The sequence below is a fragment of the Brachionichthys hirsutus genome, chromosome 9 (assembly GCF_040956055.1).
Source record: "Brachionichthys hirsutus isolate HB-005 chromosome 9, CSIRO-AGI_Bhir_v1, whole genome shotgun sequence".
Taxonomy (NCBI): Eukaryota; Metazoa; Chordata; class Actinopteri; order Lophiiformes; family Brachionichthyidae; genus Brachionichthys; species Brachionichthys hirsutus.
In genome coordinates, this window is record NC_090905.1 from 10,866,988 (window position 1) to 10,923,359 (window position 56,372).

The window sequence follows — 56,372 nt, forward strand, 5'->3', positions numbered from 1 at the left end:
AAAGCTGACATTCGTTTTCATTGCGCTGTGGAAACACAAATTATTATAATTCATTTACATCAGCACTCCATCCATCACATGTCAAACAGCGTACAGATCATCATATTTTATTTTTACGTGCACATTTTCTTGGCATTAGTGAACAAGGTACAGCTTTTACGCAACGTCAAGCATGTATATCAAGCATGCAATTAATTTTATTCTGTTTATATCTGTTTATTCATTCGTCTGCCGAATGAAAGAAAGAGTGATTTATGCTTTATTCATTTATTTTCTTTATTTATAGAAGGAACAGTCTGTTCCGCGGAGGAACTGAACCGAGGAAGAACAGACAACCTGTTAATGCTGCACAAAAGCGCGAGCGGAGCCTCGTGCGCGTTTCTGTGAGGCGCTAATGAGCCGCTTCAAATATCAAGTCGACGCTCTCACTGATACAGTAATTATATTTTATTCAAATCACTCTTCACTAAACATTTCATTCATTCATTCATTCATTAATGCGTTTTACTTATTTCATGTTTCATACTCTTCCGCACAATTTTAATGAAGTGTAAACTGAAATTCTTCATGCCTACATGTGTTGATTTATCGCGCCGTGTAGTTCAATCTCTTTCAAGATAACCGCAACAAAATGATTTGTATTACCCAATATTATAAAAAAGTGCATTTTTGTGGGAGGCTACACAATTAGAGGTCTATTTTACATTTACATTATTATCAAGCACCCTGAACTGCATGCACATGTTTCCTAATAAATGATTGCACCTATAATCCCTCTCGATTCATGCGCATTTGTTGTCAGAACAGTCTGCGTAAGATCTCTTCCTCTGGCTGTGCTCGCCACTCGTGATGTGAATGGAAGTGGTCGCTGCTCAGGGTGGAGCTAAAGCGCCCTCTGCTGTTGCTAAAGAAGGCTTAAAAAAATACAAACCGAAGCGCTCCGTTGCCCAGTGTCAAAATAAAATTTGACTTTTTTGTCATCTCATTATACATAAGAGGAAAAAATAGTAATTATGGAGGAACTAGAACTTAGCCAATAATTTATATACTTCTTAATTATATCTAAAATTCTGTACAAATTGACTGTGGTCATAAAGACTCATATAGTTTCATCAGTTAAGCCTTCTTGCTTATATCTTGTCCTTCCCCCTTCTCTTCAATGTAGAGCTGAGTGCCGCAATATTCTCTGACAAATAACAAAAGGCAATTCTGAGAGAGAGGAGGAAGTCATAAGCTGAAGTAAGAATAATTGTACATGCACCACTTCCTTCACAGTAAAAACACTTTTTATAGTTCAAAGTCAAATCACTTCAACAACTATGGAAAAATTCAGATTCAGATGGTCAAATCTGGTCATACGAAAATAAAATTTAAGACGCAGGAAGTTATTTTCTGTTCACAGATTTCACTGCTGACTATGATTCAGAGCGTATAGTTCACCGCAACAACAAAATCCAGGATAAACATACTAATTGAACTTTTATTACTGTGAACATTTGACCAGTCTGAGATTGGACATGTGTCCCTGGGATGAGATGATATATGGTTCCCATAGCAACTTCCATCCATACAATCACATTTCAGGGTGTCATATAGGTGCCACAGAAATTATGGCCTCATATAATATACCCCTAGGCATCAATAGATTAAGCAGAGTGGATCTTCAATTTCAAAGAGATAAAGGAATAGTCCCTAACCCTGGTGCAAGGTTAATTATACAAATACACAATCCAAGTTATTTCCTGAATTCGTCATTACCTCAGATGTAAAGTAACCAATTAAGAGTTTGTTGTTTATATTTTTCTGGGATTCATAAATTGACAGTCGCGGGGATATTTTCATGTTATTCTGAAATCAATCAGAGAACTCATTGTTTAAATCTTTTGAAAATACCGAATGATAACTGAATGTGTGTAACGAGCATCAACATCCTTGAATGAATAGATTCTAACTATAAAACCTTTGTATGAAATAAGAGATACATGTTTTATGAATATGTTCCATATTTCAAGAATATATATATATGTTTATATTATTTGCATGTTGTGCCATATTGGTCAAAACATATATTGTCTATTGAGATTTAAATTTTGTCCATCTGAAAATATTTAAACCAGTTACACTAAAGGCCACTAGCATAGTTCACCGCAAGAAATAAGTATTTGTAATACAAATACATTTATTTTCATTCTTCCTATAGTTTACGTCATGCTGACCAAACCTTTTTTGTTGTTCCGAGGATTAAAAAGGAAATAGGGAAATTTGCATTCCAATTCAAAGCTCCTGCTGATTGGAACAGTCTTCCATCATCCATCCGCTCTATAAAACTTGATAATCTGTTTAAAAATGCCCTATTGTTACATTTTCAAAATGCTTGTAATTGCTTTTAACTTTGTGTTGCTATCTTATTTTCTCATGTAATAACTGCAATTTTAGTTTTTTATTACTATTTTGACAGAGAGCTACGTGTGCATGTTTGTATGTGTGTTGTTTGAATGTGTCGATGTGTGTTTGTGTGTAAAGAGAGAGTATTTTTTATTTTGTTTGTTTTTTTGCATATCTACACTGCTGTACCCTCTTGAAAACGAGATGGTTTCATCTCAAGGGGTTTATCCTTTCAAACAAATAAATAAATACATATAATAAATACAGTCTTTGTAACCAAAACGCAGTTTTAAAATGAATAAAGACCATATTTACATGATTGTAAAAAAAAAAGAATTTATTGTCAGGCGACCTGTGGTCAGCAGTGATAGCACTCATTTATTTTAATAACATTTTTATACATCAACAGACTTGAAAGATAAATCACGTAAACTTCAAACAAACTCGAAAACACGGGAAACATAAACGAAATATGTACAATACAAAAGTAAAAACGGGCCCACAGTCATGGAATGTGTTAAACGGATAATAAATGGCTTTGGATTTAAATTGTTAATGTTTTCCATAAGGCTCAGACAATTTCTATTTAATAATAATAATAATAATTATTATTATTATTATTGTAATAATTATAATATTAAAAATATTAATAATAATAGTTTGATAATAGTGAGTCGTTCTGGAATATCGGCCTTTCATGCTGTAATATTCCAATAAAACTTTAACGAGCTATTTTTACATCAGATCCTTTTGGGGCTCAATTCCTTTCACTTTTCTTTCTTTCTTTTTGAGTAAATGATATTTTACATATACCGCTCTAATCCTGTCGCAAAGTTGGCTTGCCTCATATAGGTATTGTTATAAGAGTTCACGGGACTGGAGAGGCCCAGAAGCTGTTCCGTGTGCTCGGCGCACGATCCGGGCCGCAGGGCCGGCAAGGACAGCCGGTTGCTGGGGCAGTACATTTGGGAGCTCCCGGGAGAGAAGATGGACTGGTTCATGGAGGCCAGGTTCGGTGGAGAAGCCGAAGACGAGTACGGATACCCGGCAGTCAGGTTTGATGGGAGGCTCCCGCTGTTTCTGCTCAACATATTCGCTGACGCGTTCGCTGTCTGGTTCTGATAGCACGACGACAGGTCGGCGCCTGAGACCGAACAACTGGAGGTCATTGCGCCGAGGTCACCCCCGCCCAGCCCCAGCGGTTGCGAGTTGAGCTCTGCCCCGGAGCCTCCCTGCACCACCGTCTGCTGGCTGATGATGTTGTCAATACTAAACATGCGCGGCTGCCCCGGTCCGACCCCCGCGGGGGGGGTCTGGTAGTGGTGCAGCATGGCCGGATGCGGGGACGAGGCAGCCAGCTGGGAGCCGTAGCCCGACCCCATCCCACTGTACAGAGTGTTTGGGTACGCGGACCGGCCCATTTGGGTGGGGGTGAACGCGCTGGAGCTTTGCAGGTAGCCGGGGTAGGTGCTCACATCTGTGCGCTTGAATCTTTTCCTTCTCCTCAGGAAACTCCCGTTGTCGAACATGTCTTCGGCCGCGGGGTCTAAGGTCCAGTAGTTGCCTTTGCCCGGTCTCCCAGGCTCCCGGGGTATCTTCACAAAGCAGTCATTGAGGGTGAGGTTGTGGCGAATGGAGTTCTGCCACTTCTTGGAGTTCTCCCTGTAGAAAGGAAAACGCTCCATGATGAACTTGTAAATGCCCCCCAGGGTGAGCTTCCTCTCCGGAGAGTTGGCAATGGCCATGGCGATGAGGGCGATGTAGCTGTAGGGGGGCTTCCCCCTCTGGACGGGCCTTTTCCTCCGGCGGCTCCCGGTGGGCAGGTGCTCCCCGGTGTGCCCCAGGGCGGCTCCATCCTCGGTGCTCGGACTGCTGCATCGGGGCTCACACTTGATCGACACGCTGTCCTTTGACCGGGTCTGCAGCATCAGCGGCGAGTCCAAACTCACACCCGGAGACATGACGACGGGACTCGCCTCCGCGGGCGACTGTTGCATCTCAGCGGTCATGTTGCACATGCCAGAGAAGTAAGAATAATTTGCCAGATTCATAAAAAAGACACAATATGAGGATGTTCTTTGGTGGAAATGTGTAGCGGGGAAATGCCCGCGAGCGACCCAAGAAGCGACCCTGGTGTTAGTGGCGGTGCGCGTCCGTCCAGGTGAGACAAAGGCGTGGACGGGTTTTATAAAGGAGGGGGGGGATGACGTCACTGGCGAACCAGTGACGACCGAGACAGGAGGACAAAACCTCAAAGAAAAGTGTTTTATTCTTCTGAGCAATGTTCCCTCTAAGGTGCGCTCGTGCGTAATTACGCACAGCTGATTCGGTCTTCGCGCAGCGAAAATGTACGTTGCTCACAAAAAAAAAAAAATCCAACCTAAATGTAAAATAACATAAACACGTAAACATTCATTCTGCGCTATTTCCCACTGAGTCAGTGAGTGACCGGTGACTGGCTGCTCCGGCTAATGATGAGATTCACATGTTTTTACGCATCTAATAGACGCCATTGTAAACGGAGTTCCAGGACTCTCGCGGGACCACAGTACACACATCCTTTGGTAGTTCATTTTATCTGTTTTATTTGTTGATTTTTATCACTTGTTTTTATGTTATTTATTTTTATCGTGTGCTTTGAGATTTGCTTTCAAATGTAAAGTGCGTTTAAAATAAAATGTATTATTATGATGTTGCTCAAAGTTGTCAAAGGGACTGCTCAGGGAGTTTGTGTGTTTGCTCAGACACATGAAAAATTAGAGGGAACATTGCTTTTGAGTCTGACCCCTGATGACAGTAAATTCACGATGGAGTTTGGGATATTTTTCTGTGTTAATTGTTAATTACATTTCTTTAATATATACTCAAATGTGCAGCCTTTAAGGATGGGTTGTGGAATTTTAGATCATAAGAAATCCTTTCTTCTTTTAATCAGCTCAATGTCCCCGTGGCGGGGGAAAAGGCCAGTAAAAAGTATAGGTTATCGTTTCCCCTTGAAGGCTAACTTTGCTGATCCCTCGCCGCTTCCCTCGCTCCCTGCTTTCACTGGCAGCTCTGTGTGTACGTGGGCAGAAACAACACTCACAGAGCTTCTCTGTGCTCCTACAAGCCCAACAGCCACTCCACCAATTGAAAAATAATAACAAGCCACTGAAAACAAGCAATTGAGCTATCAAAGCTTTTGGGGAAGAAAAGTAAATATCTCATCATTTCATTTTCATTTTTGGAGAGGTGTTATCTTTTGGATTTTTTTAAGTAAAATCCCTTCTGGCAACACGCTTTAAACACCAGCATGTGATGGTGCCTCTAATTGATTACTCAGGCTGGTAGAGAGGATGGAGTTGGTTACAAAATGAAACACACAGAGAGCTGATGCCATTTTATCAACACATGCAGGGAGAGCTGTTGATAACAGTACTGAACAAGATAGCATGATGATGTCATCATGTTGAAAGCACAATAAATAACTGGACAGATGCATGTTAAAAAAAAAGAAGAAGAAGAAAGAAATCAAACCAGAGAGCTGCAAAACAGGGCTATGGAATCACAGAATGGTTTAACGGTATACAAATTATAACATCAGCAGATTTCAACACAATTAAACAACTTTGGAAGATTTGGGACCGGATTGCTCGAAATCACTGACAGTGCAATTAATGGTGTAGAGTCTTCTATAACGTGTCTGGTTTGGCAAATACATGCAAACCTAATGTTGGTGCTACTGGTAGTAGTATCATTAATCCTGCTCCACTTACTAATTTTGGAACTCCCCCTGTTTCACATACACACACACACACGCACACACACACAGACACAGATGAGTGGACCCCTCCTGACCCAGCCACAGCTCAGACAACACTAAGCCCAGCTAGCTACTCACAGCCAGTGGCTAACAGCTTCAGACAGGCGTGGGAGGGGGCTGTATCCAAGTGCGATCTGCCCCCAGAGCTGCCAGGTCAGGCAGGACAAACAGGGGCTCAGGCCAGGAAACGGGCCCTCCGCCCCAGGGCCCATGGCCTCTTGCTAATCCCCCTACTCCTAAACCACCCCATCGAGCCTCCCTGTACTTCTCTGCATCTCTCCGCTCATATGATCTTGCGTTGGTTCCGTGATCAATTTGTGTATTTACAATTTAGGGGTTGTACACAGATGTACCAACATGTTTTTGTCCTGTACTCTGAAAACCTGAGGTGTTAAGATCAGTAAGTAAACTCGCAAGCCCCATCTCCAAAGACCAGGATGATCGTTAGGATCTACAAATTAAAAGGAAATATATTTTATTTTCAATGCAAGGTCTGTTATTTCACTGCTAAATTTAAGGCTGATTCAATGTATTCTTGTGCAACAGATCAGAGGGCGCTTGACAACAACCCACCACTTGGTCAATTATAAGTTAATTTACTCAGTAAGCCACGAGTTGTTAACTGAAATCGTAAATTATATTTTGTATAAGGAGGCTGAGAAATACACACACATAGAAAGAAAATGTTTATTGATGTCATTGCTATTGAATGCTCTACACAACACACACAACAACAAAAAATATGTTTCCATCATACCTGCTTGGAAGGCAGCTATGCTAGCCCCTATACTGCCAACGCCACCTTACACTCACTTGTACTTAAAGTTGTGTATTACAGATGTGGAGAAGGATCGGGATCAGGGTTAGAGTCAGAAGATTACATGAGGCTATTTTTTTTTTTTATTAAATCCCTTACAAATTCTGCTAAGAATATATACAATTTAAAGAGTGTCTTTAAATGTTTGTTATTTGTAGGTTATTGTCTTATAGAGCAGGATTTTTCCTTTTCCTTGAAATAACTTTTTGCACTGAAAAATCACAGGCTCCATTCTTACTTCAGTGGGAGATATTAGTCCTCTCATATGTGGCTGCAGATGACAGCGGTTGCTTCGCTGTGTGCCAAAATGTCCTTGAAAACATTCAAATTGATTCAAACAATTGTGATTAAAAAAGAATTGCAAGATATGTGCTTCCCCAAAAAAATGTGCATGCTGTGCACTAACATCTCATGGGGTCCCTGTTGGTAGTTGGTCTGCAGATTTTGCTCTCGTTTTAGATGAAATTATGAGGAAATATAGCAGGACAGGCAGAGTTGCTGAGTAAACACTTGGAATCCATTCATTCGCAAAGTCGCTCCAGGGGACAGGGAGCAAGAGTGGGAAGCATGAGGAAAAACAGGTGGAATAAAAGAGTGAGAGACAGAAAGAAAGAGCGGGAGACAGTGAGAGAGAAACAAACGAGAGAGTGCAACCTTTTTCTTGCTCAAGCTCATCAAGTACGGGCCAGGGCTCCTGAAAACGTGGGGATTATCAGGGTGCTGGGGCTGCCCTGTTCTGGGCCGCCTCTGCTCACTCCTGCACTGCACGCTACACTGCCCTGCTACAACACTGCACATGGTTCTCACACACACACGCACACAGCCGGTCACGTTTGCCATTCAGTTCTCATCTCTCATAAGCAATAGTTGCATGCAAGTACTTAACATACAAAGTTTGAAAATGAATTATATTTTAATCAAAGTTGGCTACCTTCTTAACTTGGACGGAATTTGCTGACTCAGTTTATTGTTACATAATGTCAGAGAAATAGACTTAAACTCAATATAATTCTCCTGAACAGCATAAACCTTTTACACTTAATAATGTGACTGAAGATATTCCGTTCTTAAAGTTTCTGCCTGGACAGACATCCTGCCTTAAACACCGATTGGAAATCCCGCAGCCTCGAGCACTGCCGCCAAAGGATGTGAACACTGAGCTTCGGTCAACATCCTGCGAGGATGAGCACAGTGATTTAACAATTATGGGGTAAAAACCTGAGCCTTCAGGCCCTTTGACGGAATCTTCATTTTTATTCCCTAAATGTCAAACTCCCCTTTTAAAATATTTCCTCACACTTTCTCTGGTGTTTCTACTCGTTTCTATCACCGACATATTTGCAAAATAATGATCCCAAAGTGTTTGGATTTGGAGGTTTTACAGGCCAATGACCCACCCAGCTCCCCAGACAGTCTGAGGGTGAGAAGTAAACGCTGTGATAATACTTCACTTAGTCTTAAAGGACCGGAAAGACAGGAACAAATGTAGGAATTCACACGTCGTCTGCACCGCTGATGCGGCACTTTTGTCTCAGGATTAAAAGGAACTGTTCTAATTAGAAAAAAATATAATATGTCGAGAAATAAAAGACAACCACGACTTCGGGAAAAGAGCAGACATGCAACTTAGATCATTTAAATTTATATATTTAACTGCAAGCAAAAAACACGTTTAAAGTGTCAAAAACACTCATAAGATTTTGAGCCACATGCTTTATGTCACATACATTATATAACTGAATGTGCACGTCCTGTTGGCTTTACAGTGTGAGGGAGGCGCTGTGTGTTTGAGGCATTCCTGGAAGGCTATGTGGACCAGACTGGCAGACTGGGTGGTGATGAGTAACAGCTTACTGCAACAGGGAAGAAGGGCTGGTGTGAGTGTGTGTGTGTGTGTGTGTGTTTGTGTGTGTGCGTGTGTGTGTGTGTGTGTGTAATCAGGTGAACATACATCATGTGTTAGAAGACTGAACAAGAGTTTTCCTTTGCTTCACACAGAACATGAAGTGAAGCTGTTTCATCCTACATTTCATGCTTAAAAAGGCAAAGCGGAGTATCAGTGAGGTCACGGGGACATAAACAGATCCTTCTTTAGACGTCAGAGTTTCGGAGCGGAGAGAAATATGAGCACGGCGGGCTCATGGACAAGACAAGGACTTTCATTCAGGGAATCCACGTGTCTTTATCGTGCCGTCTTTCAACGTGCACTTCTCACTATTTCACTTCAGCTCTTCAGCACTGGAGTAGACCTTGTCCTTTACTGCAGAGAAAAGTGAAATTATAAACCACTTTAGGGATGGAAAATGTGACATAGTTTATGGCACAGATTGATAGTTGAATTCAAAAGAGCTTGTGAGTAGCGCTCGTTAGTAGCGCATGTTGTCCAGGTCAGAGCAGGCATTGCTGCTCGCATTGCTTGGTGCTGAGTGATGGACAGCCAGCATGCGGACACAGCAGAGTCAGCCTCAAGGCGTTATTACAGAGAGAGAAAGGAGCGCTGCGATAAGACCCGGCCTTTATGCCGCTTGATGAAGTGACCCAGGCTTATTAGTAGCACAGCAGTCACATATTTTGTTGGTGCCAAGTCCAAATGTTTAACCTTTATCATGAAAATGCACTTAAACAAAAAGGTCAGCATGAAACCTGGACGCTATCCAGACTCAATCTACTTCAGCTGTACAATTAAGATGATTTATTCAGTTGTTCAAAAATATTCTAACTCTACAGATATAGGATGAGAAATCCCATGGAAATGGTAGCGCCACCATTAAACTCCTTTCGGCGGTTTAGCCATCTGTGTCTGTGGAATTGACTTAGGACAGAAGTTGATGTCCAGTGTTTACCACCGAGTCCCACACCCACTCTCTTCCCATTGTTCCTCCAGTTGACCACATCCAGCTCAGGCAGGTGGGATCAGCACCCATTATGTTCTTTAAGTCTCACGCACACAACACAAACAGTACACTCTGGTATGGGGACTTGGTAAACAGGTAGTCCCACATGGGATGAGGATACATGCGGGCAGATGCACGAGTTGTGATCATCCCCACTGGTTTACAAGAGCAAATAAAGATTTAAGATTGCCTGTGTTCTCTCATGTGGGTTGCTTGTGAGCAATCCTCTTGAATGGATTTTTACCGATTAGGTGGATTGGATGCTCTACGCTTCCTGCAGCTCTGTTATCCCTGTTGCTCACTGTTCAGTCCGTCTTTCATTCAGGCATTGTGTGCTGGGATTTACGCCACCCACCCAGCGGCATCAATGGCGTAAACAGTCAACAATCCAATAAAATATGCATTTATGTGCATTGATTTTATGTCAGAACATGGTATAGATGCATTCTTAAATGTCATCTGTCAGACGTGTACCGGTATTTTCCTTGTCAAGATTGCTGCTAAATGTGTTTCCACAAAGTGTAAGACCCGTACACCCATCTAGTGGCTACTAGAATAAGTGTACTTTGCAGTGCCATTTCATTATAGTGCAGGCAGGGGCATCAACTCAGCCTGAGGTCCAGTTTTATTAGCTTTCATACATCCATTCAGGTGTTCAGATTTTGTCCATGTAAATGATAACGTGTGAATGCAAACATTAAAGAATTGCATTAATAATGAAAATAAGCAAAAACGAGGAAAATGTGGTATGTTGTAGCAAACGTTGCATGAAATACAGCACCTTCAAATAAAAGCACATTCATAAACTGTTAAGAGACTTATCAAAGTTTACACTGATGGAGTCTAATTAACATTAGAATAGTCAGTGGGGTGAAACACATGCACATACTAACGTGCATGTATGCCCCCCCCCCCCCCCCCCACCTCGGAGACTCGGTTAGTATCTATTAATTTTTAACAGCAACAATATTCGACCCGATTCAACTTGACTCCAGGCACTGCGTAAACTTTCGTTGCTGTTTTGCGATCCACCATAAAAAACGGAGAAGGGACGGAACCAATCTTCATTCGTTGTTTCTTCCGGCTTACATTACAGTCGTGCAGGCGGATTGCTTCAAAACATCATGGCGTCCAGACGAGTGTCATCTGTACCAAGCATCTCTAAAAATGCTTCCACAGACGCCAGAAGGTAGTATTTGTCTATTTTTTTTGGCGGCTAGTCGCATTTTGCAGATTTTATTCCAGTTTAAATGTTATGTAATTTATTTTTTGGTGAAATCTTTCAGACAAAGCGGCTTTAGATAACCCGCTATAACTACTGTGTTACGTTAAGTGCATTTCCACACTCGGTATATTATTGTGAATTGAAGCGGGATAGTAAATTAACTCCAAGGTGACTTGGCTTTCTTTTTACTCGTTTTCTAAATAAAGTTCTTATTTCCAAATATATGAATTATGTATTTTTTGCAGCTCGAAGGGCGGAAGCAGCGCCAATAAAGCCAACAACAGCGGCGCCGGAAAGAAAAATGTCAAATGTAAGTATTCATAGCAGTTTACGGAGCATGGACTAGTTTTACCGCAGTAACTTGATAAAACAAATGGTAGCTACTAGCAAGACATAAAACTATCTTTGTCGTTGTTTTGACTTTAGTTTCCTTTTGCTGCCATCGTCAAAACCGTATTGTTTAATATCTAATTGCACAAGTGGCCTCGTAAGACCGATTCACAATTGATCTATTTATTCATTTATCTCTATCTGATATGGCTAATTCAGATTCAATGGAAGGCTTTATTATTTTTATCTATGTGTTTATGTATTCATTAATATTTACATTTGTTCATGTAGCAATTGGAACTATTGTAAAGTCTCGTTATATGGAGGCTGCTGAGAAGACGTCCCTTTCAAAGGTAACGCAGTTTCATGGGATGTGCAATTACGCTTTCAGTGTTTGTTTTTTTAAAGTGGTCAAGTGATGAATTAAAGAATAAATATTTCCTTTTGAAATATTTTAATGGCCGGCGTGTGACTGTGCCCAACATTGAGTAGCCGTTCCTTCATACAGTCGGGACGAGGAGATAGCGTTTGAACCCTCCTTGCATCTGCCCAATTTAGCTGTCTAAATTTCTTCTTGTATGTTGTTGGAAAACTTTCATTTTACATTTGTGTCTAATTGTACTCTTGTAATGATTAACAGAGTAATTCACTGCCCAATGAGTCTGTTGCTGTGTCACCAAAGCCCTCGTCACCTAGAGCCGTTAGTTTCAAACCAAAGGTGGGAACTCCACCGAGACGCTCAGTGGCTCCGCAGGCTCGAGCAGCATGTAAGTACTTCCCTCAGGAATAATGGTTGTTTATGATCAAGGAATAAAAGAGTTTCCACTTAGATAATAAGAATTTTCTATCAAATATGTATTTTAACTGCTTTAAAGGATATCTTTATTTTTTGGGTTTATTTTATAGTAAGTGCAAAAAGTCATTTATATTGTTTATTACCCCCGAGTTCTGGTTAAGTCTGTAATAAGTGAGATCTTTAAATAGCTCATACACATTTTCATAACTTCTCCCCTCCAGCAATGGCATCACAAGAAACTGAGCCATCACTGCTTGGGAAAAGTGTTCTGCAATCCACTTTCTCAGACGGGCAACACTTTCGACCAGATTTTGATATTTCAGTCATTAAAGGTAAATCAGTTTAAACCCGTACAGTATTGGAAGTTATTTTGAAACTGACTTCTCCTTCACTGTCTTTGTTTCTTAATCTGTTTCTAAGATAAAACATTGAGTGAAAATGCAGCTGAACCTGAGAGAAATCCAAAGAATGAGAAGAGGCTTGTTGAGAGGCAAACATTCCTCCTGGCTTACCTCACAACTAAGGTGAGTCTTCCAAGCCACTATACAGTGATTTAAAAAAATAACAACAACAACAACTTTAAAACCACTACAAGATGTGACTTGGTGACTTGTTCATCATCTCATCAGAATCCCAAGCTCAGACCTGTTTACCAGTACGCCTATGGCATATTTCGTATGATTTTCAGCCTAAAATATGACAAATACGGATCCGAAAGACAAAAGTTTTTTGATTTCTCCCGCCTTTATGATGTTTGACTTCAGATGTGGAGTAATACTTCAAAACTTAAGGCCGAGGCAGAGGCAAAAATCCTGCAGGTGATGGATGAAGAAGAGGCACTCCATAATGAAGTGCAGGAGAAGAAGCGTCGGTACCTCCTCACGGAGAAAGACAGGCTAATCAATCAGATGCTGGATTTGCAGGTTAGGAGACCACTGTTTTTATAATGACCTTAAAAATGTGGCCTGTTTTTAAGAACTAATTATTGTGTACTTAAAATTTTTTTATTGAAAAAGGGCATTAATTCCCAAAACCGAGACATGTATGTGTCGATTTATAATAAGGGCACATCAAACTAGCTGGTGACTAGCCATTTAGAAACATGCAGTGTTCAGGAACAAAAGGTATCTGTTTGTAAAATGATCAGTGCATCATTCTGATCCTACCAATTTTATCATTTCCCCTCAGATTACGGCTCTGACTCCGGTAGCAGAAACTGCCAAGCAGTTCACAGAGGAATACACGTATTTTGCCACTGCTGTTGACGCCACCAGACACGAGCTGCCTGTCAAGAATTTCTACGTCGATGAGGACAGAAGAGAATTTCTAGGTTGTTTAGAAGTTAGATTAAAAAAGGTCAAGTTAGACAAATCAAAATTTACATTGCGCTCTCCGTTAATATGGTGTTGAGTGTCCCTGCCTATGTTGCGGGAGACATATGTTCGATACCCCGGCGAGGAGACGCAGTGGGTAGCACTGGTGCCTCACAAAAAACGGTTCCGGGTTTGATTTCTCCCTGTTCAGAGTTTGTATGTTCTCCTCATGTCTGCGTGGGTTCTCTCACTCACTCTGATCAGTTTTAAGTGTTTTCTCAAAATGTTCAACTTGTAACGGTATACTTGTAGACATTGACAAATTATACAATCCAATTTAAATTTAGATTTATTTATTTTTATTTTAGTGCATGCAATACTTAGTTTATTCCATCACATGTACTGAATGGCATATTGTATGCCAAAACAGTTCCCTTAAAGCATTAAAAATCTTGTCTATTTCCTTTTCTTTTTTAGATAAAGCAGAGGCTTATCTGAAGGAGAGTGAGAAGCTGCTGGTGGAGTGCACAGAGGGGGATCATGGTGATAACAGCACGTCACTTCAGTGCCTTGTGGACATGAAAATGGCATCAAAGGTTGTCAGTCAGCAGCTTTCTGGGTAGGTGCATTTTTATTGAGAAGTGCTTTTTGAGACCTGGTAATGCTCAGGTCAGATTTTATTTATATATTTTACATATCACTAATTCATTATATATTATATTATGACTTTATTGTGATAACTGCTCATGACAAAGTCTTTTCAAAGAGTTTCTAGGTTTTGTTTTTCTTCTTGCGCTGAAACAAAATAGTTCCATCAAATAATCGAATCCTAATGTTGTTTTGGGTTTCCAGTACTTTTACAGAGCTGGTCGAGCTGTTATCATTGGTCTCTTGCCAAGCAGTCCATATCCATCAATCCATGGAGGAAGAACAGCTTGGGACTGTCAGAATACATGAACTCTACTGTCCCAAAAAGTGAAGTAGTCCCTCCACCATGGGATACACAGTATATGCACCATGGATAGACCTTTACCACAGATAATTTCGATGTATTTGATGTATTTGTGCAATTCCTGTCTTGTCTGATTTCTTTTCTTATATTATTTTATAACTAAACATTGTATACTGCCCGATTTTATCTAAAACATGTCACATATTTAATAAAAAAATAAAAATTATGTTTTTCATTTCAATGAGAAGGTGCATTTTGGGTGAGGGCAGTTATACTACTAACAAACGGCAACAAAAACATCTACTTGACGGAGGTAAATATAAGCGCAGCCTGATATAGTGGAAAAGACGTTTTAGTATGCAGTAAAGTACAGCAGTAAAACATTATATTTCTAAAAAATAGTGCGTGTGGTGAGTATAATGTAATTAAAATTACGCTAACATAAGACTGGTAGCAGTACATAGAATACTGTAGTTGTTATAGAATAAATACTGTAGTCTAAATAATAAATGCTACAATAATATAATAGTTTTTGATAAATACAAACTCAATCATAATACTAAAATTATTTTGGGATACTGTGTAACTATATTTAATTCAATCCATACATGTATCTTTAGAATACTGCTTTTGATTTTTGATCCAGGAAGTCAATCGCGCCTAATTCCGGATGTGACGTCAAACCATAACAAAGCAAATGGCGTCTTTTTACTGAAACTGACGACTGTGGAGAGTTCGATCGGTATTTTCTGATGAACCGCAGGAGCCAGAATCGTCGTATGTGAGTAAATGTAATTAAGTCGACACCTTAAAACATTTAGCAGAAATACCATCTGTACAAAAAAGCCTGATGTACGCTGGCGAGGTAACAGCTATCATCTGGTAGTTAAACTAACTCTAGCTTACCGTTTCAGCGAGCTAATGACTACAGGCTACATACTATATTCCATATATATATATATATATGTTTCCTACAACGAACTACGCTTCTATTACGTTATAATACTTAAGATACCCTTTAGGAAGAACTCGTCAAATGTCGGTTATCCATTTGTTTTTGTTTTTACTGTAAGTGACTAAAGCCCAAATCAACAAGGAATGCAAATACTCCATGTTCCTGATCGTTACACACAAAATACTCAAAGTAATGTTTTAAAAAAAGGAAGGTTAGAATGTTCGTCGTCAAAGAGAGGTCCAGGATCCTCATGTGTATTTGAGGGGAGTTCTGGAGTTGACCACCAAAAAAAGGCGCCATTTAAAATGTAATTAATACTGACAAAATGTGTGACCATTTAGTTCTGAACTTCTGTATGCTTTCATTTAATTTACTTATCAGCTACTTCACTTATTTGCTATACTGTACTTATATAAGGGGAGGGATTTTGGACAAAACCTTATCTGTGATCTCTCTCGCATCAACTTTAGGGTGCTTGGAGTGAAAAAATAGTAATTGGAGAACTGTACTTTGCAAGATAACAACTAAAGTCTGTGTTATACAAATGTCGCCACACACCTGTCAGCTGGCACAGGCTGTGAAATGTCAATGAGGTCCGCCACACAAGAGAAGAAACTATTCTTGTGTATCCTGTACCTAAAACATCGAATTGCTTGTTTCCCCTCAAGCATTTTTCACTCTCAGAAGAGGAGGGATGCACCAGAAAATGGAGACTGGGGACAGAGGAGTAAGGATCAGGGGCTTGACCAACACAAAGCGCAGGACAGAGCGGCTAAGGATGGCGACGGCCATCGACAGCAGAGAAAAGAAACGGCACCCAGAGGCGTCTGCCTAACCATGTGCCCTGCTAGCGAGCTGCGTTTGCGTGAGTTGCAGAACCGCCTTCATCGTTTTGAGATGATAACAGGAACAGAAAAAGTTCGACGGCCAAGGGGAGACCCCTTGCGTGCAGTCAAAGAGTATTCCAGACCAGCAGCTGGTAAAGACTCGACCAATCCTTCTGACCTCCGTCCGTCTGGCGTGCTGCTGAAAACTGTGTGCTACCTCATCGATGATATTGTCGCCTCCAATCATCTATATCCTTGGACAGAGGCAGGTGTTATTTAAACTTTTTTTTTTTTTTACAGACCCCCGTTTTTTGCTCTTGATAATTAGAATCTTCTGAACTGTTGTGCAAACATTAGTCTTTGGAATGCACATTGCAGTTGAACAGCTTCTCAATGTGTTTCTTTTGCTTCTGCAAATAAAATAAGTTATTACGCCAACAGTTTTACGTCCTCCCAAAACATGGCAATGATCCCAGAAAGTCAACCATTTGGGATTTATCGAAATTTAGAGCCAACAAAATATGAATGTAGTATTTTGTGTTCACGGCACTTTCTCTCAACTTGAGGTCTGTAGCTACGCATGAACTGACAGACCATGCTTGTCTGAGTAGTAACTTTCCAGCTTTGGATTGATGTTCAAGGATCTAAGATGAAGGTTATGTAAAAATGATTCTGACTTTAGTATCAAGGCCATTGTCCCCAATATTTATTCTATTATTAAAATGCAACTTATCTTCCAGGTGTACAGCTTCGTGTTTGATCGTCTGCGCAGTGTAAAGCAGGACATGATCATCCAGAGGATACCTGGGTTGACAAGGGTCGCCATTTTGGAGAGGATGGTGCGATTCCTTATCTATGCCTCGTATCGGCTTTGTGGCGAGCCTCTGTGGATGTACGACCCCTGTATTAATGACACACACCTGCAGGAAAATCTCAGTCGGTTGTTGTTTTGCTATGCAACTGAAACGGGGCCTCATCCCAACCAGGAAGAGTTCCAGGCTCTCGGGCTGCTGTACAACTTGGGTATGTTATTATGTTTAGTATCTTAAAACGTTTAAAAAAGAAAATAAAAGCTTGTGCTACATCATACTCAAATACAGAAAAGTTCATTGTTGCACACGCAGGCTGTTGATCCAAAGCTATATTCGTAAACCTTTTTACTCTCATTATAAATCCATGCTTTTGATAGCTATTTTAAAAAACGAGTCATTCTTGTGGCTTGACTAAAATGATTTCTCTCTTTTCTCTTTTCCTTTATTCCCCAGGTTCAGCCCAGGCCACGCAGCACATCATTGAGCTCCCCGAGCAGCTCCGCTCCTCTCCTGCCATTGCACTCGCTCTCTCCGTTAACAGAGCTTTCCTGGAGCGCAACCCTGTGTGTTTGCTCAGACTGGCTCAGCAGCTGGACTTCCTTCAGAGCTGTGCTCTGCACCGTCACCTGGTGGCGTGCCGTAGAGATCTGCTGCTGATATACAGCTACGGATACAGCAATCGTAACTGCCGCTTTCCCCTGGACAGGCTGGCTCAGCTCTTATCCTTAGACGCATCGCTCACAGCCCAGCTCTGTCAGGCGTATGGACTGGAGGTTAGCCAGGATGGCAAAGTTGTTTTCGCCAAGGCTTCTTTCACTGAGCCTGAGCAAGGACCACTGCACTGCAAGCGGTATCACGGCCTTGTGGCTGAGAAACAGAGGGACCTCGCCATTGGAAACATCCTTCAGGGTCATCCCTGAGAAAAAATAAAATGACCCGGGCATTAATACAAATGAATGAAATGCTTTATTAGTTTCGATGCATATGGAAATGTTCTGTTTTCTCCAGCACAATCTCTATGAAGCTGGATCTTAAGTCTTATGAATGTAATAAATGACATTTGAGTTGACGTTGACAAACAATAACCTTTCAGCTCCGGTGCTGAAAGGTTGCTGTGGTCGATATTTCAAACATTCCAACAAGCTAAACATTTGCACTCTGATATTAATTTCAAGGTTTTTAAATGTGGCTTCAGTTATTCTCGAGTGCAAGAATTTCAATAAATTTTCCATGGAAAGAAATGTGTTGGCTCTTTTCAAGCTGCTGCAACTGGACTCTTTACCCACCAGGTGGCAGCAGAACGCCGTAGAAGGCATCAGCGCGCCAACAACAATAATACCTAACTTGATGTGGAGAATCCTGCTTCACGTGTTTTCTTTGTATTTTTTGTTCATACTTTTTTGTTGTTTTGTTATTTTTTTTTTATCCAGTTTGGTGGTTTTGCGATGATTCCCAACAGCAGAGCAACCGGCTGCAGTGTTGAATGTTAGGCGGTGACAGCTGGGATCAAAAGAATGTGAGTTATTCAGGTAATTTATATCAGCGTGATCCACGGGGCTGCCTGGGAGGCGTTGAAGTGAGAGAAGCGCAGCCTGACGCAGAGCGTCTCCAGACGCGCTGCCGCAGGAGTGGAAACAGATCCACGCAGACTGGTCGGGGGGGGTATAGAAGCGGATTTTTACATGTCCAAACATTTCTTTACTGTGACATCTCTGCTCGCTGAAGTGGGAGGACGCTTTCAATTTGCGATGCTGAAATATGAGAGAGCGGAACCGGGGCGGGTGAAGCCACATGGGAGAGGACTGAGCGCGTCGGCCCGGCACTGAAAAGCGCCTGGAAGTGGATTTGGGATGATTAGAAGTTGATCACTTCATTCTGGACCAAGCTCTCGCACACCTCTGACTCAATGGAGAGATAGACCAGAAAGCGCAGTAACTCAGAGACCGATAGAGGTTTCATATCAGGGTTCTTTACAACCGATAATTAACTATTCTCTCGGTTACCGAGGCCAAAATGTTTCGGATGTCTTTGACAGCTTTGAGTCTTTCTTGGACTTTGTTTCTCTGCAGCGTGAGCGGCGCTTTTGCGCAGGACAGACAGTAAGTAGTCCATGTTCGCGTGTGTCCGTCTTCAATGCGCGGTGAAGTGCGTGAGCGCTCCATTGTGTAACCGAGATTGTAATGGAATAGAATTAGACGCGGATTGGTCAATTATCTATTACCTAATAACCAGACTGACCCAGTTATCACACTGTTTGTGGATATATTATATATGTTATGGCGTGACGTCATTACAGGTAACTTTATATTACTACAACGCTTTGGTGTTCCAAGTTGTATTAATTCATTCACTGATTCGTTTTTTAAACTGGGAGAAATTACACAATGTGAGTGTGTGTTTTTATCACGACAGTTAAATTGATGACAAATATTTAAAGGTAAGTCCACGTTCTCACTATTTCTGGCTCATCCCACCAGATTGAGAGGTAGAAGAGACAGAAACTTTCACTTTGAGGAATACTTTAGTAGGGTTGTAAACATTTCCATCAGGATGCATTGAATCCAGTTTCATGGAGTGAATTTAACCAAATTTCCTTTTCCCCATAGGAACTTATTAAATCTAGTTTTTAAGCTGATTGTGAATTTTTGTCAAAAAAAAAAAAAAAAGCAAAAGGTTAACAATAATATAAAAGCGTGTGATTAAACTTCACCTTCAAAAGAGAACACAAATCCCTCTCAGGCACCGACCAGCTCTAATCTTTGGGCAAAAACAAAGCGAACGTTAGTACATGAGACCATGTGACTGAAATAAGTGTTCTCGCCACCACCTGATTCAGGCTCATCCAAAAGCTGGTTAAACTCACTGCAGATCAGATGATAAACTCAATTTCCTCGTGTGATCTTGCTTCTCCCAAAGCCTTATTTTCCAGGGGACTGTCTCATGACTTTCTCTCTCAGGAGCCGGACTTGCCTCTGGCAGTAATGCCGTTGTGCTGTAATACCAACCGCCTGATCCTTCTGTCAAAGGTGCAAAGGGGTTTGCTCTCGGGGCTTTGCTCGCTCCTAATTTATGTGATCATCATTTGAATTCTTCAGTGACTGGGGTGCCGATAGATATGGAGAGAGAGCCTGTATTGTTCCACACGTATGGTCTGCCACATGTGCAAAGACTCTTTGTCATAGCCACCCAGTACCTGTTTGCATAGTCTCTCATTCAAAGCAAACTTCAATTGGCTTTTCCCTCCTGACTGTTGATCGGCATCAAAGAATGACCTTTGCTCTGTGACTTTAGCGACAGTCTCAGCCCCCCTCATTTAAATGTCAGTGACTGTGTGGCATCTCAGTCGTTATTTTTCAAAACAGACTCCAAGCATCTGTCAGAGGTGCCAGACCACCCAAAGAGAACACTAGTGCAGAAAGCTCATTGGCTAACAGGTATCGTGTCCCTGGTAGCTGTTTCAATTAAACCTGATCCCACTGCACGAATCCAAGTGTGATGTCCCTGTGTGTGTGTGTGTGTGTGTTGATGTGCATGCATGCATGTGGGCGAGCACACGTCTCACGGAGACAGCGGTAAACAGCAAGTCAGACATGTGATATGCCTTGTTCCTGCAAAATGCGGATGAAAATGCGTTTACTGAGACATCTTGAATGGGAAGTGGCATCGGTGCCCTTCCTGTGTATCTGTGATTTGTTTCACATACATCATGCGTTTACCTCCTAACTCCTCTCTGACATCTACTTTACCTCCTGCCATCGCCTCTCCTCCCACCTTGAGTAACCTTTTGTCCCCCCTGCTCCCCTCGTCCTTCCCACTGTCTCACCCCCCCCCGCTCCTCTCTCAGGGGCTATTTGGTGGCTGCACCCTCGGTGTTTCGAGCGGGCGTACAGGAGAGTGTGAGCGTCACCATCTTCAATGCAAAAGCGGAGACACGCGTCCAGGCGCAGCTGTCTGTGAAGGGGCAGACGGTGGCCCACGGCCACGGATCAGTACTCGGTGAGGACAGACTCTGAGGACAATGCATCGCATTTGGAGGGAAAGCTTGCGCTGACACGTCGAACTATGACGCCCCCCCCCCCCCCACGCACACACTTTTTATGTGATTTATTGGAAAGATGTTGTGATCACAGAGGCTGGCAAAAAACGCAGTCCCTGAAGAAGACAACACAATTGATTGTCCTCTGATCTCACTGTGTCCTCCAGACCAGCTATGATTCTCACAGGCATTATCTTTGATATGAAGCCCCGGTCCAGCCCACCCCACCGGCCGCTCGGTGTATACAGTGTGTGATTCCTTTGACATTGTGCGTGCCCCACCTCAGAGGCAGAGAGACAGGCTGCAGCTGGATTTCCTGAGCAGCTCCACTCAGACGCGTGTCACTCTCGTGCTTGCTGTATAATAGGAGCAATGTTATACAGACATTCAGATGTATTTAAAAATGTCATTGTTTCTATTTTAGACAAAGGCTCCATCAAACTGAAGGTGAGTCGCTCACCTGCTAAATCCGGTTGAATTTGTCTTCTAATCGTGCTCGCCTATTTCCGCGCACGCCGCTTTCCAGATGTGTTTAAAATGCACGCCGCTGTTGAGCGCTGACAGCTGCACAGTAGTGAGATCCCCTCGTCCGCTGTGGGCACATTCCCCCCAGGGAACATGCAAATCAACACTAACATTATTTGTGCATGCAACATCTGTCTCTGCTCGTTCATTTGGGAATAAGGTAACAGCCTCAATATAATATGCAACAGCTGTTGACGTGCATGTATGGCCTGCCGCCCCCGCAGGCTGGAAAAGATCAATGTAGTATACACAACTCGATTCTTCCACCCTGTCCCTCCCTCTCCTCCCCCTCCCTGTAACCTCCACCCTCATTCTCATGTAATACAGTCATGTGTCGTGAGCTGTGTTATAGCTTGGCATCTTCATCCGGTGTAAAATGCGCTTCTTCTCTGATTGTCATGCTTTTGATCCACAAAATATTGAATTAAGAGAAAAAATAATAATTGAGAAAGCCTTTCGAGCTTCTCATCACTGACGTCATTTGCTTTCACTGAATGCTTGCGCTTCTTTGTGTTTGCTTTTTGGTCGGGCTTCTGTGTGTTTGCCACCCAGGTTCCCTCTGGGCTGAGAGGCCAGGCTCATCTGAAGGTGTGGGGGAACCGCCACCTCACAGAAGGAGGCTACATCTTCCACAACTACACCACCATCACGGTGGAGAGCAAGGGCACCGCCGTCTTCATCCAGACGGACAAGCCTGTCTACAAACCCAAGCATAAAGGTTCCCTCATAGAGCAACTGTTAGTCAATCAGCTCATCCCCGCACAGAAATGCTGAGAACCAGAACCCATGTTTGGGGACGTGTTATAGAACACAGATGATGCGATCTGGATCCTGGCATCACGGCGCATTCATATTTACATTTCAGTCCAGCAAACTAATCCAGACAACATATTTTCAGATTATTATTATTTTTTTATCGTGATAACGCTGAGATTTTAGTATTTAAATATTTGAAAGCTTTCATCTTCACTGGATGCAAACCTGCTGTATTTTACAAATGTTGTTTTCTTTTTTGGTTCTGCCTACAGTCCTCATCAATGTCTACACGGTCACGCCTGACCTGAGGCCAGTCAATGACAAGGTAATTCAAAATCCATGTTTAAACTAATAAACCTCCAACACATGCACTTATAACATCTCAAACAGAGCAACAACAAAGAACTGTGTGATGAGCTTTAAGAATTTTTTTTCCCAAAATTCCATTGCGCTTGTTTTCCTTATAATAGAACACCATATTATTTAGAACACCGGTCCACCTCTAATTGATGGAGTTGAGAGGCCAAACGTTGTTTCCCCTGCATGCACAGTAACATACGGTCACCACCTATTCACCAAGTAATTCCTATTGGAATATCAACAACTGCTTCAAATGTGTTTGCAACCACGAAGGTCGTTTTCAGGTTCGGGGGGCAACACTTCCACAGATGGGTGTTTTTTGGGAGGAGAGGTGCAGGGCCCTCTTGTGGGCTGTAAACGCTTCGATCTGACTCGTCAGGTCTTATACATGTCGTTTTTTTTTCTCTTTTTGCAGATTGAGGCATATGTTCTGGTGAGTGGAGGCTGGCGGGACCACCCAAGGCACAGTGACAATTTTTAGCTCCCGGCCTGGTTGGAGATTACAGAGCAGAAGTCAGGGCAGCTCACCTAGATAACAGGGCGCTCTGTGGAACAGCACAAGCATAAACAACATGAAAGGAACCTCTTCTTTTCTCCTACCCCCCCCCCCCCCCCCTCGCACACACTCGTACACACATGCACTGTCTATCTCTTTTCTTCTTACTGGCCTTCCTCATTTATTGTCTCTCTCTATCCAAATCGTGAGACATTTGCAGGGCAAATAACAAACTGCTGTTGCACAAGAGCCTCAGGAAAGCCCACACGATTTACAGACAGCACACTCTGTTCCCCACATGCCCTGAGACGCACCTGGTGCCGATCTGTGTCCAACTCCTCTGCTTAACTACTCTGAAGCATATATATATATCACCTGCTGACGTATTTTGACAGTGGTCTGAAACAGGAGTCTCTGGACTAGAACACTGTCAAAATACGTTTACAACTTTTTCAGCAGGTGATATATATGCTTTATATATATATAAAAGTCAAATTTCCCAATCGTTTGATTTGTTCTTTTAGGATCCAAGAGGATCCAGGATGATTGAGTGGAAAGAGCTCAAATCCATCTGCTGCGGTGAGCCGCATCTTCTAGAATGTATTGGCATCAATTTTCAGCGTGTTAATTCTCATTTTGCTGCCGTGCTTGTCAAGTTGACATTACACAAGCATGTCATCAAGTCATAAAGTTGGGCATGCACTGTAATGACGTGCCTTCTTGTTTAATTAAGTCATTCCAGTTGTGGTTATTCGCGATCAGCTTTATTTAAAGGTGCTAACTGCTTCTCTCTGTCCTGCAGGCGTCGTAAATATGAGTTTCCCTCTGTCCGACCAGCCTGTGTTTGGCGAGTGGTTTGTCTTTGTGGAGGTGCAGGGCCACACCTACAACAAGTCTTTTGAAGTGCAGAAATATGGTGAGGCTCTGCTCATCCAATACTGTGATATTTCTTTTAAATATACAGAGTAGGCCTATTCGTCTTAAAATCACCTGTATTTATTTTATTTTTTTTATTGCGAGTATTAACATGTACAAATTCCATTCAATTTTTTTGATGAAATAAAGCTTTTAAAACTCCCTTTAACAATTCCAAAACAAATTGCGCCTCTTTCTGAAAGCAGTATGATAAGAAATGAGCATGTTAATTTGTTTTTTTTAATAGACACGCTCCTCCTCTGCGTGTAGATGTAGCAATACACTGAATACTGGAATATGTAATGGGATTGGTATTCTTAATTACAGTGATGCCCAAGTTCGAGTTGGTGATCGATCCACCGCACTACATACGTGATCTGAACGCATGTGAACAAGCTTCCGTCAGAGCCGGGTAAGCTGGCTTAAATTGGGTGCACATAGAACAGAGGACAGGAGCCCTTATGTTTGCCGTGCATGTGTGATGTGTTATTGTTGAATAGGTACACCTTTGGGAAACCAGTGACGGGAAAGTTGACAGTGAATATGACGGTCAATGGAGTGGGCTACTACCGCCACGAGATGGGCCATCCTGTGATTAAAACCATGGAGGTCAGTTGAGTTGTTCCCCAATGCTGTGTGTTGTATCCAAGGCTGGAACTGGCATAGCATTTTTGATTTGTCAGGGTACATACTTATTATTATGGGACATCTTAGCCCTGGCACTAGATTTGTGTTGCCGCACCAGATCTCCTCCTTTGCACTTCCCAGATCAAAGGCTCGGCAAACTTCAGCCTGTGTGTGAAGGATATGATGCCCGTGGACGTAGCGGATCACTTCCGGGGCTCTGTGAGCATTTGGGCATCGGTGAGCAGCATAGATGGAAGCAGGCAAACCACGTTTGATGATTCAACGCCAGTCCACAAGCAGCTCATTGACATCAAGTACTCCAAGGACACACGTAAACAGTTCAAGCCCGGTCTGCCTTACAAAGGCAAGGTGAGACGCTACGATGCAGCGTTTGACACGTTAGACATGTTGAACAAAATGCTAATAATATTGGTCGAAATCATTGAAGTGCTGAAACGTTTGTGACGACACAGTTCACAATATTGAAAGTGTCACCACTAAAAAAAAATGAAAAAACAGCCAAGGAAATTTTTTTAATGGTAAATGACATAAGGTAGAATTTTTTATATTTGTAGTTTAAAAATATTATAATTCCAATAACGTTACGAAACGCTGTACCGAGGAAAGCATAACCGTAAAATCTGTCATCAGAAACAGATGTTATGGATATTTACTCTGGTTGTCTCCTATGGTTCTCTAACCCCATCCCTTTAGATTGAGGTGACCTACCCTGATGGAAGCCCAGCTGATGGGGTGAGGGTGCGGGTCAAGGCCGAGCTGACCACCAAAGACAATGTATATACCAGTGAACTGATCTCCGAGGATGGCCAGGCCACCTTTGAGATCCCCTCCATCCCTACTGCTGCCCAGTATGTCTGGTTAGAGGTAAGTGGTCCGTGTAGCAATGGTGAGAGCTCAGTAATATCTGGCAAAGTCTTAGTGCTTTGTTTGCTTTGACGTAGACTAAGGTGACCAGCATTGGTGGTAAGACAGTAGGAGACCAGTACCTGCCCAGCTACTTGTCTATCAGTAGCTGGTACTCTCCCAGTAGGTGTCACATCCAGATTCAGAGCCCGAGCGCCCCACTAAGGGTAAGTGCTTAATGATCTTACGCACTTTTGTTTCTTGCATGTAAAACTGCTTTGCTACAGGTATTCTACTCAAATATTTATACACAGGTAACCCTCTCTCTGGAAGTTTGGTTTATATCTGTTTCCCCCCTGATCTGTGTTTTAAGGGGAATTTTATTTTGACAATTATAAATAGAAAAATGACTGTGAGAATATACTTCTGGCACTGGATAGCCTTTATTTCTTCATATTTTATGATGTCATTGTACACATGATACTGTACTTTACCTTATTTTCATATTGTCTGTACCTTAATCTGTCTCACAGTGTTTTGAAATAAAAACCTGAAAGTAAAAAAATGTGTGCCGTCATAACTGAATGTGTCTGCAAACATAGGTTGGCCAAGAATCAGAGGTTGCTCTCAAATCTACTTGTCCCTGCAACTTTACCCTGCACTACGAGGTGGCGTCCAGGGGCAACATCGTCTTATCAGGGCAACAGCTGCCCAACCAGACTGCCTCACACAGAGGCAAGAGAGCTACTGTCACCTTTGAAAAGAACCTTCACACTACGCTTTTCCCTCCCTCTGATTCTGGTAAGTATGTGAATATCTCCCAGGTTTGCTAAAGGATTGATTTATTTTGTCCGAAGAGACGTCACATTGTCAGAAGAATCAAGCAGGACCCTGCTTCTGCTGTCTTGTTCTCTTTCATGAAGCCTGTGTCCCCTTCCCTCTGCTTCTTGTCGTCCTGGCCTTGCAGGTTCCTCCTCCCGGATGGAGATGGACAGCTGTGTGTCACATCTGCGTTTCCCAGTCATCCACAGCATGGCACCCCTCAGCCGCCTGCTGGTCTACTACGTGAGGGAAAACGGCGAGGGCGTCACCGACAGCCTGCAGATCCCAATCCAGCCGAGCTTTGAGAACCAGGTTTGCATCAACTTGAGACAAGAGGCTTTGCTGTACATTGTCATAATAGTATCATTCCTGCCCACTGACTTTACGAACAGGCTCCAGAGAAAAGCATTTTTTCATCTGCAACGCCCTTTATTACGCCCGTTAACACACATTGAACTGCTGATAAGTGGCAGTGAATTCTTTGTATAAACATTGAATGCGTGACGAAAATGAGTTATCATAAATACAGTTCTATTATGGGATGACGAATAAGAAGTGATGGAGTCTGTGTGTACGTTTCGGAGTTCAGCCCAAGTATCCGCGCACCAGCCTTGTCCTCGGTGTAACGTCTGTAAACAAGCAGCTGTGTTGGCCCGGGAAAGTTCCTGTCTGCATTAGGTGGAGTTAACTCCCCGAAGTATTTACAGCTCCCTGGTATGCCATTACAGCACTCTGCGTGTGCATGCGTTTAGGAGGGGGTTTGTGAGGGCATGATTAGACAGGGGGGGGGCAGTACAGGATGACAGGCTACTAAGTGGTGAAAGGAGGGCATGGGACAGATTAGCAGGGCTAATTTGTGACTGCGCGCAGCTGAAACACAGTTCTGATGTGTGAAAGTTTATTCCACACCACTTTTCAAGATTAAACACCACATGAGTGATGTTCTGGTGAAACGCAGCATAGGGATTAATAGATTAATGGAAAGGTAAATCAGCAGTGGGTTTAAAAATTGATCTATTATTTATGGCATTTTTCTGGGAGAGAGAAAAAAACCCCAGTCAATATTTTAATATTTTCAACATTGGGATTTGTTCTAAATCTCAGGATCATGTAGGATTTAGTCTTGTAATTGCAGCTGCAATGCAAATTCATACTACTATTACTTAAAGAACTGTTGTGTGGTGGAAATACTCATTTATGATGTGCGTTGACTTTGTGCTTGCTGTGCAGGTGTCTGTTTCTCTCACTGCTAATGAGACCGTGCCAGGGGACGCTGTGACTGTCCACGTCCAGGCACAAAAAGGCTCATGTGTTTGTGTGGCTGCTGTGGATAAGAGCATGTATCTATTAAAGCCTGACTTCCAGCTCAGTCCAGACAAGGTTAGGCCTAACTTTAAAGTCATATTTTTATAATCGTCTAACCCAATGTTTCAAGGAAAAGAAAATTCAGCCTAAACTAATATTTGCTTCGTCTAAAGGAAAATGAAGTCATGAAGGTGTGGAATATGGAGCAGTGAATTCTGCCTTTAACCTGGCTAATCCTTCTCTCGCATTTTCTCTGTGCAGGTGTTCAAAGAGCTGGCAGACTTCGACGTGTCGGATGCCTTTGGTGTTCCTAAAGATGACGGGCACTTCTGGTGGCCCGGGCTGTCCTCGAGGAGACGCAGGCGCTCGTCTGTGTTTCCGTGGCACTGGGACATCACCAAGGATGCACGCTTTGCTTTCACAGTGAGAGCACAGACTCAATTCTAGAAAATCCATTTGGGACAAAAATGAATGATCTTAGTCTCCTTGTGTGTCTAACTCAGGAAACAGGACTGGTTGTGATGACAGATATGGTGAGTTTGAACCACCGGCAGAGTGGAGGCATGTACACAGATGAGGCCGTGCCCGCCTTCCAGCCACATACGTCCACTTTGGTTGCCGCCACGCACGCCCGGCCCAATACCAGGTAAAGGCCCTGCTGTTAGCGAGAGCTTGGCTTAATAAACCACATTCATCATCATCATCATGCCTAGAAATGACAATATTCTGTTCCCTCCGTGGCTCTTTAAAATGTTTCCCTACCACTTTAACTAGAGTCCATTATTAGTGAACACAAAAACAATAGAACGCATTCACAGACGGACACAGTTGCACTGCTACTGGAATGTTGAGGTGAGCGTCTGACTTTAAATATGAAGTAGAACCTAATGTCTGTGTCCAAACAGCTGAAAAATGAAGCAGCTGTGCACAGAGGTAAATTCAAGCACCTTGAGCTCGTCAGGATTTTGAGGAATTCAAATAAAGGAAAGAAAAACACGCCCAACCCAACCCTGAAAATTGAAAATGTAGGAATCAAGTGCAGAGTCAGTCGCACAGACTGCGACCTAGTGTCACTCAACTAACCATGACAAACCATGCCTGGTTATTAATCACTAAAAACCGTAACTTACACATTCTAATTCACTGTCACTAAAAATGAAAGCTAAATCCTTTATCCATTTATATGTTAGAGTGATCTCTAACCATTATGGGGCAGTTTAGTTTTTTTAATTGGCCCATGAAGTATTTTACAAGCAGCTCATTTGAAAGGAAGTTCACAAGAGAACAGCTATTACTTACTATATTCTCACAATGCACATCCCAGTATTTGTCATGCTTGAGTTTAACAAGGTTCCTGAAAATGACTGATAGATAAGCGGAGCCGACAACATGGCAGGACCGTTGTTTTTGTTACTTTGCCCATATTTCTTCATTCCTTATCATCACAAGTGCTTCTCAGTGCAGCGATGAACATTAAACACATCATGCCGCTTTGAGAATTTCAACATGGAATCCAGAATAATAAATTTGACACTTATGGTTTTGTTCTATTATGAACAGCCGAAGCCTTTTTCTTGCTGTCAGCTTGTGTTTTGTTTCGCAGAGCCGAGAAGCGCAGGCGTACATTTTTCCCAGAGACTTGGGTGTGGCACTGCCTCAATGTCAGGTATTTAAATGTTTATAGAAATATTTGACTTGTGTGCATGAGAGTGCGTCCATGCGTGCGCCTGTAGCTATGCACTGTATCAGGTGCACCATATTGTCCGCACTGATGTTAGGTTTCGTCGCAGCCCAAAGCATTTAGGGAAGTAGAAAACTTGAGAGAAGAGAGGAGCAAGAACATGCAAAGCTGAAACAGAGACAGGAGGTTCGGACTGTTAAACAGGAAGAGAAAGAAGACGAGAAGATTTAAAAATGGCCGTTAAAACAGAGCAAAGCATCGAGTCGAGTGTGGATGCAGCAAGATGGATTAATCATTCCAGCAGCATCTACCTCCCACCCCCCTTTTTGGGTGGGAATGTGCCTCATTTAAATTGGGCGATCTTGGAACGGACTGTCACTTTCTCAACGGCTCCTTTCATTAATTTCCCTCCAATATAAATTAACTGCCCATAGATTTCCATAGGCTTGATTCCTTTGGATGAGACTTCTGCTCGACCTAATTTCCTGTGAAATCCAACACTCTGATTTCTATTAAAAGTGGATTTTGGGAAACTTTGATCATGAGGAATGCATGCATGCAGTTTTTTTTAAAGGTTTTCATGCTCTGTGACAGTTTGCCAAGACCAACATTAAACGGTTGCTGCCAGTAATGATCTCAGTCCATTTCAGTGAAAGAAACAGATCAGGTCAGCAGCTGACGGTACCTCATCCAGTGTTTACTGGCCTTACGTTGATGCAGGTGCAGCTGTTGGCACAGGTGTCAGAGAATGATTCAACCCCCATTGTATACCGGAGGAAACCCTAGAAGAAAACATCTTGCCATCTGTGAGGAAGCTGTAGCTCAGGCATCGACATTCCAAAAGGAAAACGATCACAAACATGCTGTGAAGTCCACCAAGGCTTGGTTTTCGGAAGACATAAATCCCACTGAAAATGTCATGTAAACCCAGGAATACACTGCAGAAGAATTAGTCACTGTAAAATCCCGGGAATAAATTATTTATATATATAAAAAAAAAAATCCTAATATATATTGATCAGTTTACAAATAAATAAACTGGGGAAAAAAATGTAAATAACTTTTAAAACAAGATATTTACCAAATGTTTTTAGATCTAGGATTTTAACACGAGGAATGGGCTAAGATTCCAGAGGAATATTGGGAGAGGCTGGTGTCTGTGTTAAATGCGTGAAGATCACGCTGGGCTGTTTAAAGTGCTCTTGCTTGATGTATTTCTTTTTTTATTTACCTCACTGTGCAGTAACACATAGTTTCGGCATGCAAACTGTATCTCAACATGCATCACTTGCAGCTCGGAAACAGGGGCGGCTGAGCTGAGGCTGGACGTGCCGGATTCCATCACCACGTGGGTGACGGAAGCGGTCGGCCTGTCGGAAGAGAAGGGGCTGGGCTTAGCCGAGAGAACGGAGCTTCGTGCCTTCAAGCGCTTCTTTGTTGACTTCACGTTGCCCTACAACTTAATCAGGGGGGAGCAGACCAAAGTTCCCCTCACCGTCTACAACTACCTGCCAACCTGCTCCGAGGTGAGGCGCCGAAGGAGAGGGAAAGCGAGCGCCTTTCCCCACAGAGTGTGTTTTGTTGCCCATCTCAGCCCACGGGGATGCTGGAGCTGCATCAGGAGACACTTCTTTGAGCTCTTTTCATGTCATATATTGGTAATTAGATAGTGAATGATTGTTCGCCGTATTGTGTCGGAGCGGTTTGAGTGCTGCGATGAGTTCTGTGTGCTTTTTAAAACTCTTAAATCGAATAACCCGTCACGCTTGTGTAAAGAACTCCCGCGTTTCAAACGTGGGAGTTGCCATTGACAGGAAGTGTATCACAGAAGATGTTTCATTGTTTGACCAGAAAGTTCTGATTTTGATTCTGGAAACGCAGGTTACAGCCTGACAGCCCAATCTTCTCTCTTATCCAGAAAGACATGATGTGCTTCACAGGTGATTGGCTACAGCTTGCAAACCACTGTGACCTTAAACATTCTTTTAGTTCTGCAATTATCGGGACCAGAGTGATGGTCAAATCAATGCAAGACTAGTCTCTGGTCTTGCAGGAAGCACATGGTTGCAATGTGCAGATATGAGCTCGACCCACACGTATGTTCTAGAGCTCCCTCTGAGTAGCCGTGCACGCTCTGTCTTGGCCATAAATGGGTCCATCCTGCGCTCCGCAGAGATGACATCATGGCGTTTTGCAGATAAGCAAAGTGTGTGTGCTGCCCTGATGTCATGTTTAGTGAATATGCAATCCAGAGCATCCGTTCCTTTCATGCCCACCCAGCAACATGGGATTCCTGTTTTGTTTTTGTTTTTTCCTGCTGGCTTATTTATGACTTGTGGCATGTCTGTGAAGAAGAGTGAAAACATCCCTTTGCATTGCTAAATCCTCTGTAAGACTTGGGACAATGATTGGATCTTAATCCTTCAGGGAGGTTGAAACGCATGAGTCAGTCAGCGTGGAAAATTCACAATGTGATTTCAAAGTTCTCCCTCGCTGTCAGAGCTTTGAGGAGAACACGCAATATGAGGGCGGGACGTACCGGCTGAAATGATGCCATTGTGGTCTGTCACAGGGGATCTAACTCCTCCCCTCTCCTCTCCTCTCCTCTCCCAGGTCCATGTCAAAGTCTCAGTTCCAAAAGGCATAAAGTTTGTCGGCCACCCTGGAAAGCACCATCTCACCCGGAAGAAGTGTGTTGCTCCTGGAGAGGCTACACCGACATCCATTGTGTTGTCTTTCACTGAACTGGGGTCAGCAAACATCACAGGTACCGTAGAAACAAGTGTAAGGGCATCACCATTATGAGTTTGATCATTAAGAATGATTTCCAGGTATTTAGGTAACAGACTTTTGTTTGAGAAATATAATTTCTTTCCCCCAGACTTGAATTTTCAAGATCAAATTAATGTAATGGCATGAAAGAGTAAAAAGGCTTTAGTGCTTGTGCAAAAAATAAATAAAATAAAAACATAGATCATGGAAATAGTGGCATGTGAATTAAAGTGAATTCTCGGCAGCTTTATAGCAGCAGAGCATCAATGCCTTCAGTGTGATGCCTGGCTAAAAGGCAAGCCTTTGACTCAAGAGAGCTGTGCTTGCCAAGAAGCTGTGCTGTGTGTGATCTGGTCACCCACCCAGAGTTACAAACAGTCCCCTCCAGAGCACATGTGAGAACAAAGCAGGCCAGCAGTGGGGGGGGGGGGGGACCAGAGCTGTGCTGTGACACTCAGTGGCATGTTGATGAGTTTGCAGGTCACTGGTGGTCAATGGGCCCCCCATGGCCCACTCCTAGTCCCCTGGCCCCTTGTATTTCCCTCTCAGTACACACACACAAAGAGGCAACACTGGCACTGAGCCACGTGTCCAATGTGCACCCCAGCAAGAGAACTGGGAGTCCTCTTCCAGACACGTTTGTCCATATGTCAGCGCCCACAAGTTACATAAGAGATACGGCCTGATCCAGCTATTCGGAGATATTTGATGGTTCACAAACACACTGGTTTTTAGGTTTTCCCTCAAATGCCTACATAATTTGCCAACATTATTACCAAGTAACATCAACCAGCAGTCACAATCTGCAGGAACACCAAATGCTGGTTGTAAACAGCGTCTCAGCTACCGAGCAGACAGATTTAAGAGGACTTGACCACACAGGATGTAACATAGCAGTCCTGTAGCCCAAACCCCACAATTAGCATTTTATTCAATACCACTGCATTTAGACATGGGCAATAACTCAAATGTACATTTCCTCTGACTGGGTAAAACCAATAAGCTTTTTCGGCTTGACAGAGCAAGGCGCCCTTTGCATGTTTTGGTGACTAACTGAGGGAAAAACACTCCACAGACCTTCTAGACAACCAACGATGGAAATATTGAGCTGGGATGTAATTGAAAGCAGGAAAGCTGATTCTGTTCTTTGTTGCCCCCCCCAATAGCCCGGGCTATTGCCTACAGCGAACCGAGCTGCTGTTCAGATGGACTGCAGACAGGCAAAGCAGGTAATGACATGGAGGACAGAAGGACCTCGATCGGCGTGGACTACGTCCGCAGGACCGTCCAGGTGGAGGTAAGAGGTATTTTTTATACACTTCAACATGAGACTAATGCTGCATAGCTGAAGGTTATCACATCAGAATGGTTGATTAAAGTGGATTAACGATTTGATATTTTAAGTGAGACAAGGAATACGAAAGTTTGTTTCAAAATGTTATCTTTATTATGGATTTTTTTTTTTTAACTCTTACTCTTTCTGTCCCTCTCCCTTTAGCCAGAAGGCCTGCCCAGAGAATACACATACAGTGTCTTCTTCTGTCCCAATGGTCAGTGCAGATACACTTTCCTCATAACATTTAATTTTTCCCATGAGTCCAATGGCAAATGAATTCCTTGCATATCCAATCCCTAATTAAATCTCTTAAACTGATTAATGCATAATGTTTGTACTGGTATACCTTCCTTTAAAAAAAAATATCTGTGTATTTAATATTTCCGTTCTCAGAGAGAATCCACATTTCCACCCCCAACAAATATGAGTATCAGTATGTGAAGAAGCCAGCCAGGATGAGCCAGTTCCAGGTGGCGGTTAAGACCCACAACGATGCCCATTTTGCCCTCTCTACCAGCCCCCATGACACTGCTGAAATGATAGAAATTGTACTTGGAGGGAGACAAAACACTCGCTCCTGGGTCTCCATGGGCAAAATGGGCGAGCCTTTGGTCAGTGCCGCCACACCGGGCATTCTCTCCTGGGACGAGTTCCGCAGCTTCTGGATCAGTTGGAAGGGAGGCTTGGTCCAGGTGAGGACACAAGGAAATTGGGCATTCCTTTGAATACACAACGTTCATCTCCAGTATTGAGGTTCCCGTGGGCCAATGGGTGCATGCATGCTCTCAGAAATGTGAAAAATGAGTTAAAAGACTCAACAGTCCATGAGGTCTGTGTGCGAGGAGGCTCGAGCATGCCAAATGGAGTCTTGATTACGAATCCATGTGCATTATTCTCCAGGTTGGACATGGTATCCATCCATCCAATGAATCCACGATCCTCCAGTGGCCGGTGGGCAGCGCGCAATTTCATGTACAGGTTTGTGTCTTTCACGGCATTTTCACACTGCTCACAGTTGTTTATCTTTGGCGATCATTTAAAACATTTTCTTTTTTTGGGTTCACATAGGTGCGTCACATAGGCTTCTCAACAGGCTGGGGCTCAGTTGGAGAGTTTAAGATCTGGAGGAAGGAAGACTCTGACGAGAACCACAATGAGGCCTTCACTCTGGGGGTCCCACACAACGTGGTGCCTGGATCTGAGAGAGCTACTGCTTTTATGATTGGTACTGCTTTATTGTGTGCGCATGTGTCACATGTCCAGTATTTTCATTACAACCTTTTTCAAGAGCAGTCTTTTTTGAAATGCATTTTCCTGTTTGTACTTTTATCAGGGGATGTAATGGGTCCAACTCTAAATAACCTGGACAAACTGCTGAGGCTGCCCTTTGGATGTGGGGAGCAGAACATGATCCACTTTGCCCCCAATGTGTTTGTTCTCAAGTACCTGCAGAAGACCAGACAGCTCAGCCCGGAGGTAGAGACTGAAGCGACTGACTACCTGCTGCAAGGTAAACCACATCCCAACCATGTTGCGCTGGCCGTGACACGTTGACCAAACCTTTCATACTAGCTGAATGTGCCAGTCTCACAAAGATTTAAATGCACGATTCGGTGGTTTACTCTGTTGAAGTCCTCCCTGTAATTTTGGTTTTGATATGATGTCCAGTAAAATGTCATGCAAAGATATTCATTACAAACGGAATGAAGGTCTGGAGGTCTTAATTCGTACAAACTGTTGGACTGCCTGCTTCAGGCATACCCATCTGCAGTCTCCTGCTACTACTGTTCATATAACGGATAACAGATTTGCCTAAAGATGAGCTGCATTCCTAACATCCTGCTGACCTACGTCCAATGAAACTTTCAATTATGACCGTTTGTATCTGGTTGTTGGGGTTTTCTGGAAACTGCTGGAGTGAAGTTTACTTTGGATAAAGCTTTTTGTTTGTGGGACATTCGTTTGTTCTTTTTGACATGACGACCTTTGGTCTGGCCGGCACTTCTTACTTTGGCTCATGGATTGGAACAAGAATCTGGATGTTGTTCCTCAGATTGACAGTCATACCTGTCAAATAATAAGTTGATATTTCAGACCAAAGAGCATAGCGTGTTGTTATGTTGTACCAAATAACCCTTTCTAAGTTCGTCACAGAAAAAAAGTCCATGGAACATTAACTTTCTGGTCGCAGAAGAATCCAAAGTTTACACTCTTGTCTAAAGACCACGCGCCTTATGAAGTCATAAAAATGCATCAAGAAAAGGGTAGAAAATGTGAATTCAGCTGTTTAACCCTTTAAAGCCCGCACCATGAAGTAATCGTCAGAACACTGTGATTTTTGGAAAATAAGGTCTTAATGGAACCTTCTGACAAATTTGTCAAAAAATCAAAACATAATTTTTTTATGTAAGTGCTCTAATTTATGTAACTTTTGCAAAATCTGGAATTTTTTCTTGGAAAATGCAGATGCATGTGTTGGCTTGCATCTATCAGCTTTTTCGCGGGGGGGGGGATCAAACTTCTGAAGTAGAAGTCTCAAAATCCTGAAAGGCCATGTGCATCAAATGTGATGGGTTTATCGATAAAGGTTTAAAGGGTAGGAATGAGCACACGCTTGCCTTGCTTTTCTCTCATCCCAACGTTTCCCCATGCGTGCTGCAGAAAAATACTGAATGAAGGTCCAAAGAGCGTTTCAAGGTCACAGAAAAGCCACATGTGGAAGTGCTGCTCTTGCCAGTCTTAGCACCGCCGGTAAAATGATGCCAAGGCTTCAGGTTAACCTCTCTGCTTCTTGTTTCCTGTCCGAACCTCAAACATGCCGGGATGAAAGGAGAACACTCACTAAACACCCTGACACCTTTCTAGGACATAAAACACAATTTGCTTTAAAATCCGTTTCCTCTAAAATCGTGAGTTCACCTCCTGCAATTAGAATGTGATTTTCCCCGCTACATACATACAGTAAAGTGAGGATCCTATGGAGTGCTTTTTTTGAACAGTTTGTATTGATGAGAGTGTTTTTTTAACAATGATTGTTTGGGAAATGTTCAGTGGAGCTCTTAGAGATGTGAAGGGCTCTATAGAGCAGGCAATGATGTTGAAATTAATCTAGACACCTCTCCTGTTCCTCATTCTTGACCAGGCTACCAGAGACAACTGACCTACAAACGAGAGGATGGTTCCTACAGTGCCTTTGGAGAAAGGGATTCTTCTGGCAGCATGTGGTAAGTCATCATAGGAGTAGCTGTTAAAGTTTACACAACTCATACCAGACAAACTAGGCTTATCTAAAGCCACATTCTTTAGATTTAGTTTGTTGACCAACGCAATGACGTGTGTTTTTTTTTTTTATCAGCATCTCAGTGTATTATGCTCACATGAATCTATTTCTGTTGTGTTTAAATGACGGGTGCGTGCTTATTAGGGGCAGATGAAGCTAAACATGAAATCAGTGCTCCCAGTGGGGACCGTCCTCTGCTTGCATTTTGAGGCCCATGCACAATGTGCATGTACCTCTGGGCTGATTTATGAGCTGAGGTGGGTATTATATTTGATAAAGCTACAGCCCAGTGAAGCAGCAGGTTACATAAACGGCAGAGGCTTGTAAGCAAACTGCACAATTGGAGCCATCAAGATTTATTTGCATTGAATTAAAGTTCATATCGGTCACACTGAGAGGATTATTCTCTGCCTTTTTTCAATGCAGCCTAAAAAATTGGCTCCTAATGAGTCACTACCTGAGTGTAATTGGTGACATTAAACTGCTGTGGAAACCTTGAACCGTTCCTGTGGTGACTGCGAGAGGATATGAGGATGTAACAGGCAGTGGTTTGGAGTTTTCTTTGGCGGCCAAGGCCAGAGTGCGGATTGTGGGTCACAACCAAATGGCAAACCCTCAGTAAACCGGCATCCGACACGTTGTGAATCCATCAACAACATGTTCGCATCCAAAACAAGCACAGCTTTTGTTTTGGTTCCAGAGTTCATGAGCCGAGCAGTGCATTTACAACCTGCTTGAAGGTGCCCGTAATGCAGTGTTTATATATCCCAGCTTGTAAAATGTACCTGAGTGGAACTTGACGGGATCTAATGAAAATATTGGACTTAAAGACAACTGCTGGCATTAACGGTTTGGTGTGCAGCGCAAGCCATCTTTCTGATGCCAAGGCTATTAACACTACACGGAGAGCTGAGCGTTTGCTGAATGGACGCAATCAAGGATGGTGCTGACGAGGAATAACAAGGGTGACTAAACTGTGGTTTTGATCCCTGCTTCCTTCTGATGTTGACTTGAACGAGAGCTCCGCCCGCGGCATTGCAAACTCAGCAATCCAGCATCAAGGAAAACGTTGCATTAGATTATTTTTTTTGGCAAAAAAATTAATGGGTTTTAATTGCCAGACTTTGAAGATCTTAATTTGACTTCATTCATCCTGAGACCACTGACACCCAAGAGTCCTCCTTTTAACTCCTATTAGCTTGCCCATTTGCACTGTGAACATCAACCCTGCTTCCATACGACCCTTTGGACAGTTTCATATGCATTGTCACGTTATATAAACCCAAACGCTCTCACAAACCTATTTAAAGAGACAGCTAATAGAACGGATCTTAAAAAGGAAGCCTGCACGTGTCTATGCATTCACAAGTTTCAGCTAAGAGACAACAACTGAGCGTCCAAAAAAATTACTAAACTACATTTAACAGAACTGTAAAAGTGCTATCCTTCCTCATCTAATTAGTTTCAAGAGCAAGATAGGTCTTTTTTTTTTCCTGTTCTGTGAGTCTCATTCCTTGGCTCTACATGTCTCAACATGTGGCATGGCATTCACGTCTGCCCAGAGACGGAGCTGAACCTTTAGCAGGGTTGGGGGGGCTGTCTACCAGAGATCTAAAGAACTGATATCTGATATGGTTTTATCTCATTTTTGTAATCCTTTATCTTTGCGTTCACCAAATATTAATTCTTGGAGGCTTGCCACAAAGGTGAAAACTCGCCACAACAGACTTTAGAATTTATAAATGAAGAAATATCCACCAAATAGTAACAGTGAAATAATCCACCACAACCATTTGTTCAAATGGCTTTAAAAGAATCTTTTGAAGCCATTTATTTTTGTTTTTTTTGCATATTAAAGACTGCACTATTAATCAATTGAGCTTGAAAATATTCAGCAAATTAATTTAAAATGAAAATAATTGTCAGTTGCAGACCTACTGTTGAAAAACTAGAGCATGGTCTGGTATTCTTCATTTTGGGATTCTTCAGAGCTAGTAGTGTGTCTCACCCTGTCAGTCAGGCGTGGCCAGAGGTGCTGTCGTCCAGCACTGAGGAGCTGTTGGCCAAAGACTCCAGCTTTTGACCTCTGCTTACCGGGAGGTCTGCTGTTCATGGATGAGTGTGTGTTTATTAGCTCAGGCGTGTCCCCTTGGCCTTTCTCTCTGGTTCTGCTGGTCCTCTCCTTCATGGCCTACGAAAACCAGAGCTCATAAACTTTCAGATGCGCTCGTAGGCCAGCCAGATTCACAGACCTTTGCCTGTAGGGTTAACGTTTGTGGATGCCGTGAAACGCTTTTTGGGGAATGGGCAACTTTTGAAAGATAGGTGCCAGGCCTGTGAGGTATTGCAGTGTCAGTGGCGCAGCTGGGGCAGCTTGTTGCTTTGCTCAACCCAACCATAGAAGGTGGTAGCCATAACTTGTTTTAACTCCTTGTGCTTTCTTTACCTCTTCATCCGCCTCACGCTGTCCACCTCTATCTGTTCTCTTTCTAGGTTGACAGCATTTGTGCTTAAATCTTTTGCTCAGTCTCGGGGTTTCATCTTCATTGACCCGGAGGAGCTTCGTGTGGCCAAGTCCTGGCTCATCAAGCACCAACGAGTTGATGGCTCTTTCCCTGCCATGGGGCGCATCCTCAACAAAGACCTGCAGGTAGGCTTGTGGATGGTGATGATGATGATGATGATGGATGAGGGGTGAGGGGTGAGGGCAGGATGAAGAGCAGGAACAGACTTGGATACAGCATTATTTTGTCAAGATAATTAGAAGGAGTTATCTACTCCTCGAGATGATGCCGATATGAACGAGGACCGGACTATTTGGTCCACTGGTCCAGACGCACTTGTCCAAGATAGTGAATCGCTTCGCTTCCAGTGTTTCTGTGTCATATCAAAACTAGTTTTCATGCCCAAAGGTTCCTGGGCAAAATCAACAAAACTATTTTCACTTGGGCAAAACTAAAACCTATTTGTTTGCTGTTACCTTTTCCAGAGGCAGACTTAAAAAAAAAAAGAGTGCCAACCTCATTGCTGCTCCAGAATTCACATGATTTACTCACACCAATGTTTGGATGAAATATTTGTCCGACTTCTGCGAGTGGCCTTGAAATGAACTGAAAACTGACATGCACTTCTGTCCGTAGGGAGGGATCCATGGGAAGATCTCGCTTACCGCTTATGTGGTAGCTGCCCTCTTGGAGACTGGGATAACCACAGAGGTAAACAATCCCCCCCCCAAAAAAGCCTCAGTGTAAGCTAAACAGCATTACATTTAAAAGCCTTCTGAAGGAGCACATTCAAATGTTTCCCCTCACCTATATTGATGCTATAGAATTGTTAATCATTCGAAGCAACACGCTGAGCACTTCCTGTCAAGTTTGAGCCACTTATTCCCGCAGCCCATTCTAGCAGCCGGCTGTAAATTGAAGTGCAGCTCATGTGTGGACAGATCTCTGCATTCCTGATAGTTGTTAAGAATGCTGAGCTGGCAGTTAGCCTACCGGTACTTGTATTTGTTATGCCCCAGTTCTGCTAATCTAATTACACTTTGGATGACATCAAACGATTCAGACTTCTAGAGACGGTTAAGTTCGACGAAAGACACTTTGGTAACTTCACACATCTTCTTATCCTCTATGCCTCCCCCCTTTTTTTGGGGTTTGAATATTCTTTACTCTGTCACTCCATAATTAAACCTCTGCACCATATGAATGTAAACACTGTCCTCAGCAGTTCCCATTTCCCGCTCCTCTGCTTACCTCCCCCTTACTTCTGCCGTCCATTCTAAAGGGCTTTCTATTCCTTTACTCTTGATAAAAAAAAATCCACAATTATTCTTCACATCAAAGTAAAACCTCCAACCCCACTTAATTAAAGGACAGCTGCTCCGATAGCAGTGAGTAGCGCTTGAAGCGTATCATCTCGGGGATGAGCTGAAGGTCACATCTGCATGAGATGAAAGTCAACTCTCCAAGTTTGAATGGCAAAAATCAATGTTCAGTATCAGCATTTGATGAAAGGATGAATACCAGAGTTCCTTTTATGTAATGTCTGTTACTCGCTTTGCTCACGCAAATGTCACCACTGGGTCATTCACGAAAGATAACTCACGCTTACGAATAGCCAGCAGCTGGAATCAAGTAAAGAGATGTTTTCAGGGCTTAGAAGATAGTTCAACTGCTTCACTAAGTTTTTTTCCAAACTCCCCTCCCTTTTCATCTGTTCCCAGCAGCTGCATGGAGTTGAGTAAGACGGCGCTGGGTGTCCACATACAGCTAAATTCTTTTAACGCACACAAAGATGCAAAAAAAAAAGACTCCTTTAGCGTTGCTCAGCGCAAAGTTGCGTGCACCGAAAACTATGCTTTATCAATTACGGCACCTGCATGATAAAACAAAGCACAAGTATTTGCATGTTTCAACAGTAACAGATTATCACCAGAATAAATTTACAGGCATGTTTTGCCGTGTCTGTTAAATGCAGATCATCGCAGTCATCACACTTTGTGTTTGTCACATGTGCTGTCCTGTCCTGGCTCAGGAAGAAAAGGTGTCGGTAGCAAAAGCCAAGAATTTCTTGGAGAGCAACACCTATTCTGCTGATGACCCTTACACCACGGCCCTGTCTGCATACGGCTTGGCCCTGCTCCGCAGTCCTTACGCCCCGCTGGCCCTGCGCCGCCTCAACCACATGGCCATCACACAAGGTACTGCCACACACATCACCGTGAGTCACTGCAGGATTTAGTGACCTGAACATCACATGTTTTAGCAGCTGACAAGCAGATGTGATGTGAAAATATTGAATATATTGTAAATGTAAAAATCATGTGTCCTGTTTCTGTGGTCGTATCTTTAAAATGACCAAAGTCTGAGGAAACCACTAGTATAAAACAAAATGTAGACTAAACATTTAAGTCTGCAAACCAGGCTTATAGCCTTTCATAAAGCAGTTCAGTTTAGATTGCTATGTAGCCTATGTGAGATCCACCAGCTTTGTGCAAGGCACAGGAGCAGACTGGCTGTCGTCATGGTTTTTCCTGCTGGGTGATAGGTTGAAAAATCAATTATCATATTAAGGAAAGATTTATAAATCTTATCGTCTTTACCAGCATGCATTTTTACTGGGTACCTAATCAAGAGGGTTTTTTCTAAATCTTTCAGCACTAATTGCGCATTTTCCTTTAAAGCCTTCTGCCCAGAGGCTGCTTGTAGTTTTAAAGAATCCAGGCTAAAGTGCCCCCCCCCTACCCCACCCCACCCCCATCTCTTATCTATGTTAGTTTCCCGTTGCCATTTCCTTCCTCTTAACTAAAACTTTGTGCAAGTATTAGAATATTTGGCTTCTTTTTTTAAGGGAAAGTAGTAATACACTGTTACTTGATTGCAGTATGCTTATTGCACTCATCACTTGGTAGCATAGCTTCTGGAAGATATGCTACCATATCTATTACATTAGTGTGATGAGAGATGACCTTTATCTTTTCTTTGTCTTTGCAGATGGACTCACCCACTGGAGTCTGACAGGCAGCACGGTGACGGATGAGGACACTTTCATGGGCTTCAGCGATGGCATCTCTCAATCAGGTATAACTGCCACACCCACCAACAATACAGTACGGAGGTCGCATTTTAAATTCAGGGAGAGTTGACCCACCAGAGCGAATTGGGTGGTGCAAAAGAAAAAGCCTTGGTGAACCAGTCTGTTTTGAGGGTGTAATATCAGGTGAACAACTTAATTGTGATGCTGTGGTAAAGGTTTATTTGCTATGTAATTCTGAATCTCTATTAATGAACAAATGTTCTATAACTATTCTTATTGTGTAGGCCAAGCCTCTAATAGATCTGGTATTGGGTTTTTTTCTCAGTGGTGTCAGCAGAGGTGGAGATGACGGCCTATGGTCTCCTGACCTATACCCTCCTGGGGGACGTAGCCTCCGCCCTGCCTGTGGTCAAATGGCTCTCCCAGCAGAGGAATGCGTTAGGGGGCTTCTCCTCGACACAGGTAGCACTGTTTGCTGTTCTCTTGTGTATTTCTGTGTAGCGGGATCATTCCACAATCATTGCACGATTGTTGGTAAGTTCAACCAACAAAAATATGCTGGCTGTGACGTTTTTAAAAAATATATAAATTATAATCTAACTGAATTCAAAAAGGTTAACACAAGTTAATACAAATTGTGTTTTTTTTTTAAATTCCCAAACACAAGTGCAGAGTAAAGCTTCCGGAATTCTCTGTGCAGGATACGTGTGTCGCTCTGCAGGCCCTGTCGGAGTACGCCATCTTGTCCTATGTCGGCGGGGTCAACCTCACCATCTCTCTGGCCTCCACCAACCTCGACTTCCAGGAGACATTTGAACTCAACGGGGAAAACAAGAAACTCCTCCAGCGTGCCAAGGTGACCGCGGACGGAAACAGCGATCCAATGAAACATCCTCTTCATGGCTAGAATCCTCTTCTGTGTTTTTGTAAGCAGATGAGGCACGAGATGATGCCTTCAGATTGTTTGCCAAGATTGACGGCACTTTATCAACAGAAGTCGTCAAAGGACAACGACTGGTTGCCAGAGTGGTTATGAGTGGACGTTTCATTTAAGAGAACCAAATGCACATTTAAAAAAAGGTTTCCCTCCTTATTGCAGTGATTGATGAGCAACTATGCCCCAGAGTCCTACTTTGGCATTAAAGAGTGAGCTCCATGAATCTGTGTCCGGCTGTTTAGTAGCCAACCTGTTCCCGTTGCCAAACCAAACCTGGCTTGAATACGTTGGATTTCCCAAAAGCACTTTGTTGATTTGATGATTTAATAACTCTGTTTTATTGGCTCTTTCACCCACACATTACAAACTTGACATTGTGGTCACAAACCGCCGCGGCTGTGGCGTCAGGTCAGCACTACTGAGTATGTAAAAGAGCTCCATCAGATTCAGGTGAGAGGGTGGTATGTTCCCCTGCTGTGATTAGTGGTGTCAGCTTAATTTGGGGGTAATTAAGTACTGCTGGTTAGGAGCCAGGGAACCCCTAGTGGCAGTCCGGCAGCGTTCATTCGCCTCCTCCTGCCCTTTCTGACTCTCTTTGTTTCTCTTCTTGCTTGTGTGTTTTTCCCAGATCCCCAGTATTCCCACAGGCCTTTTTGTCAGCGCTAAAGGAGAGGGCTGCTGTCTCATGCAGGTACACGCAGTGCTCAAATACACAAACTCACACATATATGTACGTATTTTCAGACCTGGACATTTCCCAGAAAGGAGCCATAATACTTCACCTGCAAGGAAATGGAATACCAGACTAAGCAGTGGCCATTGCCTCATAAATGCCCAAATTCCTCCGTGTAAATTGGAGCAATCCGGTAGAGTTTACGGCGTCGTTATGGAATGTGTTGCTCATTCCTGTTTATTCCTATTGTCGCCCTGGACAGGATGCTGTGTACTTTCTACATTGTTACTGGCGAAGAGAAGAATTGGAGTCATGTGGGAGTCATTTTTCCTTTTTGTCGGCTGGTATCCTGCCCTCTCTTCTTAATAACACCACGTTTAAATGTTCGCCTCCTTTAAAACCAAACGAGGCACGAATAGGAAATCATTCTGGATCAAAATGTTTGAGAAACTGTTCTCAGAAACGTGTGTGATGCGCCTTGAGTCGCGGTAGCGCCAGATGCAGCAGCTGATGCTCTGATCTGTTAGTGCAGCGACATAATTGGGTTTCTCATGCACAAAGGCAGAGTTTCTGGCTTCACACCTCCCGGCTCCTCTACTTTCTCTCCGTCCACACCTCTCCATGCGTCAACACAGCCCCTCTGACAGCCCCCCGGGCCAGCGGCACCTGGCCTCTCGTGAAGTACAAGGGTGGAACAATCAAACTGCCCCGTGTGAGAGCGAGTGTTTGTAGACAGACTCGAAGTGATGAGCACGGCGTGCGTCCTGTGCCTCGGGATTATTATGTAGTGGCTTTGCAAAGGCCTCAGATCAGACTGGATGATTTATCCAGTGTGTGCAGTTCTGTTAATAATAATGTTCTACAAAATTTAAAAGAGCAGGAAGTTGTCCTCGGGCCGAAATAGTAGTCTCCTCGGTGCTCGTGTCCGGTGAATAGGATTTGTGGTTTATGCTTTAAAGTGCTGCTCATGTTTTCTTGTCTTTTTGGTGCCAGAGGTGCTAAAGTGTTTGAACTAAGCAGTTTGTTTCCAATCCGTGATGCCAAAAAGCATAAATTTTGTTCCTTCATATAAAAGCCTCAAAGACATGTCAAATATGTGGCAAACTCTCGAAAACCTGTCTTGATAGTAGAGAGTACAAAAAAATATCAAATCATTTGTCACACAAGCCCCCGCTTGCTATTGGTCACATCCGCTCATGAAAAGGCTAAGATAAAACCAAAATAAGGCAATTAGCTAAAGACCCGATGTCCTAAATCACAAACATTTCTTTGACGCAGCCGAAAGTATCATGCTAGTGGCGCTCTGTTTTTGCTCGTTAACATTGAAGACCACAGCGGTGAGCGCTGTTACCTCACAGCAAGAAGGTCACAGGTTCAAATCCGACTTGCGGCCTTTCTGTGAGGAGTTTGCATGTTCTCCCCGTGTCTGCGTGGGTTCTCTCCGGGTTCTCCGGCTTCCTTCCATCACCAAAAACATGCAAATTAGGGGAATTTGTTCCACGAAATTTCCCACGAGTGTATGTGTGCGAATGAGTGTCTGTCTGTGTGTGGCCCTACGATGAACTGGCGGCTTGTCCAGGGTGTACTCGGCCTCTCACCCTTAGATTGCTGGGATAGACTCCAGCACGACCCGCGACCCAGTCACTGTTCAGAAGATGAATAACTGACTGAATGGTGTGTAGCCACACAGCTACTGCACATTTTAAAATGTTACCCATAATAGTTAGGTTGGGTTGGGGTCAACTTTATTGTCATTTTGCATGTATACAAGCTCAAAGAAGTTAAATACAGTATTGGATTTTAAGTCAAATGTTAAGGAAATAAATACTGTACTTAATATCTTAAAAAAGCATAAATATAAGCCTCATGATGGCACTAAAGCAAAAGTGAGGGAATAAACAATGCCAGTAAGGTTTATCCTCTGGGAAACAAGAGCATCTTTTCAAATTTTGGAGCTATTCCATTTGAAGAAGTTGAGATATTTCTACTTCTAAGTCAGAGCTTTGGCACGCGGGAGTCATTAGTGGAAAAGGCTTCATGAATACTATCAAAGACTGTAAAATAAAACTTCTAAAGTTGTAATGCTCATTCTGGGCTGAAAACGGTGCAACAAGCTGTCACGTCCCGAGAGCAGGATGGAGCATTTAAACTCTGATTTTAATGGACACCGTAAAATGCCCCCCCCCCCCCCCCCTCCATTCCCTGTGTCTCCAGATTGATGTGTCTTACAACCTACCTGACCCAGTGTCAAAGCCTGCCTTCCAGCTTAGGGTGGACCTTAAAGAGCCATTTCAAGAGCGGCAGCTGCAGACCCCGTCCTCTTTCTCCTCCTCCTCCTCCTCCCGCCATCCTTCCTCGCGCCCCCGCAGCCGTGCTGACAACCGCTCTGAGCTTAACCGCAAGCGGCGCGCACCAATCGATGATGACGATCCAGCAGCCCACCAGGACAAAATGGACTTCCATATTACCTTAGAAGTCTGTGCGAGGTAGAACGTCCTCACACACACTGTGCATAATTAAACACAGCAGCCGTGTTCGCATCTCTGCCTTTAATAATTTCCATCCTAACCCCGGCTCTCCATTCAGATGGCTCCATTCAGGCTCATCCAACATGGCCGTGATAGAAGTTCCCATGATTTCTGGCTTCCGAGCAGATGTCGAAAGTCTAGAAAGGGTATGTAATCATATAATTAGTACACATGCTCTCACTTTTCACCGAGATGTTCACAGAATGTGCACAATTCTGAGCACACAAAGATATCCACAGACAACATCTGGCTATTTCTGCTGGTCATCGAGGCTCGCCGTTTTGCTAGCAGGCAGGGCAAAGATGCAAGATATGAGCTAATACCCAAACTGAAGAGCACACCGAATGTATGTGGAAGCTGTTTGACAAAACGCAGTACGTCTTGCAAATGTATCCGAATCATGTTTCCTTTGGAGACTCATTTGTGTCTGCTTACACATAAACACAGCTCCACAGGAAGCATCTCTAAGCAGAGTCGCCATAAACAAACGCAGTCGCGCTTTGGATGTGGATATAATGGCTGTGGTACAGTAGAAGGCGCTGTGTAAATATTTGTTAGAACAGGAAGGACTCAAGTGTTTCGCTTATCGCCTCCATTGTTGCAAGGAGAACGAAGATTTCCTATAAATGGCCTGCACACATAGGCCTATGCAGTGTGAAAACAACTCGCGTGTTGTCATGCGTTTGCATGTTCCATTGCCACCGGATTGGTGGTTAAGGTTCGATAAGGGAAAGACCAACCTACTCAGGACCTGATTGTCAGGTACAGACATGTAAAGGACAGCAGGGAAAGCACATATGTTTTGGAGACTCTTGTAAAAGTGTGACAAATGGTTTGATCGGTTGAGGATTGGATTAATGTTGATATAGAGCCAGAGACATTGATGAGAAATATAAGTGCTTGATTCCGGTCATCATCTTGCCAGCTACCCATCAGAGGCCTGTCCCTCATTATCAGGCAGTTTTAGGGTTCCCCCTCTACACTCACACACACACGCGGCTGTGACCGAGTCAGTTGAGTCTGACCTGAGTTGTTTGTGGCTAACAAGCTCAGTTTACACCCCTGCTGGCCTCCCTTGGAGTTTTACTGCTGCCTGCCTGACTGCCAGTTACATTCCTCAATTTATGGTGGCAAGCTTGGCTTCTGCGGTCTTGTCTGGTCGCTTTCTTGGAGCCCGCGGTCATGAATGATTAGACCGGTGACTGAATGGAAGCTACCACATCCACAACCTCTTATCAGCCTAATGTAATAATGAGCTTTGCTTAATTAACAGCTCAGAACACACTGTGGATAGAAGTTTATTTGCTAGATAGACAAACGACAGCTTTGTAAACAGAAAAAGACCGAAAGAAAGAGGGACTGTGTGTGTGTGTGTGTGTGTGTGTGTCCCGGTGGCGCCAGCTCAGGCTGGGCACCTCATAAACCCCTGCTGTCCAAAGCCTGCCACCTTTGACAGGATGAAAAATCTCCCCGTGGGGGGGGGGGGTAACTCTGCTGGCTCCTTATGCAAATACCCAGATGTTCGGTAAACAGGTCACCCATGACTCATTCATGCACTCATAGAGACTAGTGACTAGATATGGTCATGCATGTTGGACCCAACTATACGCTTGTGCAAAAGCATCCCAAAATACCAGAAATGGTCTCGAGCACTGATCAGGCGATCCCAGAGGAAAACTGGGATCGCTTGTTGATTTGCTCCGCTGTAGAGCTTGCGGAGTCATGATTGGTGACCTGTGCATTTTCCACCCCTGCTATAACGTTATGGTGGCGTGCACATGGTTTGGATTGTAGCTGTGGCCCACAGAGCACATTGAAATGCAGACCATGTGGCCTCTGACATTTGGATTGCATAGACACGGTAATCAAAGCGCTAGGATCCACATTCAGTTCAGCTCAGACGTTCGTTTTCTAGTCACAAACAATCACATCTCCAACTTAGCTTTAGTTCAGTAGGTGCAGACACATTATCATTCATAAAATTGCAGCAGTTCTGTCTCCGTTATCTGCTCCAGCTCCAAGCTCACCCGTCACACTCTATAGAACATATTTCATATTGTCATTTTTCTATATTTAAATATACTTTTTAAATATTCTCAGCCGAATTTGCAATGAATTGTGACAGCTCTGCGTTTAGGATCCTGTGAGGACGCTTGAGTATCTATATATTCAGCCTTGGGCTGTTTAACGTATTCTTGATGTTTGATCTCTGACATGGAGCTGTCCAGTCCGCTGTGGTGCTGATTGCTAAATATGACAGTTTCCATGTCGATGACCTCCAGTTGTATATTAATGATAGAATTGAATGCGCTCTAGCTCAACTGCAAGCCTTGTGTTCTCCGCCCATAAATAGATATTTTATATCACTCATCATTAGCAGTCTTATGTTTGAAGAGTCCTATACAGTAGTGATAAACAACACACACCTGTGTTCACAGACACTGCAGAATGTTTGAACCACGTCCAGGAAAATGTGACCAAAAAAACCCCTCCATGCCTGTGTCTGCAGGGATCTGCTCAAGTCAAGTTATGTGGTGTTTTTTTTTTTGTCGTGCTTTACTGGTGTATTCCCCCCCCCAACAGCTGCTGATGGACAAGCGAGTGGGTCTGAAGAGATATGAGCTGAATGGGAGAAAAGTGTTGTTCTACTTTGACGAGGTGAGTTAAAATAGCTCTTGGTTGTGGCCATCAGGACTCTCATTGTGTCAATGAATGCTGTGTGTGCAGGCATGTGGCAACTCATTTTTCCATAGGGTAGGTGTGCTTCTAAATAAAATATCTAACTGTGAGAATGCTTAGTTTTTGTCCTATCTGCATTTTTCCTGCTTTTTTTTTTTTTTTTTTTGCACATGTTTATTTCTGTTTGTCTCCCCTGCTCAGATTCCCAGCCAGTGTATGACGTGTGTGGCTTTCCAAGCTGTCAGAGAATACATTGTAGGCAAGACGGCGCCTGTTCCGGTCAAGATCTATGACTACTATGAACCAGGTGTGCCTCTGATGACTATTTGAAGTGCTGCTCTTTAAAGAGAAGCAAAAAAAAAAAAAAAAAAAAACATCCAACTCACCTTGATTTATGAAGTGGCTTCTTTTTTTGTGTGTGTGTCATTCAGCATTTGAAGCGACCCGGTTCTACAATGTCAGTGAAAGCAGTCCACTGGCACGAGAACTGTGTGACGGACCCACTTGCAATGAGGTGGAAAGTTCAACCAATCAGTGGATAGGTGAGGCTCACACCGCACCCTGAATAGCACCTTGTCTTCCATTGGTTTCCTTACACGTATTTTGTCAACAGGTTTCGTGCAGGCAAACCAGTGCAACAACGTGTTCGGCTGCCTGGAGGAGGAGCAGCTCGAGCGATGCACCTGCTACAGGGACTGCGGTTATGACGGGGAGCCAGTTTGTGGATCGGATGGCCAGCTGTACCAGAACCAGTGCCAGATGGAGGTGTTTGCCTGTCGAAATGGGTCGCGCATCAAGCAGGCACCGCTGTCCCAGTGTCCTCACAGTAAGGGCTTAAAGCAAATCGCCTGACATTCATTTCAGATTTAAATAGTTTACTAGGCATGGTAAATCCTTACGGAAAAAAACGTCTTAAATGAATACATTTGCACAGCGCCAGATTGCACTGTAGATGACGGGGTGGTTATGTTTCTCAATGCTGTTTGGTTAATGCAAAACAAAATGAGAATGATAAGCCGAATTGCCATATTTACACTATAGGACACATATGTCTACTTCTATTTTGTAAGGCCTATCATATCCTGTTGTCTGCATTACTGCTAGCACAGTCAAAATGACCCCTTTCGCTGAAAATAGCTGCTTTATTCAAGCTGACATTAACTGTGTCGTGAGCATTTGTACATTAACTGGGCTGTGAATCACAGATATCGTCACTGTATCAACAGGAAGTCTTATATTCCTGCAGCTCTATATGAAATGAGCCCCATGTCCAGTGTGTTTGTCTGGTCTCACGCACATGACAGTGTGTCCGCTCTCCTGCCTGTGTTAAAGGATCTAAGCGGTAGAAGCATCTGTTCAGGTGTTGAGCTGATTACTGGATGAGTTTTCTGAGGGGATCCACCCGCCACACACACACACACACACACACACGCATGCACACACACCCCTCCTCTCGCTCACTGCTGTATTACAGGGCTCTCTCCAAATGACAGAGTGCTTTTGTCCAGCCCTTTGAAATCCTTGTCACATTCCTTTCCGACGCACAGCCCAACAACAAAGAAGCCTTCATGTTGTAGAGCACATTGGGAAACGGAATAGACAAAACTGTGGTGGGAAAAGACCTCGGTTTGTGCCAAGTGCTGTTGATTATCAAAAGAGCTGTATTTTTGTCTCAAGCTCCTGACCTTGTTTGTTTGTGTATGGTAGCGCAGCAGAGATCCATGCCTCCGTTTTCCTGTTTTGAAAAGGAAAAAGATATAATTTGTTTCCACACACAGACTCTGTTTTGGCCCTCGGTTAACACTGAGGGTGCAACATTGTTTTGCCAAGAAGTGTTGCTCTGTGGGGGTGGATAAGGCTTCTGGGCCGTATTTTGGATTCCTGATTACTGGGTTTAAGGTGGTGTGGTTGCCACGTAAATATGAATAATCTGAAGGCTGTGTGTTTTGGTATTTCCAGTGGAGGCCGTGGTGGAGGACAGGCAACCAATGGCAAGCCAGGAAACGGAGCAGCCCTCAGTGCCTGTTCACACAGGTAACATCTGTTACCACACATTTCCCTGCCCACACAAAGTTTTTGCATCTCCCTCACATGCTCTGCTCACAATATTTACATTTCACCTCTATCTTGCTCATTACCCCCCCCCCCCCCCCCCACAAGCCTGCTAAAGCCAGCTGCAGAACTCAGCTGCAAATCACTAGATAACCTACCTACAGCGGGTTTTACTGCATTGATTGCATTTCATATTCATGTTGCCGTCAGCAGAATGTTGCCTGTTGTATGAATACTGCAGCTTATTCTTATTCAAACAAAGGTCAATATGTGCTGCTCTATCATGAGATTTAACAATCTCATGATAGGTGCCCAACCGAGAAAGCAAAGGGAGAATGAATAGTCAAAGAGAGGTGGATGGGAGGTGAAAGGAAAAAGAAAATGGGGCAGAAAAAGAGGAAGGATCCGAAGAGGAAGAGAGTGGGAAGGTGGGTTGGGTGTGTGACAGCGCATTCCCTTGACGCCGCATCATGTCTGGAAATGTTGTGATGAATAGGTTGATAGGTTTCACACTGCAGGCCCGAATGTTGCTCTGCCACAGGCTCAGATCAGCCGCCACTTCCAGAGCGGTGGCCAGAGAATTCCTGATAGGATGCTCGACGCTGTGGACGGAGGATGTAGCTCTGTTGCATTTGGCAACGAAAAGACGAAAAGGCACTGAGTCATTCACAAGATATTAGTGTGTGTGTGTGTGTGTGTGTGTGTGTGTGTGTGTGTGTGTGTGTGAGAGAGAGAGAGAGAGATGGCACAGCCTGCACTGACTTGTTTCTTAACATGCAGCTCCCAAAGCTGCTCACAGTCAAATGCCTCCTGAGTACAAGCGCTGGTATTTACATATGTAGGGATGTGTGTGTGTGTGTGTATGTGTGTACACATATGCACGTATGTATATGTCTGTATATACAAACATAAACATTTATACATATGTTTGCATACAGTATATATATATATATATATATATATATATATATGTGTGTTTTATTTTGTGTTGTGTGCACTGATGTGTGATATACATATGACAAAGAGTTCTTAATCTTTATATATATATATAGACATTTGTGTGTGTGTGTGTGTGTGTGTGTGATGTCCCTGGGAGGATTAGATTGAATACATGTTATTAGAATATTGATGACATGTTTGCTTAGAGCCTCCAAGGAAATGACAGTTTCCACTGGAGCAGTGAAGGAAGCTGAAGCTCTGGAATTAGCTTCCCTGTGCAGACTTGTCTCAGTAGTGAACCAGAGGACAACAGCATGAGCACACAGGCTCCATCAGAGATGACACCTTCCTTCATGTGCACGTGTTGTAACCATTCCATTTCTAGCATTACAAATCAGGTATTTACATTTGATTATTATTAGCATTATAAAGTTCTTTTGTTTCCAAAATGTATTAATAAAATCAAATATATCGGATTCATAGTAGGTGATCATTAGAATAACCGTATTATGAAGTGGCTGAGTTTCCTACTTTTTAAGTAGGGAGGGACCCCTGCTGTCTGCGTTGGGCTACTTCCTTCAGATGTGCGGGATATTAAAGCTGCCCTCTGGAGTTCTCTTGTAAACAAGTTATGTTTGCATGCCCTGCTTGTCACCAGAACGAACAGGTCTAACAAACATGTTGAATGTATTTCCTTCTTTGTAAAACATTTGCAATATTTTTCTTTTTTAACTTCAGACAAGTAAGTGAGCATCTATCTCTACTGTTAAGTTCCTTCTTCTTCTTCCTCCCGATGCTCGTGTTAAACCCGCTGGCTGGGCCCGTGGCATTGCCTGCACAAACGAACATTTCGGGTTTCAGGCGCTGCATCTCCATCTCGACGGGGCTTGACGCCGCTTTTGTCTTGAGTCGGTGACGTTCTAAAACGGCGTGCTGGTCCAGTGCGGCGACTTGTGTGAGGAGCAGCGCTACGAACAGCGTGGGACACGTTTCATTTCCTTTGCTATTTTTTTTATGCTGCAAGTGTTTTTCCTTTGTGCAGCCCGGCAGGTAAAAGTTGTTTACCTGCCGGAAGCGAGCGTCTGCTGCGGTTCTTCATCCAACATTCCACCGCTGCTGTTTCTGCTCCTTGGCTTCCTTCCTGGAGTATTATTGATGAATAGCTGCGAACAAAGCTCTCCTAATTCAGCCATAAACATGTTTAATTTCCTTTAAATTCTTTGGAACATCCCGTTATTGTTTATTAAGAATCCTTTTTTTTTGGTGACGCATCAAAATCAGGAAAAAGCATGAGCGGTAATGTTTCAAGAATGGTGCTGGACCTGCAGGGGCAGTAAGATAAACTGGATATCTGGTAATACAAACAGGGCGGAGAGAAACTAAAGGACGGGGGGGGGGGGGGAGGGGGTCACATACCTCCTGGTGGGAGCGATGTCATCTTTAAATCTTCCAAGTCTTTGTTTTAATGTACCTCCACTTTTCACCTCCCCTGATCTCTACAGGTGAAGAGGAGCAAGGATCCATGGCGGAGTTGTCCTACTATTCCTACGAATATGACCCCGATTCTGAGCCTTTCCTCGCTGATGCAGAGAGGGGGGGCCACGCTGACCTCCCTGAAGGTGGAGGGGATGTCGAACAGAAGGGGCTCATGCCAGCAGATACCCAGCTACCCACACTGGACACAAAAAACACCCCAGAGCGATGGTACGTTGCTTTTATTCATTTATTTAAAATCAGAATAGCACTTCAAGGATGCTTCTCCTGGGATTCGCCATGGTTACTTACTCTCAACAAGTCCCTAAAGCTCAAACCAACATCTGAGTTCTAGCTTTCATTTTTAAGCATGACTCTGGGACTATTTTCAGATGCACGTGCTGCACATCTGGTCTTCTGGCATTTATAGCCTCAGGAAGAATAAAGGAATATGATGTGATATCTGTGGCACAGCCGTTCCATTGGCAAGTCTTAGTGCCACTGCAGCACACATGTTCAGAAGAATCATTTCATAAATGTTACAAGTAATGATGCGCGTAGGCTGTAGGTCTCTGGGAAATGGTTTTCTCTGGTATGACACGCTTGTATTGCTCAGTGTAAGACGTTTGATCTGAATCTGAGATGATGCTCTGAGGCGATGCGATGAAACGACGCTCTGTTTTCTTGTCGTCCACAGAAACGCTTGCAGACCGAAGCCATAAAACGCCTCCAAATTGTACATTATTTGTGAATACGCTAGTGAATGGAAAGAGCAGAGGGGTCTTACTCCGCCTGAAAGGAAGGGATGATGGAGTCTGGAGAACGGGAGTGTGACAGTCTGTGCCGTGAGTTGTTGTGGATGGATGCGTGGATGCATTTGTGTGTTTTTGGGTGTGTGCGTGTTTTCTTCCTCCAGACTCCTGGTCGCCAAAAGGGCACCATAGCATCTTTGTTATTCACTGTATGGCCTTTATAATCACTAGAATAAATAATCAAATATTTATGTCTGTAATTACACCTGACTTTAAGCAAAATATTTTGTTATATTTTCTATCTGTGGTATTTATTTTTAGCCTGAGGTCATATCAGTTTTATTGTTTTGTCATTGGCGGCCCAAACACTTTACTTTTTTGCCCTTGTTATTATTTTTTCTTACACTCAAATAAAAATATGTACTGTCAAGGGATTTGTTTTTTCACAGCAAGCTTTAACCCAATTTCTGAAATGTTTGATGAATTTCCTGTGCTGGTAGCTTGATGGGGGGGGGGACATATGCTACCCACATGCTTTACAGAAAGATAAACTTGGAAGTTTTTCATTTTGAAGATTTTTGTCAGCCAGTGCAGTTAAGATTGACAGGAAAGACAACTTAACGATTACAAGTTGTGTGTCTTTCAACCACTGGATGACCAGCCCAAATGTTTCTGGAACCATCATCTACTCTCACGTCACCGTTCACCTTTGATTGTACAGTTCATAAGCTATTGTGCGTCTTTTTTTATTATTATTATTACTTTTTTTTCTTAATTTGATTCATGAAGTAATAAACTTAAAAATCAAGAATGAAGTTTTTAATTCCTGTAAATGTACCAAATTTGATTAAGTGTCGTCCCTATTCATATCAAAATATTGTGCTTTTTGAAACAAAGGAGAATAAAATTTGTATTCTGCCAAATGATTTGGGTTTTAATACATGTGTTCATACATTCTGACTTTCCTGCTTCTGTTTTAGCTTTAGTTTGAAAACCAGCTGAATTAAGTCAGAGGATCTTTTCAAGTTCCATCTCTTTTGTTTGTGAACACTGTGTCGCTCCATTTCCTCTGAAAGGGTTGTTAAGTCTGGAGATAATTTCCTGTCAGCAGAGAGCTATATTACAGTCCTGCTGCTCCAGAGGGCCCTCTGCTTTTTTAAACGCTGATCTCCGACATTCTTCTCTGGCAGAGACACAAAGAATGTGCATGTGTGTTTCCGTTTTAATGCGCACACGTCGTAGGTCTGGAGTTGTTTGCGTAGCAACAGATTCTGGTTTTGCTGAAGAGAGTGAGAGCGAGAGTCTGTTAAAGCTTAATGTCTGGTTTCGGCACACGTCACTTGTTACTGCAGCCTCGGGCAGGTGAGGCCTTTAAACCAGTCAAATTCCCCCCCACTACAAATCATTTGAGATCAAAGAGAGCTAAACTGCAACTGCATTTGAGCAATCAGTTGGCCTTAAGTTAAAAATGAGAGAGGGAAACTAGAGAGTCGCACTTCAATAGGGGCCTGCCGGATGACGGGAGACAAGCTGTAACTGCTCCAGGTGTGCTGCATTAGGGTTGACAGTTCCCCCCACACCCCCATGAGTATGTGGGGTGTGGGGTGTGTGTGTGTGGGGGTGGGGGTGGGGGGGGGGGGGGGGGCGTCAAGGCAAGCATTGTAAATGTCCTAAAATGTTAGGGACAAACCAGAGATAAAACGCCATTGAGCTTCACCCTCTAAACTAAAAGCAGATGCTGCAAGAGTTACACCTCCAGTAGAGCCATTTGTGGGGGGGGGGGGGGAACTCTCTCTCCTGCGGTGTCGGTGACCCAGCGTAGTGGGGGGGCCTGTCTGCAGTAAAGTATCCACTGTAGTCTCCGTGGCAACCTCATGCATGGCTGAAGTGTGATATTGCATCTCCACACAATGGGCAG

The 56,372-nt window shown here is 43.3% G+C and overlaps 4 protein-coding genes across 4 annotated transcripts; 3 read left to right on the forward strand and 1 right to left on the reverse strand.

Annotated features, from left to right (window-relative positions):
- Positions 1–3,188: 3,188 nt before the first annotated feature.
- foxe3 (forkhead box E3) lies at positions 3,189–4,436 on the reverse strand. Its single transcript, XM_068743784.1, has one exon. The coding sequence runs from the start codon at positions 4,434–4,436 to the stop codon at positions 3,189–3,191; it is 1,248 nt and encodes a 415-aa protein (XP_068599885.1).
- A 6,576-nt stretch (positions 4,437–11,012) lies between these two features.
- haus8 (HAUS augmin like complex subunit 8) lies at positions 11,013–14,705 on the forward strand. The gene is made up of 10 exons (XM_068743863.1): positions 11,013–11,087; positions 11,369–11,433; positions 11,745–11,806; positions 12,094–12,220; positions 12,471–12,581; positions 12,670–12,773; positions 13,014–13,172; positions 13,438–13,579; positions 14,040–14,181; positions 14,415–14,705. Exons 1-10 carry the CDS (start codon positions 11,023–11,025, stop codon positions 14,539–14,541), a joined length of 1,104 nt encoding a protein of 367 aa, XP_068599964.1. The 5' UTR covers positions 11,013–11,022; the 3' UTR covers positions 14,542–14,705.
- A 1,346-nt stretch (positions 14,706–16,051) lies between these two features.
- On the forward strand, positions 16,052–18,246 carry sac3d1 (SAC3 domain containing 1). The gene is made up of 3 exons (XM_068743573.1): positions 16,052–16,561; positions 17,037–17,319; positions 17,562–18,246. The coding sequence occupies exons 1-3, from the start codon at positions 16,052–16,054 to the stop codon at positions 18,026–18,028; spliced, it is 1,260 nt and encodes a 419-aa protein (XP_068599674.1). The 3' UTR covers positions 18,029–18,246.
- Positions 18,247–19,121: 875 nt separating this feature from the next.
- On the forward strand, positions 19,122–54,536 carry cpamd8 (C3 and PZP like alpha-2-macroglobulin domain containing 8). Its single transcript, XM_068743226.1, has 44 exons — positions 19,122–19,207; positions 20,953–21,104; positions 21,569–21,591; positions 22,222–22,387; positions 22,698–22,750; positions 23,201–23,218; positions 23,806–23,860; positions 24,084–24,197; positions 24,524–24,608; positions 24,697–24,805; positions 24,965–25,192; positions 25,538–25,708; positions 25,786–25,914; positions 26,290–26,488; positions 26,655–26,821; positions 27,740–27,889; positions 28,076–28,237; positions 28,318–28,460; positions 29,418–29,480; positions 30,790–31,021; positions 32,109–32,262; positions 33,434–33,564; positions 33,766–33,817; positions 33,997–34,295; positions 34,504–34,581; positions 34,672–34,828; positions 34,937–35,113; positions 36,746–36,827; positions 39,377–39,533; positions 40,024–40,098; positions 41,420–41,585; positions 42,379–42,465; positions 42,747–42,883; positions 43,122–43,277; positions 43,987–44,049; positions 46,246–46,517; positions 46,618–46,705; positions 49,143–49,217; positions 49,440–49,545; positions 49,670–49,780; positions 49,852–50,064; positions 51,198–51,272; positions 53,732–53,933; positions 54,400–54,536. Coding segments are annotated over exons 1-44 (5,619 nt in total). The 3' UTR covers positions 54,401–54,536.
- Positions 54,537–56,372: the final 1,836 nt, after the last annotated feature.

Bases quoted from the DNA above. Each gene is read 5' to 3' on its own strand.
- foxe3 (XM_068743784.1), bottom strand. From the start codon at position 4,436: ATGAATCTGGCAAATTATTCTTACTTCTCTGGCATGTGCAACATGACC.
- cpamd8 (XM_068743226.1), top strand. From the start codon at position 19,122: ATGTTTCGGATGTCTTTGACAGCTTTGAGTCTTTCTTGGACTTTGTTT. The intron at 24,198-24,523 runs GTGAGGCTCTGC...TCTTAATTACAG, and splicing joins TTTTGAAGTGCAGAAATATG to TGATGCCCAAGTTCGAGTTG. The intron at 27,890-28,075 runs GTTAGGCCTAAC...TTCTCTGTGCAG, and splicing joins TCCAGCTCAGTCCAGACAAG to GTGTTCAAAGAGCTGGCAGA.
- sac3d1 (XM_068743573.1), top strand. From the start codon at position 16,052: ATGTCAATGAGGTCCGCCACACAAGAGAAGAAACTATTCTTGTGTATC. The intron at 16,562-17,036 runs GCAGGTGTTATT...CTTATCTTCCAG, and splicing joins ATCTATATCCTTGGACAGAG to GTGTACAGCTTCGTGTTTGA. The intron at 17,320-17,561 runs GTATGTTATTAT...TTTATTCCCCAG, and splicing joins CGGGCTGCTGTACAACTTGG to GTTCAGCCCAGGCCACGCAG.
- haus8 (XM_068743863.1), top strand. From the start codon at position 11,023: ATGGCGTCCAGACGAGTGTCATCTGTACCAAGCATCTCTAAAAATGCT. The intron at 11,434-11,744 runs GTAAGTATTCAT...TTGTTCATGTAG, and splicing joins CGGAAAGAAAAATGTCAAAT to CAATTGGAACTATTGTAAAG. The intron at 13,173-13,437 runs GTTAGGAGACCA...ATTTCCCCTCAG, and splicing joins ATCAGATGCTGGATTTGCAG to ATTACGGCTCTGACTCCGGT.